We start from the raw sequence: 70,585 nt of genomic DNA on the forward strand, positions 1-70,585 counted from the left end.
CGACGCTCCATCTACTGAGCCAAACTGGTTAGGGCTTAACTAACAGCTTTTTATTTAGCCAGCCACTTGTGGTGACTTACATCTCTTGCCTCACCTCTCATCTCCTTAGACTTGGGTGGGCTCCATCAAAATGTGGTCTCAGAAATACTATAAAGTTGTATAAAAGAATATCAGCAATAGAATGAGTGAAGCTAGAATATTCATCCCACTTAAGATGAAAAGTGCTACAGAATATAAACTATACTGCTGGGCTGTTTTTTCCACAATTTTCATGACTGGGGGAAATGGGACTTTTGTAATATATAAAAATAAAATAGAGGAAAGACTTCATTAGACAGAAAAAACAAATACATATAAAATTCTTCACTCTGATTCACACTGGCCTATTTTAACATTTCAAAATTTTATATATACTAGAGGCCTAGTGCATGACATTTGTGCACTGGAGAGGGAGGGGGTCCCTTCAGCCTGGACTGTGATTCACAGTCCGGGAGCCCTCGAGGGATGTCCAACTGACGGCTTAGGCTCGCTCCCCAAAACCGTAGTCTGACATCCTTAGCATTGCATCAGCCCAGTTTGTGGCTGAGCAGCACTCCCCCTGTGGATAGCTCATGCATTGGGCGTCTGCCCCCTGGTGGTCAGTGTGCATCATAGCAACTGGTCGTTCTGCCATTGGGCCAATTTGCATATTACCCCTTTATTATATAGGAATATATATATATATATATATATATATATATATATATATATATATAAGTTAAAACTGTCAAATCTATAGCCAATTTAATGCAGAGAAGAATGAATGTGGGAATGGTGGCAAGGCTGCTATACCTTCATCAGAAATTGTGGAAAACTAGGAAAGGAAAAAAATTTTAAAATAAAAAGACTAACATGAAATTCAAGGTAAATGATAAAAAAAATACAACTCCAGAGAACTAGAATACAACCCACAAGGAGTTTTGCTTCATCACCAACATAACAGTTCATAAAGCAGAATATCTGGAAAAGAGGTTGGAAAAGGTACTAAATAATAAGGGGTTTGAGGAATAGCACATGAGAAATCTTACCTCATTTGTAGCCAAGTACTAAGGTGTTCTTCCAATCATAATTGAGAGGATGAAATGGCTAGAGAAATAAGCAGTTCTTTAAAAATTCTGTTGGATCTGCACCTTGAATCAAATGGGCGTTTCAGGCTTCTCTTTTCCACTAAACTAAGAACTGGATGCCTTCATCTCTCCTTGAGGGGAAGCCCTATTACCACAGTCTGAGACCCTGGCTATACATCATTAGGATAAAATATCAGTAGATACAACTAGAATCCCTTAAATTCAGGATAAGGCAATGTTCATTCAGGGTTTGTGCAGCATGTCCTGTGGTAGAATGACTTCCATCTCCTTAGACCTACCAAGTTCAAAGCTCTCGCAGGGTAATTAGAGATTTTGGTTCCTTTTCAGGAAGATCTCATGTAGGTAATCCCAAAATTTCCTCTCTTGTGTCTCATTGTTGTGGATCATGGCAGTGAGAGCTTCCCCCTGGTCCAGACCTTGCCAATAGTCTTGCAGCCACATCTCCTTCCAGCTGAAATATCAAAATGAGGGTTGGATTATGGAACCTCAGCACAGCTATGGAGTCCACAAAACCTTAAGCAGATACAGTGGTCTCTGTCTCGCACAGGGCTCTGCTCCAAAGGGAAGGAATGTGAGGTAAATCCAGTACTGGTTCAGGTGACAGGTGGTAAGCCACAAACGTGATTATGTCACACGGCCCAATCAATGAGCCAAACTTCCTAACTTTCCTGTTCCTGGTTCCCAATGTGGAGGGAGTTCAAAAAGGCAAGCAAGGCGGGGCCAGATTAGGAAAGCAGTTGTTATGTATTTAGATGGTTACCTTTCAAGTTGCACCTTTATCTCAATAATCAAAAATGAAGGTGCAGCAGCATTCAGGACCCAGATTAAGAGATATCCTGAATTTATTGTTTACATTGTTTTACACTTTTCCTCTAGTAAATCATATCATGTTCAGCATAAACTAGATACAAATTACTTTTGATGGAGGACATCATTTCCAGGACCAAACTGTGCCAGTAGCACATATAAACAACCCTCTGCTGCCATCCACTGTCAAAGGCGGTCTCTGCAGGCCAATCCAGCAACCTCTCTTTCTCAAGTTTAATCATCTTTTACTGCTTCTTTCCCAACAGGTGTGGTTTGCTGCAAGAGGATTCAGTATTTTCCCACTCCACCTCCCATGCTGACCTTGTTCCCAAAGCTGACACAGTCTACCATCTACCACAGTAGCCTCCTTACTTCGCTTCTAATCCACACTGCCCACCATTGATAATTATTATCTTTTTAAAGAATTCCCTCTAAAAAAAAGAAGAAAAAAAAAGAATTCCCTCTATTCTGTCTAGGGTGAATATAAAATTCTGTCTAGGGTGAATCATCCAAATCAGGATACCTTTAAGAGTGAAAGGAGGTGTTATTAATAATTACACCAGGTTAACAGGTGTGAACTCGGGCTATTACAAACTTCCCTCAAAATACTCATCTTTGTATCCCTCATCCCCACCCACACCACAGATACAAAAGGTGTTCAATAAATAGCTGAAGTGATTTTCAGGACCGCCCAATTTCTGAGCCTGGTATTCAGGCTACGTGTATCCTGGCCCCCCTTTATCTGCCCACCTGTCTCTCCCTCATCACTTCTCTGAACAGGTCCTCTGCTCGGGTTGAAACCTTTTTTGAGTTACTATTGCAAACGTTGTCCCCATCAGCTGATTTTCATATGTTGTTGCCTTGGATTATAGTTTACATCTTTACTGAGCTTTCTCCATTTGTCTTATATCCCCAGCTAGACCTCTGACACCTTAAATGCAGAGTGAGCCCCTCTCATAATTTCTTTATACAACAGCCCCTCAGCACCTCGTGCTAATTCATTGTCCACAGTAAGCAAATAATCTGACTTGATGGCTGCAGGGGACCCCAGCTACCTTACCTGTCACTCGCAGGAATCTCGTCCACACTGCCAAAGCCAGGTGTTGGCACTGGGCAGTCCATGTGTGAGGGCTGGGCAATGTGAGGCTCAGGGACAGGGGTGTCTCCGGGGGCGGCTTCGTGGGCTTTCTCCGCCTCCAGCCTCGCCAGCTCATGATCACAAACGAAACACTCGAAGCCATTGAGATAGTTGGGCAATAAAGGGTCATTCACTCCCCACTCCCGATGCTTCAGACTATCCAGGAGGAACTGGTTGGTGATGCCCCCGGGTTGTTTGTATGCCAGGTATTTCATATATTCTTCATCGTTCTTGTCCAGGAAGTCAATAAACTCTGCCAGCTTCTGCGGTGACTCAAAGTCATCGATGAGGATGATGGAGTGATTGTTGGGCATCCAGTCCCTCACCGAGGGGGAGCCGCGATACACAGGCACCGCACCGAGGTGCATGGGGCGCCACAGCTTTTCTGTCATGTAGTCGTCACAGATCGCGTTCTCGAGCGCCAGATGGAACTTATAGCGGGACAAGAAGGCCAGGAGCTCTGGGTCCTCGGTGGTGGCCGTGGCTGTGTCCTGTAACCGCGGGGTGGGCAGCTCCCGATTCTGCAGGCATTTCCCGTACGAGTCCACCTGGGCGGGCAGAGTACAGGTCAAGTGGGTACGGCAGGTCGGCAGGTCGGCCTGGACAGGGGTCCTGGCCTGGCCCGGCGCCTCCCCCACCCCCACCCCCGCCCCCGCTCGCACCCACCGGGATGTAGCGCATGAGCTCGCGCACGTAGCGGTCCCGGTCCGCAGGCACGTCACAGTGCGACTGCAGATACAGCAGCGGCGCGTAGCCGCGGCGGCGCCACTCCGCACGCTCCCGGAGGGGAGGCGCCGCGCGGCGCAGGTAGGCGGCCCCGGGCAGCCACTGCAGCGGCAGCGGGTAGTCCGAGTGGCGGCTGAAGGTGGCGGTCAGATTAAAGAGGCGGATGCCCGGACCGTGGCTCAGCAGGAAGTTGTTGAGGGGCGACTCCTCGTGCAGCAGCGCCCAACTCTGGTGCGCTAGACGGGGCAGCGGCGCCTCCGACGCGCGGAAGTCGGTGCCGTAGAAGAGCAGCGCGCGCGTGCGCGAGAGCCCCCGCACCCCGCGGTCCCGGGACGCCACGCACGCGCCGCGCGCGCACTCGATGCGCTCCGAGTCGCCCGGGAAGTGGGGGAACAGCCCCGGGCTCCACCACAGCAGCACCGGCAGGTCCCCTGCGTCCTTTCTCCCCGGCCACCGGGTCTCCGGACTGCGCGCCACCCCCACTGCGCCCAGCGCCGACGGCGTCCGGAAAACGGCTCCATCCCACGGCTCCGCCCACTCCGCCTCCCCACCGGGCTCCCTTTCTGTCCCGGGCCCCGGGCCGCTGGCCGCACAGACAGTAAGCACAGCCAGGGCGGCAAGCACCGCCCGGGTGCGGCCGGCCGCCATGTCTACTCTGGCAGCCAGCCCCCTAGGACAGCACCGGACCCCGCCCCGCGCCGAGTCGTACCGGGAACTGGGCTCTACGCGGCGGGGGCCCGTGGCGCATGCGCAGCTCCTCCCAGCCGTCCACTTAGCAGGAAGGACTGGAGGGCAAGTGATACGTCGCCGGTAAAAATGAGGCTGCTGGTTACATCTTAATTTACTTTATTTCTTTACAAATTAAAGATGCATTGAAAAATAAACCAATGAAGAGAAATGAGAAGTCCAGAGCAGGGGCATCCCAGGCTGGGAGTAGGGAAGCCTGGCCAGCATCAAGCCTAGCCCTTGTCCTGCTCCAGCCAGTTCGGGTTGGAAGATAACTGTCGGCCACTTTATGTCCCGGGAGGAGAGTACAGAGCTCTGGCCACCTCTGCCTCGCTCCCCAGCAATCCCCAGCTTGGAGAAGCAGTGTTTCCAGTGGGAGCTCAGAGTGGGATGTGGGCTGGTTCTGTGAGGTATTGCAAGTTGATGACCAGGCTTCCTACAGAACCATCCAGTATTGGGGCCTCTCCAGCTGGAAAGTAGGCTGGCACCTCCCCCAGGTGTTAATATACTTTGCAACTCAGTTCCCAGGCTCATTCACCTCTGACTGCGTGCCTCTGTCCACGGAGTGATCACCAATCATTGCAGGAGAGAACAAAAGCATGGAAGCAGAGAAAGCTAATCAACCATCCTCAGTAATTTTGACTTGGCTGCTGACTTCCAGGCCCATGAAGGACCAACCACTTCTCTCTCCACCACCTAAGGTCTAAACCCTAGCTCTTGTGCATCTGTATGTTTTATCCCTAATATAGGAAGTTGTTGATGGCACTGAGCTGAATTAGCGCCCCCCCTCCCCATAGTAACCCTGGGATCCCCACTCCTTCCTGCCTGTTCCCTCTTCTTGGAGGTTGGTCCAAAGGGACATGGTATCACCAGGGTCTGGGTACCTCCAAATCCCCTAACCGAATCATATACAGTGAACTGAGAAACTACATTCATTACAACCGGATTAGCAGGAAAAGAAGGGCAAAGTGAGGGGATAGGGGCACCTTCTATCAGCAGGACATGACAGAGTGGGAGAATACTTGAGCCCAGAAAGAAGTTGTCTCCTTATACCTCTCCCTCCCCCCAAAGAGACTGAGGTCAGCTTACATGACTTATAAGATATGGAACTGTCCTGATTTCCCTGCTGCCTTGGGGTACTTTCTGGAAGCTGGCCTGGGACCTTATGCCTTTACCCACTTGCTCTAGCTCAGTAGCTGCCGAATCTCCTTGTGCATATGACAGAGAAAGTCCACATAGGATGCTCCTCCACTCAGGCTCTTGTCTTCCACCAGGAAGTGCTTGAACAGCATCTCCAGCTTGTCCTCCTGCTTCACCACGATAAGCTATGGCCAGAACACAGCGTCATGAGGCAGAGCCAATGAGAATTAAACATGCCCTGAAACCCCATTATCTAGTCACTCACTCCCTACCCCACTTCAAGGTGAGAACTTAACCAGGTAAAAAATCCAAGGTTCAGATCAGTGTTACCTTCATGTACCGTGATCTCTGTGCCCTTAAGCTATCAATGAGGCCTCGAACCTTCTTGGACAGCGGATTATCCAGAACTGGCAGAATACTCTGGAACACAAAATTCATTAATCCTTATGGTAAGGTACTCTGAGTCCAGTCAATATGGGGCAGCACAGATTTATCCATCATCTGAAACGAGGAAGCCTGGGAAGAATGACAGCACCTTCCCTGCCCTCCAAGTGTTCCCTGCTATTTAACGGGACTAGTACAAAAACTTCATTGGTTCCTACCACAAAGTACATTTCCACACCCATATTCCCCTTGATGCCCTGCCCGTACCAAGCCACTGGTGATCTGACTGAAGGAGGAGACGCTGAAGAGGCTCTGGACAACACCCTGTTGGACACCTGCTCCCACCCAGATGAAAAGGTTGAGCCCATTCTCCAGCAAATATATATCCCCATTGCTTAGACGCTCTTCAGATGCTCGAATTGCTGGTGGTTCAGTGGTACTCTCAATGGGAGACTTTGTCTAGACAAAAGGAAAGGGGGGAAATGTTACTGAGAAGGTGAGACACGTTTACTGCCCCCCCCCCCCAAATTTCAGAAAGCTAAGTCCCTCAGTAATTCTGTGAAAATTAAATCACATAACATAGGTAAAAACAAATAAATGTCAGACACAGATAATATTAATCTTTCCCAGCCTCCTTCTATGATGCCCTTTTCTCAGAGCAGTGTCTCACTCTCCAGCCCTCAGTCGCACCAAAGGTAGGAGCCGAGGATAGAAGAAGACATTGGTCTCAGCCACGTCCATGGAGGTAACCAGCTGTCGGACATAGGCACGGTCATCAGTAGTGACTTCAGCTCCAGGCTGTAGGACATCACTCTTCAACACACAGTTCAGGTAAACTGGGAGTAGCTTCATGCACTCAGGGAGGATCAGCTGAAGGCGGTTATCAAGATAAAGTCAATAATCATGAGAAATCCCTCCCAAATGCAAACATTTGTCTCAACAACTCCTCCACCAACATGCCTGCCCACCTGTCCTGCAGAGGAGGGGCTGGCACAGTTCTTTCTGTAACAGGCCAGGATCTGAGCACACTGGGTGATAAGAGTGTCACGAACAGTCTTCACAGGGCTGTTTAGGACCCCCCGGTATGCTGGATGCGAAATAGAAATAGCACAGTCACTAGTCAGCCACTCCATCACATGTGCCTTCCCACCACATCTACCTGGGTTAACCATCACCTTTTTCAGCCCAAATCCCACCCTGCCCTGCCGCTATCCTCACCAAACTTAGCCATGTAGTTAATGAGCGTGTCAGTCTCACAGTTTCGATACAGATCAGCTAGCTGGGTGCAGCAGTTCAGGGCCAGGTTGTGTATGCGGAGCCGTCGCTGCCCTGCACAGCTGGTGTAAAGCAGGGCACACTAGGGGAAGAAAGAAAAAGGGAGCTTACACCCCTCCCTCACCAATCCCTCTGAAAAACTGCCCCTTTGCTATATTATTAAACTAGAGGAAAGACATGAGCCATCCCTTCCTCAGCCTCTTCTAGGTCTCTCTACCCACCCCTCACCCTCTTCCCTGCAGCCTTTTTATATCCAGTGAAAGGACACCTAAGACTTCCTCTCCAGCCCCTGCCTCCCGCCTGCTGCCTGCCACCTGCAGGAGGGCTCCACTCTCTTCATTGAGCCGATCATCATGCTTGAATTCCACAGTCACCGTCTTTTCCCCATCCAGTCCAGCCAGCTCCACATCTGTTGTGTTGCTCATGTAGAAAGCCCCAAAGAAATCTACAGCACGGATACCTGAGGCCACATGGACAGGGTCAGGGCTAAAGGTATGACGGGTGCCACTTGCCTCCCTCCTAGATTTAGCCCCCCCACCTGCTCTTCTCAACCAGGACTGACCAGTGCTCGTCCGGACTCGCATCACAGCATCAAAGCCAACGACCTTCTCTACATCCCGACGCAGATCACTCATGAACCGCTCCTGGTCATTCTCCACCTGCAGCCCCACAGGCCCAAAGTCACATCACATAACATCCTGCAAACAATCTCCCTGCATCCCCTCCACTCTGCAAGCTGCTGACCCATAATAACAATAGCAGAGAAGAGGATGATATGGAGGTGATGATGATACCTTTTAAGCACATTATATGCCAGGTACCACATCAAAAGCTTTATATATAATTACTTAATCCTGATGACAAATCCTAATTAATAAATATTAAAATCCTACTTTACATATGAAGAAACAGACAAGTAATTTCCCCGAGGTCATAGCTAGTAAGTGGTAGGGCCAGAATATCAACCCAGGACTGACTCTAAGCCCCACACTCCCAAGCACTACACTCATGGCTCTCTTCTTCTGTTTTTAAAAAATATATTTTTATTGATTTCAGAGAGGAAGGGAGAGGGAAAGAGAGAGACAGGAACATCCATGATGAGAGAGAATCATTGATTGGCTGCCTCCTGCACCCCCCTACTGGGAATCGAGCCCGCAACCTGGGCATGTGCCCTTGACCGGAATCGAACCTGGGACCCTTCAGTCCGCAGGCCAACGCTCTATCCACTGAGCCACACAAGCTAGGGCTCATGGCTCTCTTCTTCACACTATGCAGTCTTCTCTAACACTATTCCTATTAATGAGTCAGTAGCTAAAGACATGTAGGCAGACACTCCCAGTCCTGTTCCACGTGCCACCCAGAGTCCCATGCCATACCTGAAAGCAAGTATATTTGTAGACAGAGCCACCAGTGAGCTGGGGTACAACAGAGAGTGTTGCCACATCAACATACTGGTTAGGGAAGAGGAAGAGGTCTACACAGCAACCTTGGGCCACACACTCTTTGGCCAGGGCCTGGTAAGCGCCTGTCTGAGGCTGGAACAGAGTCTGGGGAGGAACAGAAGAAAACGTTCAAGTATCTCAGCTCCAAATATCTCATATATGTGTTATAGAATATTCAAATGTAAATTCAGTCTACTCATAGGAGTTTGTAATGGTAAAGAAATGTTCTCTTTTTTTAATATTTTATTGATTTTTTAGAGAGGAAGGGAGAGAGAGAGAGTTAGAAACATCGATGAGAGAGAAACATCGATCAGCTGCCTCCTGCACACCCCCTACTGAGGATGTGCCTGCAACCAAGGTACATGCCCTTGACCAGAATCGAACCTGGGACCCTTCAGTCCGCAGGCTGATGCTCTATCCACCTAACCAAACCGGCTAGGGCGAATGTTCTCTTTTTAAAAAAAATCTACCCAGGGCTTGGCAATGAGATGGGATAGAAAGATGGGGGGCAGTGAAGAAGGTTGGCAGTCACAGATGTCACATGCGAAAGGGCAGAGTATCCAATCCCAGCCCCGCTTAAGAAAATTAAGAATACTGTATTGCATTGGGAAGAGTCACTACCCTCCTCTATAATGGAAAGTTCTCCCCCTTTCTCCCAATCCCACACCTTCTCTTTGTCTGTGTTGATCAACTTCCTGTCATCTCTGTTCTTCAGTTTCCCTGGGGCCTCGGCAATGGGCAGGGAGGTGTGGAATATAAACAGCTTCCCTGCACATTCGGCAGCCTAGGAAAGAAGAGAAGACTGCTTGTTCATTCTTTCCTTTATTCATCTATTATTCATTCATCCCCTCCCTTGCCCTTTCTTCAGTGCAGCTATGGCAGGCAGGCTGAATCACTGGAGAGTCATCAATCACTGAGGAAACAGGAGTTGTATCCCAGGGGGTACACTGGCCAGAGAAAAACAAGGCAGAGGAGGTTGCTGGGGACGCTAGCCTTACCTTCAGTGCCTCCATCCCAGCCTGGATAACGGGGGCAAATACTGTCTCTGTCTCTCTTGTGTCTGCAAACATTTCTGGAATCTGATCCAATAAGCTGAAGAGATAGGTAATGGGAGGCATTCAAAATTGATATCCAGACTCCAAAGTCCTCAATTCCCTGAAGAGTCACCTGGGAAGAGTCCCCAGACTCTGAAAACTCCTAAAGCACCGCGCCTGTCCTTCTGCTGACCCCTTTGCTCACTCTCTGGCTTTGTATAGTTGTGCCCACCTCATCCCCACTTTACCCCCACAGTCTGGCTCTTACCTGATGATGACTGCCCGAGACTCATTGACATTGACCAGGAAGCCATCCAGCAGTGGCACAAACATGTCAGCCACATCAGATACAACCATCATCTGTGGCTGGGCCAATGAGCTCTTCACATTATAGAAGTGGAGCACCTTATTATAGGTGACGAAGCCAACTCGGATTGCTGACTCTTCCGCTCCACCCTCCCTGTAGAAGATGATATCGTTACCCAGACCTGTCACCTTCTCCACCACCGAGCTTCATGACATCACACTCCATCTGCTGCCAGCCCAGACACCCCCACCCCCCAACATCATTATGCAAAGGAAGCACCTCAGCTCCCTAACTCACCTAGGTAGAAAGTCTAACAGTGACTTAAGCTCCTCACAGAGGAGCCTAACAAGACCACTCCTGATGGCATTGTAGGAGACATCAATCATGAAGATGAAGGCAGGAGGGCTGGGGAACTTATTGTTCTGCAAAGGAAAGAAATGTTGCAGGGAGGGAGGTTGCAGCCAGTTGATTAGAGAGAAGTCAAAGGGGACAAAGAAGGGGTTAGGGAAATGATCACAGCAATTCTTAGCTGTCTCATTGTCCTCTACCCACTGTTCCTCCCCATGTTATCTCCTCTCACCTTGCAGTAATCTACAGTGGCCAAGAATTCATAGGAACCCAGGGATAGCTCAGGACGATCATAAGCATCCACACGTTTGCCGGTATGATCCAGATGTTGAAAATACTGGGGGGGAACTGTGGGGAGTAGGGCAGAGTGTTATTCAAAGCTCCACTCTCAATCTTAGTAAGTCTGGCCCTGACTGAGCTCACTCTACTCCCCTACGTCCCCATATGTGTCCTACTTCCCTGGTTCCTATATAATGACCCTCATCTATCTAACTAGAAAGAAAACACTGAAGATGCAATCCAGATCGCCCCCAGTCCCAGCCACGGTGAACATACCGTCATTGATACAGCTGCAAAAGCAGCACTGGAAGCGTCTCCCTCCCTCAACGAACTGCATGAAAGGGCACATGTATGCTTTGCAGCGATTGCAGCGCAAAGGGCCAGATTCCCCATGGTCGACGAGATACGGTGAAGCCTAAGGAGCAAAGGGGAAGGGCTCAGACATACAGGGAAGCTTCAGTGGGTTGAGAAAGAACAACCTGGAGGGAGAAGCCATGGCTCAGACATTTTGCCTGGGGAGGGAGTCAGGGAAGGGGAATGAAGACAAATGATGAGGGTACTGGTCACATAAATATCCGTAAGAGTCTAAATTTCATAGTTCCCTCCCCATCTCCAGAATGTCACTTCTTGAAAGAAAAGGGATGGTGAAACTGGCCCTGCTAAGCCAGGATCTGCTATAGGCATAAAAGGAGAAAGCCAAAATTACCTATGATTCTCATTTCTGGCCCTATCTTCAGTCTCCTTCACTCTTGCCCTAGAGATCTTGATTCCTGCTTCCTTCCCCAACCAAGTATCTATGACACTTATGTCCTCTCCACCCCTGGATTTATATAACACCTATTGATGCCCCAGGAAGATATCACCCTACAGATAAAAAACCAGCAAACAAGTGTCGAAGCATCCCCATTGAGATCCAGGAAGAGAAAAAGAGAAAACACAGCAAGGCAGAGAAGCAGGATGTAAAGTGAGCCTTGAGCTTCCAGTTATACAGAAATCCACCCTAAATTTGATAAGTGAGGCATGAACATGAGGATGTCCTACCAAGGCCTGGCAGAGCAGTGGCCAAGTCCTTTCTCTTTTCATGCTGATTTCAAGTACTAGGCTGACAGATCAGGGCTCAAGCCAGGTAAGAGAAGGACTACTGGATCCCAATTTACCTTTTCTTCTTACATGCTGTCCTAATATCCCTAACCTACCTGGGATGATAGGATAGCATCTAAGAAAAAATAGAATAATGCGCTTCTAATCATGTGGAAATGACCAGAGGCTCCTGTATCCAGCTGTCTCTTCAATCCAGCTATCTCTTCCCCTATAAGTTGGCCCTGTCTCTTTTCATACTGTTTGTTTCCCCTATGGACCCTGTTCCCATTAAGCAACTTCTTGGGCTTTTGCTGTCATCCCTACCCCCCTCTTAAGGCATGAGCCCCGAGATAGAAAGCTATTGAAGATACTCTCCCCTCCCACCCAACCAAGACTTCTTCCCTTGTGATCTCCAGAATCATATCTAGAAAGAAGTCTTATCCTTCCTCCCTTCCTCCCTTTCATACCCTGACTTACCTCTTCTGAGGGCAGCCTTGCCAGCGGCTTGATGACAGCTGCCAGGGGCACCTGAGCCTGCTTAGCCATGTCAGATGTGCAAGGGATATTATAGGATGTGCATCGAATGTATCGGGGACTTGCATTTCCTGAAGGAGGCAGAAAATCTGAGTCAGATCACAGAATCCCTCCAGTTAACCAGCTCTCCTTTGCTGATCCACCCCATCACCCCCACAAATGCTAGAGCTGAGGATGGCTTCCCCCATCCAAGGACCAATGAGGAGCTGGTCTTTGATTAAAGACTGACAAATGCCCATCTGTAAGCTGATAATCTTGGAGTAAAAGTCTCCTCAGGGAGGAGTTAATGCCTTTCTTACCTTGGTCTTTCACTAGAAAGTTGGTGGTAACTAAGGGTGGAACCTGGCCTCGTACTCCAGTAACAAATGGCTCTGAACCCCGGTTGTTCCTGTCATCCTCAATGACCTGAATCTGTAGGGAAAAGTGAAATGAGTGAGGGGACACAAGGAAAGGGACTAGCAGGCCCCAGAGAGCTAGGAGAAAGAAAGGCTGGAGCTACAGCACAGAAACAATTTGCCAAGGAACGCCAGCCCTGCTCTCGTTCTGGAGACCATATAAAATGCTATAATGCCAATCTGCTCTACAACATGCTGGACAGGCAATGCCAAGAGTGGGTTTCATTAATTGCCCAGACTCTCTATCAGTAATAATCACCCTTTTATTCCCCTAACTCCAGGACCGCTCCAGCTCTTATCAGAAGCCTTCAAACATGATCAGATTTCACTTCCCTCCCCTGTTAAGCCTACCCCATTTCCCCCTCCCCCCAAAACATATTTTGAGTCAGAACAAGAAAACAGACAACAGTAACCATGTAAAAATGAATCTACCTGGAGTGACTGTACATTCAATGAAAAGAGAAGGACAGGGTGAGGAGAGGACGTAACAGCCAGAAATGATTGGGTAAGGTGAGGAAGCAGATGCTGCCTGTGTTCAGGTGAGCATCGATGTATAAATATGGGAGAAGAGGGTAAGCACCCATTCCTCTAGCCCAATCCTCAGTCTCCCATATTTTGGCAACCCAGCAAAGGAAAGAACAATTGTTAGCAAAGCTGTAATCAGATCTTTGTGCAGGCTGATGACCTCCAAGGTGAGTTTGGTAAAACCAGGAAAAGTAAAGGGAGAATACGAATCTATAGTCCAGAGCAGATGAGAAGTGGCTCACACGTTCCCAAAACAATAGTCCCTTCCCCTGTAAGAAATGCCAGTACCCCAAACTTATAGCCACAAATGTTTCTCCACAACAAGCTGTAGACAATTCAAACCCAAAGGGGAAGGATTTACTGCTCATCGTTGTCCAGTTCCATCAAATGCCACATGCAGGCTCCTGGAGGAACCAGCAGGACTAACACCAAAGCTTAACATGCCACCTGACCCCGCCCTTAGAGCCTGAGCTTCTACCACCCCATACTTAAGGCACTGCTAACAGGTTGCTACCTCTTCATTACATGGTGACTTGAGGCATGCACATCCTTCTAGTTTATAAAAGCGAGGTCTAGAAGGACTAAGGGAAAAGGATGGAGAGGGATGGACATGGTGGATGAGGTGAAAATGGGTCACAGGCATGCATGGGTGGCACTAACACATGGATGACACGCACACACACACACACCCACCCCCTGCACTTACTGGACTAGGAATGGCATCAGGGTCTATTCTGTGCCTGGTTTTCTGCTGAGGAGGCAGCTCATTGAGTTGCTTTTTAGTGTTTTAATAATAAAGGCAGCAGGGGAATACAGGGAAGGAGACAAAAGAACAAGAAGCAGATGTTACTTCTCTCAACCCTGATGAGTTAGACACGAACAGCTGGAGCCCAGCTCACACTGCTGAAATCAGGCTCTCTCTAGATCAGAAATTCCAAGTCTTTCTGTTCCAACACAGAGGTTTTAATGGCTTAGACTATGATGTAGAAAAATAAGGACAAAGACATACAAGAGGCAAGCAGGGGTTTAAAGAGAGGCTGAATGGGATAAATTCTAAGGAAGAAGAGGGATATTCCCTCCAAGCCTCATCTAAGGAATATTCTTCTGCTGAAAGAAGCCTCCCTTCACATGCACCAGACTCCCCTTCTCACTGAGGGGGGGAAAGGAAGGAAGGGCTGCTTAGTCCTTTCAGGTCCCCCCTAGCCAACAAGGTCCCTCACCCTGGTAGTTCCCCAAAGGAAGAGAACAGAATGGAATATGACAATGGCTAAGCATGGTGAGGTAACTGACAGCACATGTTGCAGACAGCACTATAACGTGGTCCCCAGCCTCTATTCTGAGTAAGAAAGGGAGGCCTGAGGATTCTGATGGCTCTAAGGGTGAGATTCACCTTCTTTCTGGAGAAGCAGCTTCCCCAAACTGCCCTTGTAAACATAGATCACTTTCTCCATCCACACAGGAGCCTAGCAAACAAAAGTACTAAAGGCTTTCTCCTAAAACTTTCCGGATCGGAGCAGGGAGAAAACAGTGAGGCTTTCCTTCTTGTAACATCTAACACCAGATAATTCCCACCAGCTCTACCTATTAAGAAGGCTGCTGTCCTACTAGATCTAAGAGGACAAGACCTGGACACAGCCACTACCCCACAGAAGGGGCAGAGGTTACCATGCTGTGTCCAAATATTGACTGAACGCAGCACTCAAGCCACATCACTCTGGTCTTCCCTTCCTTTCCTGCCCAGCTATGGAGTAAAAGTGTCACAAAAGACTTCTGGGGCTTCAAGCTGCAGTTCAAAGAGTCAAATATTACATCTAGTTTCTACACTTAGAAGATGAATGAAGAAGAAAATAATCAGAAAATGCTGGCAACTATCTCATCTAGGTTGAGTCACTTATCTGGCAGCCACAAACTCCTTCCCCAGAACCACATCAGAATCTACTTACAGGGCTCGGGATGGCATCAGGATCCAGGCGCTTAGGAGGCAGTGACTGAGGAGGCCCAGGCTGACTGCCAAAAGCGGGTGCTCCTGGGTAGGGACTTCCATAATTGGGCTGAGGGCCCCGGGCTGGTCCAAAGGAACCTGAGAGACAAGGACACAGGTTGATGAACTAAAAATCCCCTCTTCTTAAGGCCTCAGGTAAATGACTAGACTCCTATACATGGAGAATTATGAGGCAGAATAATGACCATTCAGAGAAAGACCACACTGTCTGAACTATAAGAATGTCTTATAACCCCTACATCCTAGTAATAATACCCTGAAGCTATCCCTCTAGTTTACCACTTAGCAAGCAAAACTAAAAGCAAACAAACAAACAAAAAACATCTGAATAGCAGAAACCTTTGGCTCCTAAACAGACCTTGGGAAAAACTCACCATTTTGTTGCAGCTGATAGCCTTGCTGCTGGGAGGAGTGCATAGGGGGTGGTGGTCCTGGGGGCCCAGCCATCTGGGTGCCAGGGTGCGGAGCTTGAGGAGGAGGAGGTGAGGACACATGGTTGGGCTGATTCACTGGGGGTCCCCCAAAACTCTGTCCAGGCAGGAGTGGACCAGTCATTGAAGGCATCCGAGGACCCCCTGAAGCTTGGGGTGTGAAGCTGGAGGCCTGCTGTGGGGCAGATCTCTGTGGAGGCTGAGCCCCGGAATGACCCTGGGCCTGGCTAAGGGGCGGAGCCTGGCCTTGAGGACAGGAGCCATACAGACCAGCGTTAGGGAAGCTTCCTGAGGCGGGCGCCAGTGATGCGGGTGGGCCTGAGAAGTAGAAGAGGTAGAATCAGAACCCCCACCATTCTGCCACCGTGTTCAGTAAATCACATGAGGGGCAGGAATGCCTGTCCCAGCTGCTATAGCTCAGAGACACAAGAAAGAAAAGGGATTAACATATACCCCACAGCCTGATGCTTCTAAAAAAAGGGAGAACAGTAACATTCCTGTTGTCACAGCTACTCACCATAGCCCAACCCTGAAGGGGGAGGGGCTGGGGTCACAGAACCACTGATCTGCATTCCAGCCAGCTGAGCAGTCACCTGTGCACTTGTCGGGGGAGGGCCATAGGGCTGAAGCACAGCTGGCTGGCTGACCACAGGGGCCAATGGGGCTGACCCAAATGGCTGAGACCCAGGGAGCCTGTGAAGAGAAAGCAGGCAGTTAAGGACTAGTGGGCTGGGACACCCTTCACAGTTGGCAGGAACATCACATCATGTAGGAAGCTATATTGTTTTACAGTATCTTAATCTAATCCTGGACTCTTTTATGGCTTCATATTTTTGTATATTTGCAGATAAATTACATTCCTGATGATTTACACTCTGATTATTCATAACAAATCTTGTTTTCCATTAGGTTCACTCCACAAACATATGCCAAGCACCCTCCGGTCAAGTATTATTTACTCTGCTCCTTAGATTATCACTTCCTCTGCCTTAATCCTTTGTAATCAGAAGCCCTGAAGGAGCTGAAAGGGAAAGTGGACAGAAGTATTAACACAACAGATATTTAATAAATGTGGGATCAGCCCAGCCGGCATGGCTCAGTGGTTGAGCATCATCCTATGAACAAGGAGGTCTCAATTCGATTTCTGGTCAGGGCACATGCCAAGGTTGTAGGCTCGATCCTCAGTGTGGAGTGTGCAGGAGGCAGCCAATCGATGATTCTCATCATTGATATTTCTATCTCTCTCTCTCCTCCCTTCCTCTCTGAAATCAATAAAAATATTATTTTTAAAAAGAAAATAAATGTGGGATCAAACAAATGAAGTTTGATTGTTTAACTTTTAAACTAAAGTATTTATTAATTTATCCTGGGAAGGGTGTTAGAAAGATAAATAAGATCAGAGAAGCAGGTCAGCTGAGTTTGTAGTCTACCCTATACTAATCATAAAGATATGCAAAGTCCACCAGAAAAGGATTAGAGAAACAGGACATAAACCAGGTAGGCTTCTAGCTGGGTCTATTTAGCAAAGCCTCATTACTTGGATAGTCCCATGGTATCAGGTAGCACATTAAAATATAAATACAGGCCCTGGCCAGTGTGGCTCAGTTGGTTGGAGCATTGTCCTGTGCATCAATTCCTGGTCAATGCACATCCCCAGGTTGCGGGTTTGATCCCCAGTCAGGGTGCCTATGGGAGACAACTGATCAATGTTTCTCTCTCTCTCCCTTCCTCTCTTTCTAAAATCAATTTTAAAATGTTTTAATATAAATAGAAAATTATTCCAATATCAGTGCATACCAACTAGCAACTTGCACTGGTGTTTTACGGTGTTATTACTACAGAAATCTACAACATAGATTATTATACACAACAAGCCCCTTCTGGGATTTCAAGAATGAATCAAATTCTTCACAACAGTTAGTTATATTGAAATTCTGATTTATCCTTCTTGTTTATTTTCTCTCTACTAAATAACTGGTACTTTATTATATTTGTTCAGCTTCTATTAATCCTATAGCTTAACACTTTTCATTCATTTATTCAAGTAGTATCATCTAAGTGTTAGGCTAGTGAACCTTACCTTCTTAAGCTCTTTTTTGGGGGCTTTGCAGTTTTGCCTTCCATAGCACCAAACATACTGTTAGCCCCATGGCAGATGTTCATAAATCCTTGTCAGAATAATTATGTCCTACAGTCCTCCTCCATTAATATGGATAATACTATCAACTACTCAATGTTATTCTGTCACATGGCCTAGTAATAATAAACCACCATCTGTATATGTATCTGAATATAGCTTTACAACCTATAAAGCCTTTCTAAGTGCTTTAATGTAATCCTCATAGTAAAATAATGAGGGAGACAGAGCAGATAAAAAACTAAGACACTAAGAGTGTAAGTGGCAGACCAAGCTAAAACTAGAACCCAGATCTGATTCTTAGTCCAAAGCAACTTTACTTTTATTTTTTTATTTTAATATATTTTATTGATTTTTTACAGAGAGGAAGGGAGAGAGACAGAGAGTTAGAAACATCGATGAGAGAGAAACATCGATCAGCTGCCTCCTGCACATCTCCCACTGGGGATATGCCCACAACCCAGGTACATGCCCTTGACCGGAATCGAACCCGGGACCTCTCAGTCCGCAGGCCGACGCTCTATCCACTGAGCCAAACCGGTTTCGGCGCAACTTTACTTTTAAATTGTGAAAAATAACGTACAGAAAACATACATAAAAGACATATGTGCTGTTGAATAATTATGATTCAAACACCAATGTAGCCGAAACCGGTTTGGCTCAGTGGATGGAGCGTCGGCTTGCGGACTGAAGGGTCCCAGGTTCGATTCCGGTCAAGGGCATGTACCTGGGTTGCGGGCACATCCCCAGTAGGAGATGTGCAGGAGGCAGCTGATCGATGTTTCTCTCTCATCGATGTTTCTAACTCTCTATCTCTCTCCCTTCCTCTCTGTAAAAAATCAATAAAATATATTAAAAAAAAAACACACACACAAAAAAAAACACCAATGTAACCAAAACTAAGTCAAGAAATGGAATATACTAGAACCCAAAGGCCCTCTGTATCTCTCTTCCACCATAGCCCTCTTCCTTATCCCAGAGATAACTACTTTCCTAACTTCTAATAATCATTCCCTTGTCTTTAACAGTTTCGTCAGTTTTTTAAACTTTTGTAAACAGAATCACATCATACATACTCTGGGTTTTGTTCAACCACATGTTTATGAAATTCATCTATGCTGTATTCATCACTAAATGTTATTCCACTAAATAAACAAGCTGTGCAAGATTTACTTAAGCATTTTAATGTAGATGGATATTTGAGTTTGTCAAATTTTTAAAATATATATTTTTTACTGATTTCAGAGAGGCAGGGAGAGGGAGAGAGATAAAAACATCAATGATGAGACAGAATCATTAATCAGCTGCCTCCTGCACACCCCACCCCAGGGATTGAGCCTGCAACCTGGGCATGTATCCTGACCAGGAATCGAACCATGACCTCCTGGTTCATAGGTCGGTGCTCAACCACTGAGCCATGCCAGCTGGGCCTAATTTTTAGATCTTACAAAGCATGTTGCTATGAATAAACATTACAATTAACTTGTTTACCTGCATGAGTTTTTCTAAGGTATATAACTATGAGTGAAATTACTGGATTTAGGGTGTGCATATCTTCAATTTTAACAGATAAATCCAAATTATTTTCCCAAAGTAGTTGCACTAATTTGCATCTGAACACCAGGGGGTAAGAGTTCCTGTTACCCCATATCCTCAGCAATATTTAGTATTGTCAGACTTTTTAATTTTGCCAGTCTGATGGATACATAGGAGAATCCTGTTGTGGTTGTTTTTGTTTGTTTGTTTTTTAATCCTCACCCGAGGATATTTTTCCATTGATTTTTAGAGAGAAGAGAGAGGGAAAGACAGAGAGAAATATCGATGTGAGAGAAACACATAGATTGGTTGCCTCCTGACCATGACCCAAGCCAGGGAGGAGCCTGCAACTGAGGTACATGCCCTTGACCTGAATAGAACCCAGGACCCTTCGTTCTGCAGGCCAACACTCTATCCACTGAGCCAAACCAGCTACGGCCTGTTGTGCTTTTTTAATTTGTGTGCTGTTTTTTTCTCCATTATTTATGGAGTTGAACAGTGTAGTGTGTTTATTTTATTTTTCAATTAGAGTTGACATACAATATTATATTAGTTTCAGGGTATACAACACAGTGATTAGATATTTATATAATTTAGGAGTGATCGTCCTGATTAAATCTAGTACCACACATAGTTATTACAATATTATTGACCATATTCCCTATGCTGTACATGCTTTATTTTCTGTGACCTTTATTTCTTTTTAAATTAAATTTATTGGAGTGACATTGGTTACTATGATCATATAGGTTTCAGGTGTGGGTTTCTGTTACAAGATCTGTATATTACACTGTGTGCCCACCACCTAGTCAAATCTTCTCTCGTCACCATATATTAGGACCACCTCCACCCCCGACCCCCTTCCCTCTGGCAACCACGACACTGCTGTTGAGTTCACAAGTTCCAGTTTTATATGCCCTATGGTTCTTAGCTTTTTCTGACTATTTCACTTAGCATAATATTCTCAAGGTCCATCCATGTTGTTGCTTATAGCTGAGTAGTATTCCATTGTGTGTATGTACCACATCTTCTTTATCCAGTTCTCTATCCCAGGATACCTTGGTTGTTTCCATCCTGTGATTATTTTTATAATTGGCAATTTGTACTTCTTAATCCCTTTCACCTTTTTCACCCATCCTCCCAACCCCCCACCTGGCGATCATCAATGAACGGTTTTTTAAAATGTTCTTTGGCCATTAGTATCTCTTCTTTTGTAAAATACCTATTCTGTTTTTTTGTCTATTATTTTTCAACTGGATTGACTTTTTCTTATTAAGAAGTAGTTCTTTACATAGTCTGGATACTATTTTATGTGTTAGTATCTTTTTTCCATTCTGGAACTTGTCTTTTGAATGTACTTTCCATTCAATGTCTCCCTCTTTCTCTGATCATTCCCATCAGCACAAAACCACACAAACATCTCAAAAAATAGCCAACCTTGGTGAAAACAACCCAAATGTCCATCAGGGAATAAATCTATATACAAAATGTGGGTATTATATCCTCACAATAAAATATTACTTGGCCATAAAAAGAAAAGTACTGATACATGCTACAATATAAACATTGAAAACATTATGCTAAATGAAATAAGTCAGTTACAAAATATCACATAGTATATGATTCCACTCACATGAACGTCCAGAATAGGGAAACTGATAGAGACAGATAATAATTAATGGTTGCTTAGAGTAGGGGGTGTGGGAAATTGAAGGAATAGTTACATAGGGGTAGCTACTTAGCTAAAGGATATGGTGTTTCTTCTTGAGGTGACAAAATGATCTAAAATTGGCTGATGATGGTTGCACATAACTGTGAATACAGTAAAAACCACTGAACTGTACATTTTAAGTTCACATGGCATGTAAATTATGTCAATGAAGTTGTGTTTTTTAAATCCAATCAAGTAAAATTAGCCTAAAAACTCATATCCCTCTCAAGCTTTTGTGCCTCTTTTTAGCCAACCAATACAAAAGAATTGCTGTCTCTACTTTAATTACTATTTCTCTGTCTCTTTAAGGCTCCTTCTTTCTGGGTTCATTTTTCTTTTTTTCCCTTAGTTTTCTGAATGAGAGTTGTAACTCTCAGTTGTAAAACACTCAGTCTCTGTCTGAAAATCTCTGTATTTGCCCTCTCTCTTAGCTAGGTACATAATTCCATGTTGACAATTATATTCCCTTAATGCTTGCAAGGTACTATCCTATCTGCTCTCCTCTAACAGTCTCTATTTATCCTAATCAATATTGTTTTTCCTGACAATCTCTTACAGACTGGGTTGAGGGAGTGTGGTTGTGTTGCATTTGCTTCTGAAAGGTATTCCAATGATACTGCCATTCAAGAATAATTTTTTTTAAAAAAGCTTTGAGATATAATTTTCATACCATCAAATTCACTGCTTTTAAGCATACAATTCAAAATTTTTACTGAGTTTATAGACTTGTGCAACCATCACCGGAATACACCTTTAGAACATTTCCATCACTCCAAAAAGACCTCTCTGTCCATCTGCAGTCCCAAAACCTTTCCCCCACTTATCCACAGCCAACCAGGATAAACAGGATTCTCCCTCAGGCAGTGTGCAGATTTTTTTTCTGGTCTCTGTTCACGGAAGGTACAGCTCAGGTCCAGACTTCATAAACAAGGTCTTCATTCGAAACCTCAGTTCAGAAAATCCGAAAGATTCATCCTCCATCCCCAATACCTGCTTAAACTTAAGTCACCAGGTCTCAAGATAATACTCCCACCCTCCACACAGGCAGCCCCAGTGTCAGCCCGCCACACTCATTCTCAGTTCCCACTTGGTATCTCTAGCACTTGAGGATTTCACTGTCTTTCTCTTAAGCTTGATTATGGACTTGAAAATTTTTGTTTCTATTTCCTTTCTCCTTTCTAGATGTCTGTAGTAAACGGCTTTTCAGGTTATATTAATCTACTACCCAGTTGAAAGTCTTTGACCCACTCCAACTAAATCGCTATCTTCATATCTCCACTAAAACTGCATTTGTCAATGACATGGAACCTTGCCAAACCCAATTGGCAATCTCAGTCTGCAAATGACACTTACCTTTCAGCGGCAAATGACAACAGCTAATTACTCTTGCCTTTCTGAAATTCTGTCTTCATCTAGTTACAGGATGCCACACTCTTCTGGCTAATCTCCTCCCTCACTATACTGCTCTTTCTCAGTATCTTTTGATGGCTCCTCCTCTGACTTTTTAAAATTCAGTATTCAATTCTATTCTTTACTCTCAATGCTCATTTTCTAAGTGATTTCATCTAGTCCCGTGGCTTTAAATACTATCTCTATACTGAAGATCTTCAAATGTGTATCTCCAGTCCTGACATCATTCATGAGCTACAGTTAACATCTCTATTTGGTAGCTAGTAGCTTTTTCTTTCTATTTTTTTGTGTTTTTTTCTATTTTTTTGTTTTCTATTTTTTTGTTTTGATGCTAAGTTTATTTATTTATTTTTAATTCTCACCTGACGATATTTTTCCATTGTTTTTTAAAGAGAGAGGGAAAGGCAGAGAGAAATATCAATGTGAGAGAAACACATCAATTGGTTGTCTCCTGCACGTACCCGACCAGGGCCTGGGCTAAAGAAGAGCCTGCAACCAGGCATGTGCCTGCAACCTGGATGCGTGCCCTTGACTGGAATTGAACCCAGCCGACGTTCTATCCACTGAGCCAAACCAGTTAGGGCGGTAGCTTTTTCTTTTTAAAATCTACTCTGGTCCTAGCTGGTTTGGCTCAGCGGATAGAGCGTCGATCTGCGAACTGAAAGATTCCAGGTTCAATTCCGGTCAAGGGCACATGCCCGTGTTGTGGGCTCGATCCCCAATGGGGGACTTGCAGGAGGCACCAATCCATGATTCTCTCTCATCATGGATGTTTCTATCTCTCTCTCCCTCTTCCTTCCTCTCTGAAATCAATAAAAATATATTTTTAAAAAAGAAGGCATAAATAAAAAATCTACTCTGCCATCTTCACTGGAAGTGTCTGAGCTAGTACCTTTCTTAAATCTATAATGTACATAATAAAATCCTTAATATCCCCCCAACAAAAAAAATCTGCTCCTTCTCAAATATTTCTCACTTCAGTAAATAGTACCCAGTTTCTTAAGCCAACAAGAGACATCCAGAATTCCTCTTTCTCTATTAACTCACATCCTACTGACTCTACCTTCAAAATGTATCCCAAATTTGACTATTTCTCATAACTCTATCACTACCATCCTAAACCAAACCAAAAGATCAGCTCTTACCTGAATTACTACAACATCCTAACAGGATTCTCTACTTCTACTCTTGAATCCAGCAAAGTGACCTCTTTTTAAAAAATAATAGGATATTGATTGTATGGCTGTGATGAGAGATGCTATTTGTTCACTAACACTAACTCCTGAGGAATAGAACATCCCATCATCAGCTGGCGTCATCACTGTGTGGAATAAAGACTGTCTCTTACAGTTCAGATGGCTGGTCAATGGAAGGGAGAGAGGATGTCATGTACAACCTCTAAGGGAGAATGCCCTTCCTCCTCTCTCTCCCTCCTGCTGTCTGGAAGGTAGCAGTAATTGCTAGAGCTTGGAAGACATTTCGGACTATGGGATGGAAGCCTTGCACTGAGGAAGTGAAACAACAAGATGGAAGGAGCCAAGGTCCTTGACTGTCATGGGATGACTATACCAGACCTGGTTTGCACTCATACAGACTGTGTTATGACAGACATAAATGTCTATTTTGATTGTTATTTTGAACATTATTATAGCAGTTGAATAAATATCATAATGATAAAAAAAAAATTTTAATTGTTTTATTGCTTAAAGTATTACAAAGGGTATTACATATGTGTCCTTTTAAAAAAAAATTTTTTTGAGACTGGGAAAAGCATATGCAATTTTAAAAAAATAATATTTTTAGCCGGAACCGGTTTGGCTCAGTGGATAGAGTGTCGGCCTGCGGACTGAAAGGTCCCAGGTTCGATTCCGGTCAAGGGCATGTACCTGGGTTGCGGGCACATCCCCAGTAGGAGATGTGCAGGAGGCAGCTGATCGATGTTTCTCTCTCATCGATGTTTCTAACTCTCTATCCCTCTCCCTTCCTCTCTGTAAAAAAAATCAATAAAATATTTTAAAAAAAAATATTTTTAGTAATCACATTTGTGATAGTGTTAGTATTGTTGTACTGAGACTGTTGTGTATAATAAGGAATAAAATAAAAAAGAAATTGGGGCATATTCCAATATTCTAATTCCATCTTCCCATGGCCATAAGAACCAAGATTCCTGGTGTGGAAGAAAAGGGATATAGATATAATAAAGAGGTCAAGTAAAGGCTCTGTAGTCTTCAGTTTGAACTGGAAGTACAAATTTAAAATAATGAGCTATTTTACCTTTAATATGTGTAGATATGTATTCCTTAGCTATGTCCACTGAAAAGGCCTAGAAAATGACCAATCAGGTAGCAATGAACATTTCTAGTACCCAGATTACAATAAAAAATATCATTTCTGCCCTGGCTGGTTTGGCTCAGTGGATAGAGCATCAGCCTGCAGGCTAAAGGGTCCCGGGTTCGATTCCCAGTCAAGGGCACATGCCCAATATGGGCTCCATCCCCAGTAGGGGACATTTGGGAGGCGGCCGATCAATGATTCTCTCTCATCATTGATGTTTCAATCTCTCTCCCTCTCCCTTCCTCTTTGAAATCAATAAAAGTATATAATTTCTGCCCTGGCCGGTGTGTCTCAGAGGTAGAGCATCAGCCCAAGCACCCTTCCATTCTCTTTAAAAATCAATGGAGCCCTAGCCGATTTGGCTCAGGGGATAGAGAGTCGGCTTGTGGACCAAAGGGTCCTGGGTTTGATTCTGGTCAAGGGCACAGGCCTGGGTTGCAGGCTCAATCCCTAATGGGGGGCATGCAGGAGGCAGCCAATCAGTGATTCTCTCTCATCATTGATGTTTCTATATCTCACTCACCTTTCCTTTCTGAAATCAATAAAAATATTTAAAAAATAAAAATCAATGGAGAAAAATATCCTTGGATGAGAATTAAAAACAACAATAACAATAATTTATATTATAACAGAAATTTTATATACTCTAAATAAAGGATTTCTTGGGAAAATGGCTAATTCCTGGTCTGGAGCATAAAATGTATAAGATAAGCTTGGAACATCTTATCATATTGCAAGATTATTAGGATCATGTCAAAATTGGTCGAAGGTGGGACATTTTCCACTTCAATAATGATAATAATTACAGTGGATTGAAGCCCATCAAATATGTCTAAATCTATAAATTCATAATGATATTAAAAAGAAGAATTGGTCACCTTCAGTAGATAACAAAGGACCAATTCATTTCCTTGTAAACTGGTAAATAAAGGTAAAGAATCAAGCATTTATCCTACATGAATTACACAGCTAGCAAACAAATAACAGATGATAAGAACTGTCTATAATGGTAGTCAAACAAATAAATGAAAAGAAACAAAAGAATTAGAGCATCACCATTCCAAAAAATTAATATACAGATGCATTAAGCACCAATAATTGCAAACATCACAAAACGAGAAAAAAACAAGGTATTATGTGGCTCCTTTATAGTCTTGCCCCACACTACCCAAAGGGATCAAACTTGGATCCAGTCTCTGTATTCACCTTCCAATTTGCAGGAAATACAGAGGAAAGAGGAACACAGTAAACTGTAACATGAATATACAACCAGGAGAATCCAGACTTTGGGAAACTCTTCAGATCAATTGGCTTGGGTTCTTCAATAATAAACAGTAAGAGAGATAGAGAGGGAATCTATACACTTAAAAGACACATTAAGTTGTTGTTTTTGTTTGTTTGTTTGTCTGTACTTCATTTTTGTTAATCCTCACCTGAGGACATATATATATATATATATATATACATATATATTTTAGAGAAAGTGGAAGGGAGGGAGGGGAGGAGGGAGGGAGGGAGGGAGGAAGAAATGGAGTGAGAGAGAGGAACATCAGTGTGAGAGAGACATATCAATTGGTTGCCTTCCAAAGGAATCAAACCCACAACTCTTCGGTGCCCAGGCTACACTCTAACCACTTAGAGACACTGGCCAGGGCTTGTTTTTGTTTTTAATAGGCAAAACTAAACTGTGGTATCTAAGGAATGTACCTTAAGTGTAAATTATTTTTAAAAACACAAAAAATGGTTACCATAAAAGTTAGGATAATTGTTACTTATCGGGGGAAGGAGAGCTATGATTTAATTGGGCACATGAAATGGGCTTTTGGGGTACGTGGCAGAGTTCTATTTCTTGATCTGGGTTGTAGTTACAAGGGGGTTCACTTTATAATTTATTGAATGTTTGTTGTATGTGTTTTATATTACAATGAAAATATCCATTGCATAAATAAACAAATGGGAACATTACTCCCAGCTTAAAACTCCCCAATGGCTTCTCACAACAACTAAAATCACATTTAAACTTCTTCATATGTCTTACAAAGCAGAGTATAATACGGTTCCTGCCTATGTTCCTACTTTATCTCCTCCCCTCTCCACTGAGACCTTCACTGCTAGCCACATTGGCCTTCTTGCTCTTCCCACATTCTCCCAGACCTAGGGAGCGAGCGCTCCCTCATCATTTCACTAAGGTTTCAAATATCACTTCAGGGAGGCTTTTCCTTGACCAATGTATTTAAAACAGCGTCCTACCTCCTCACCAGTCATTCTCTATATCCTCACTCTGTTTTATTTTATTTTTATTTTTTATTGATTTTTTACAGAGAGGAAGGGAGAGAGATAGAGAGTTAGAAACATCGATGAGAGAGAAACATCGATCAGCTGCCTCCTGCACATCTCCCACTGGGGATGTGCCCGCAACCCAGGTACATGCCCTTGACCGGAATCGAACCTGGGACCTTTCAGTCCGCAGGCCGACGCTCTATCCACTGAGCCAAACCGGTTTTGGCTTATTTCTTATTTATATTTGTCTACTTGTTATCCTGTGTATTCCACTAAATTGTAAGCTCCATGAGGGCAGAGACTTGTTCTGTTCTGTTTACTGCTTTATCTCCAACTTCTAGAATAATGTCTGACACATAATGGTATAAAATATTTTTTGAGTGGATGAATGAATGAATTCCCTATACTGCTTCCAGAGTATTCCAACACATAGGGTTGGGAGAGCTTCTCAGGATCTTTCTCCAGGCTTGCATTCAATGTGAAAAATATACATTCTGGACACCCAATAAAAATGTCAGAAGGTGACTCTTCCATTACTACACACTCTACCCACAGTTAAACAGATCATGCACCACCAAAGTTTTCATCATTCATGTGATTTCCTTTTTTTCTTAATATATTTTATTGATTTTTACAGAGAGGAAGGGAGAGGGATAGAGAGTTAGAAACATCGATGAGAAAGAAACATCAATCAGCTGCCTCCTGCACACCCCCACTGGGGATATGCCCGCAACCAAGGTACATGCCCTTGACCAGAATTGAACCTGGGACCCTTCAGTCCGCAGGCCGACGCTCTATCCACTGAGCCAAACCTGTTAGGGCTGATTTCCTTTTTTTTAATGATTATAATAACAACATATTGGCCTTAATGAATAATGAAAGCTTTCAAAGAATTACATATATGGCTTTGAGTATCATTTCTTTCATAACTGGTCACACCTGAACTTAGCCAATAAGTCCTATTAAGTACCTGATCTAAAGGAAAGAGGGAAGTCAGAGGAGACAAATAATCCTGAGGTCCCTTCTTCCTGTTCCTCCCTTAGGGTAGGCTTAGTAGGATCTAAATAATTATTGAAGATATATGCCTAGTCAGGAAAAAGACTCAGGTTCAAAGAAAGAGAAAGAATGTGTAAAAGAATAGGTCAATAATCCACAGAGTGGACAGCAGCAGCACCTGTAACCTGGAAAAAGAAAAACAAAATACAAAAAGGTGGCAGAAAGAGAAAAGGCTATCTAAAAGAAAGGCAAAGAGAGGGATTATACAAAAAATAAAACAAAAACAAACCTCAAACCTCATAAACACAGACAACAGTATGGTGATTACCAGAGGGGCAGGGGAGTGGTGATAAGTAGAAGAGAGTATAAGGGGGATAAATGGTGATGGAAGGAGACTTCACCTGGGGTAAAACACACAATACAATATACAGATGATGCATTACAGAATTGTACACCTGAAATCTATATAATTTTATTAACCAATGTCACCCCAATAAATTCAATTTAAAAATAAAAAATATTATGTTAAATTCACAGAGGAAAGAAGGTGAAAAAGTAAACAAACATACATACAAATAAATAAATAAAAGACAAAGAAAAGGAAATGGGCCCTCAGACATTCCTAAGCCTTCCAGTTTCATCATCAGACCAATTTAGGTTGACCTGAGTACATACCTCTGCATTTGAACAGTGGAGCTAGGCCCATTCTGTACATCTCCTTGGCCAAACTGGCCATATGCTCCCTGGCCACAAGGGACCTGTGCTGTCGAGGCTGGAGGCACCCCTGAAGAAGGTGGGGCTCTTGACACACCTGAGGGTAAAGGACAGAAACTAAGTGATTGGGAAATAATGTCTCCTCTATCCTGAGCAAGGAATGCAAAGCAAGGATCAATAAGCACAGACCTTCACTGGCCCAATACCACAGCTTTGTAATTAAAAGGACACCATCAATATGCAAATCTAACTACAGCAGATTCTGAACACTGATGCCCAATCAGAGAGCCTCCACTCTCCTAGACCCATACATTACAAGTGAAGCTGTAGCCAGAGCTACAGGAATGTAGGGCCTTCCTATGATCACCATATACTTACTCTCATGCAGTCAATCCAGGACAGCCTAAAGTTCTCACCTTAGAATAAAGGTTAATTATTTTAAGGAAAAAGATCACACTTCAGAAACTAGAAACTTGGAACATATATGAGAAAGGTAGCAAAGAAAATGACCAAGTAATACACTGAGCTAAGTTGTAAGGAAAGGCACCTCTTGGGGAAAATATTCTGCCAACCTCCTTTCATATATTCTACTTATCCCAACCATATTCTCTTCATCCTCTTCTAAGTGTTCACTCTCCCAATAGCACATGGCTCAGAAAAGTGTTCCCATAGGTTGGAGCCTTTGTTTCCACTCAATAGTTCAGTCAGGACAGCTGGCTTGCCCTCCCATTAGTGGTGCCACCCATGTCTTCACAAAAGCTGGACTCCATCCTTTCTGCTCATCAGAGCTGCCATCAAAGCTCCTTCTACTAGCCCCAACCATCCTTCCCACCTGAAACGCAGGGAGAAAGCAATTAGTTACCTGGCACATCATTTTGAAAATGATGCTGACCCCTGTTCAAACATTTGTTTTTCTTTTGCTCTGCCCTCAGCAGAGATTAGACACTACAGAACCTGCCTACAGGAACATGATTAATCTGAACCTGCTCACTAGCCATCACAGAACCAGATAAGTTCTCCTCTCAATAATAAAGCTTCCTCTTGAGGCAATGCCAAACTCCATCTTGATAAGCCAGGACTTGACAGACTGAGGTGGACTCTGTCCAGCCAAAGTTCCAACCCAGAGTAAACCTCTTCCAGAAACCTGAGACCTAATCTCATCATTTCATGATTTTTTTTTTCAAAGTTATAATTTAAATGATAATACTTCTTTTCCCACATCTCACCTATGCCTCCTTCATGGGATTTACTTTCTTAAAAAGCATAAAGCATTGACATACCCTAAGTCCTCAACTAGTCTAACCAAAGATATGGTGCTCAATGAGTCCTTAAGGATAATCTGTAGAGTATTAGCTACTCTTAAAAAAAGAAAAAGTAAAAGCCAAGCACTGATTTTAAGGTAGCATCAGATAAAGTCTTCTCTTATTGTCCTGATATTACTGAGCCTCTAAAAATCAGAGGAAACTCAAGCAAAGGAAAAGGACTATCAGTAGAAAGATATGAGAGACACCAAAACTCAGGCAAACACCACACTTTTCATCCACAAACTAGCTCCCCATGTCCCAAAGTCATTAATTGATAGGACAGTCCGTCCAATGAGAGGCATTATCAATACACATGAGGAATGCCAGGCCAGAGTGGCTCAGTTAGTTGAGCATCAGCTTGTGCATCAAAAGGTCGCCAGTTCAATTCCCGGTCGGGGCACATAACCTGGGTTGTGGGCTCTATCCCCGGTTGAGGCCAGTACAGAAGGCAACCAATCAATCAATCTCTCTCTCTCCCTCCTTCCCTCCCTCCCTTCCTCCCTCCCTTCCTCCCTCCCTTCCTTCCTCCCTCCCTCCCTCCCTCCTTCCCTTCCTGTCCCTTGCTCTCTCTCCTCTCTCTCTAAGTATGTCCTTGGATGTGAATTAAATATATACACACACACACACACACACACACACACACACACACACACACAAAGCAAAGCATAAAGCATTTAGCATAGCATGGTATATGGAACAAGTAATTCCAGGAAGACTTTAGGTGAACAGGAAATAGTCAACCCTGGTCATAGGCTCTGAAGGAGCTGTAACCACAACACTTCCTTCCATCTGCAAACAATGTAGCCAGGTGAGGCTGCACAGGTGACACCCATAGGAAATGAACTGCAGGTGACACCCATAGGAAATGAACTGCCATTGAACATGGAAGATGTGCTCCCTTAGATGTCTTAAGGCAGAAACACAGTTACGTTCTGTAAAAACAGGGAAGGGCAGACTCCCCAGGGAGGGGCTCTCAGCGGCCAAGAGCCAGATTCATGTTCCTCAATCCGTCACCCCAACTCTCTAGACCATTTTGGCAGGGCAAGACAGCCCAACCTCGGAAACATACCTGGAGGAGGTGTTTGCTGGTAGCCGGGTACTGGCCCATTGTAGACTCCATACGTGTTGGGAGGGGCTGTGGATCCTGGTTGCCCACCATAGCTGGATTGATGATACCCTGGGTAGACAGGCTGGGGCTGCCCATACGGCGGCACAGGTGGAGCTGACTGGTTGACATTCATTATGAGAGCATCCCCAACTTGGTCTCACCTATAAGATAAGAGAGAAGAGAGAAATTAGTCGTAATCAACTCTCTAAAAAGAGAGCAACTATACAGGGTGGGAAGTAGACAGAAAAAAAGGACTGACCTTATCAGGCAGTGATCAGCCTAATCATTCCCACACTCCACAGGATCTTTGTAATTTTCTGCCCCAACCAGTAGCCAGATTACTCCCCAAAGTAAGGATTTTGTTACTCGGAATCCCATGCTTTGTCACTGCCAAGAGGGTGTAAGTTTCAACTGCAGAGAGGTCCCCTGGAATGGAGCTGCAGCCCCCACTCCCAGGGTGGTATGATTTCTAGACACACAAGGAGTCCTGCCACTGATGAACTCCTGTGATATTACAGGTAAATGAAACAATGTTCTCACTTTCCATTCATTCACTCTCGCATCCATTCATTCAACAAACACTGGATACAGTCCAGTGTGCTAGTCATTTTTAATCACTCAGGCTACATGTCTAGCAGATCAGGAAAATTCCCTCCCCCCTCAAAAGGCAAATTTCAGAGCGACTGATTAGAGAAATGACATTCTTTGACTAAGCTACAATAATCTAAATGCTACTCCACCTCCAATCTTCCCCTCAAAAGAGTGCATGTACCTTAGAACTGAAGCATTAGAATAACTAACTGTAAAGGCCACCTGAAAACTCTAGCAGGTTAGCACTGTGTGCAGGCCAGGCACAAAAAACTTCTAAGGAAACAATTCAAGAATCAGCAGCAAAGTAAAATTTCATGGAAAAAAAAACAAGAAAAGATCATTCACCTTATCCACCAAGCAGAGGGACTATGAGTATCCAAATCCCAATGCACTCCAACTCTCCTGTGTCTGCTCGTTTCATATGCTTGTCATGATTCTAGGCCACCACCAAATTCTTACCATCTTGCCCAGCAACAGAGGAATGAATCAGAGGCCCTTTGCCGGGTCCTTCCAAGAACAGGACTATCCGACCACATCTACTCTGAACGGCCTCATCCCTCCCACTCTCCTACCGACAGACGGGCCCCGGAGCAGGAGAGCTCACAGCTGCTGCAGCGGAACCAGAGGCCTCTTCCCTTTGCGAGGAAGGGTCATCCTGACTCCGGAAAAGCGGGGATGCTCCTGGCTTTAAGCTCAGAGCCACCTCAGGCGCTGTTCTTCCAAATCCTAAGCCGTACACAGGTCACAACACTAAGCTTGACAGATACTCCCCTCCCCTCATCTCCCTAAAGTCGGTGTGGGGTTGGGGTGGGAGGGCAGGAGCTTCTTCTCCAGGAAATAATTCCCTCAAACACACCCAAGACTTTGGAGCAGGCTCAAGTCTCCACGCCATTCTGGGTGGACGGTCGCAGGGTGACAACCCAGGGGGCGGGACAAGCTTCCTAGAACTCGGGAAGCAGTCGGGCTGCGGAGGCTGGGGGCGCCGGGATCACGCCCGAGGAGCCAGGGCAGCTTCTCGGGCCGCGACGAGAGAGGGCTGATCCACTAAGCATGGGGATCGAGCGTCCTGCGCCCTTCGATAGGCTCGGGGCGGGAAGCGGGAGCCGGAATCGGGGCCGGGAGGAGAGAAGGGAGGGGAGGGTCTAAGACTGATCCTGGATTGCGGATGCGCGAGGTGAGGGTCTCTCACCCGGCCCCGCCGCTGGGCTCCTCCCTTCCCTTTCAGCCTGAACCCCGATCTGGCCAGTGGCACCCCGGCCTCTCCGCTTCTTTCCTACCCACCAACCACCCGATGCCACTCCTCACCCGGCTCCAGATCCAGGCTCGACTTCGTTCCTAACGTCAAGGCTCCCAGGCTCCACTTCCGGTTCCGAGGGGGCTGTCTTGTCGGCCCCGGAAGTTCCGCCCACACGCTCCAGGGCCCGTCCCCTCCTTCTGCCACGTCTACAGTGGGCACGCGCCCAGGAACCCGGATGCCGCGCATGCGTCACTTTCTTTTCCCATCAGAGCCGCCTCTTGGGAGGTTCCGCAGATTCTTATACATTTGCGCTTTTTTTAATTTTTTTATTTTATGTAATCCACCCAGATGTCCCCGTCGCTTTATGGTCTCACCAGCTGAGACGCGATTGGGAAGACTAGGTCAAACTATCTTCAGTAACAACCCTCAATCGCCTATGACATGTTAGTGATCTCTGACCTAGAGTACCGTAGCCACTTCCTGCTGACCTTTGACCCCATTGATTTCCGCGTTCCATGTTGTTCTCACCCATGACCTTTGCTGGACTTAACGTGTTCGAGTTCTGGCTCTGCAATTCGCTATCTTGGGCAACTTAATCCCCGCCTCAGTTTCTTTCATCGGTAAAGTGGAGAGGATATTAAATGCCCTTCTAAGAGCTTGTGCCCTCCTTATAGTCCCGTAGATTGCCTGGCACCATAGTGAGCACCAGTGAAAGTTACCCACTTTTATTCAGCTCCTTGGTTTAGATGCAGAGCTATGTGAAAGGGAGATGGTCTCTGCTCTCAGAATGCCTCCAGCATATGGAAGAGCTACAGTTTCTAGAGTAATTATTACCTCTAAAGAGTAACACTAATTGTAGCTAATATTTGTACAATTTTTTTAAATATACATGACCTCATTTAACCCTTTCAATCATATTTATTCATTTAATAATTGTCCTTGAGCACTGCTGTGTGCCAAGCCATGTTCTTGGTTCTGGGAACGCAGTAGTGCACAAAAATTCTTCTCTCATATTGTTGACGGTAAATATTAGTTATTCTGAGGCACAGAGTGGTTCATACATTGAAAAAATTACACTTGTAGTCTGTGCTGGAAGCTGAATTGGTCATGAGCATGCTTTACTTAGTAAATGAGCAGATTGTTCTTGTCCTCAGGAGTTTACAGTCCAGGTCAGGGGTTCTCAAAGTGTGATCCTGGATCAACAATGTACGTGTCACCTGAGAACCTGTTAGAAATACAAATCTCAGAAATACAAATCTCAGAACCACCCCAAATACATTGAATCAGAAATTCTGGAGGTGGGCTCAGCAAGCTATGGTTTCACAGGCCCTCCTGACGATTCCTTTCCTACACTGAAGATTGAGACCTATTAGTCTAGGACTAGTCTAGGTCAAATAATATTTTCATATATTCATATATATTTACATTGATAAATTATTTCCTTATACAATCATCTAATTCTATATTCTATCTTATTTTAAGGAACTAGTAGCTTTAAGAGTTTTCCAGGTTATTCCAATGCACACTGAGGATTGAATGAAAGCCACAATGTATGGCACAATGACTTACATGTAGCTAACACTTAATAAATGTTTAAATAGTGAATGAATGGATATTTAGATACTCTTCCTACTGATGAGGTCAAGTAACTGTCCAAGGTCACTCAGCAAATAAATGATGGAACGAGAATCCAAGTCCAGGGCTGATTCTGTATCCCAGGTGTTTTCTATGACTACATACAATAAGGCAAACAGCATTTGGCACACTAGCAGAACAGCTATTCCAGGAAGTCCTTTAGCTTTTGATAATTACAGCACCATAATGTTATGTTTTATAACAGAGATATCTTAACATAGGACACATTCGTGTAATGGAAACCTAAAAATTAGTAGGGATTTTATTATTGACACTAGAGGCCCAGTGCACAAAAATCTGTGTGCTGGGTGTCGGGGGGGGGGGGGGCGTCCCTCAGCCCGGCCTGTGCCCTCTCGCAGTCTGGGACCCCTCAGGGGTGTCCACCTGCTGGCTTAGCCCCCCCCCCCCCCGGGGGATCGGGCTTAAGCTGGCAGTCAAACATCCCTCAGGGGATGTCCACTTGCCAGCGGGGAGCAGGCCTAAGCTGCAGTCGGACATCCTTAGCACTGCTGAGGAGGCAGGAGAGGCTCCCGCCACCACCGCTGTGCTGGCAGCCGTCAGCCTGGCTTGTGGCTGAGCAGATCTCCCCCTGTGGGAGCACACTGACCACCAAGGGGCAGCTCCTGCATTGAGCGTCTGCCCCTTGGTGGTCAGTGTGTGTCATAGTGACCAGTCATTCCCAGTGGTTCTGCTATTAGGATCAATTTGCATATTATCTAGTCCTTTTATTATATAGGACTAGAGGCCTGTTGCACAAAAAGATTCATGCAATAGGCTTTCCCTTCCCTTGGCTGCTGGCACCGGTTTCCCTCCAGCACCCGGGACCCAGGCCTTCGCTCCAGCCGGAGCCGCCTTCAAGGCTTCGCTGCCCCACCCGGCCGCCCCAGGTGGGGTCGCACATGGGACGCCCGCTGCCCCGGGTCGCAGATAGCAGGCCTGGATGGCGGCAGGGCAGGCAGGATGGCGCTGTCCTGCCCCACCGCTCCAGGTGGCAAATAGCAGGCCCGGATGGCGGTGGGGCAGGCAGGATGGCGCTGTCCCACCCTGCCTGCAGTATGCAAATTAGATGCCATCTTTGTTGGTGGTTAATTTGCATATCATGCTGATTAGCCCATGGGAGGCATAGCGAAGGTATGGTCAATTACCATGTTTGTCTATTATTAGATAGGATAGAGGCCTGTTGCACAGGTGGGGGCCAGCTGGTTTGCCCTGAAGGGTGTCCCAGATCAGGGTGGGGGTTCCGCTGGGGTGCCTGGCCAGCCTGGGTAAGGGGCTGAGGGCTGTTTTCAGGCTGGCCAAACCTCCCAGCGGGCACCCTCACCCCCTGGGGATGTGGCCAGCCTGGGTGAGGGGCTGAGGGCCGTTTTCAGGCTCCCCACAGCCCCTTCAGGGTGGGGGAATGCCACTGGGGTGCCTGGCCAGCCTAGGTGAGGGGCTGATGGTCGTTTTCAGGCTGCCACATCCCCCGGCGACCCAAGCTCCCAGCCTCTCTTTTTTTTTTTCTTTTTTTCTGGGATTTATTTATCTTCTATAATTGAAACTTTGTAGCCTTGAGTGGAGCCGAGGGCTGGCCAAGGCAGGTGGGAAGCTTGGCTTCCTCCATCGCCGGGGGCAACCCAAGCCTCCTGCTCGCTCCACTCCCTGGCCACCACCATCTTAGTTGGGTTAATTTGCATACTTGCTCCTGATTGGCTGGTGGGCATGGCTTGAGCATAGCAGAGGGATGGTTAATTTACATGTTTCTCTTTTATTATATAGGACTAGAGGCCCAGTGCATGAATTCGTGCATGGGTGGGGTCCCTCAGCCTGGCTGACAATCAGGGCCAATTGGGGCAGCGGGAGGTTGGCTGAGGGAGCACACTGACTACCACCAGCGGCAGCTCCTGCATTGAGCATATGCCCCCTGGTGGTCAGTGTGCATCATAGCAACCAGTCAACCAGTCATTCGGTCACTTAGGCTTTTATATATAGAGACTAGAGCAGGGGTGGGCAAACTTTTTGACTCGAGGACCACAATGGGTTCTTAAACTGGACCAGAGGGCCGGAACAAAAGCATGGATGGAGTGTTTGTGTGAACTAATATAAATTCAAAGTAAACATCCTTACATAAAAGGGTATGGTCTTTTTTTTCAATAGTTTTATTCATTTCAAACGGGCTGTAGTTTGCCCACGGCTGGACTAGAGGCTCGGTGCAAAAAATTCATGCATGAGAGGGGGTTCCTCAGCCCAGCCTGCACCCTCTCCAATCTGGGACCCCTCAGGGGATGTCCGACTGCCTCTCACAATCCGGGACTGCTGGCTCCTAACTGCTCGCCTGCCTGCCTGCCTGATTGCCCCTAACCACCTCTGCCTGCCTGCCTGATTGCCCCTAACTGCTCCCCTGCTGGCCTGATCGCCCCTAACCCCCTCTGCCTCATCCCACACCCGGGACCCAGGATTCCCTCCTCTGGCTGGTCACAGACACCCAGGACCTGAGCCAGCCTCAGCCGCAGAGGACTGTGGGTGGGTGGCTTTGCCTGGGCCGCAGCCACAGGCACTCAGGACTGCGGGGTGGGTGGCTTATCCTTCTCCCGGGCTGCAGCCCCAGCTGCTGGCGCCTGGGATTGTGGGGTGGGAGGCTTGTCCCTCTCCCAGGCTGCAGCCTGGCTGGTCCCCATTCCTCTCTCGTGAGCTCATTTGTGCCTGGCTGGTCCCCATTCCTCTCTCCCCAGGGTTGAGTGTCTGAGGTGTTATAGGGTGATGGCATGAGGGTGTGATGACTATTTGCATAGTAGCTCTTTATTATATAGGATAGGTTGGCATATTTATGCACAACTATTTGTATTCACCTGTCCATGACCACCTTATTATAACAGGTAATTTAATTTAGAAACATTTATTTTTTAATATATTTTTATTGATTTCAGAGAGGGAGAGAGATAGAAACATCAATGATGAGACAGAATCATTGATCAGCTGCCTCCTGTATGCCCCACACAGGATCAAGCCCTTTATCCAGGCATGTGCCCTGACCGGGAATTGAAACCTGACTTCCTGGTTCTTAGGTCGATGCTCAACCACTGAGCCACACTGGCTGGGTTAGCAAAGATTTATTGAGCACTATTCATATCTGTCATTGTTCTGTGGGCTGTTAATTGGCTGTTGCACACAAGTTTCTCATAATCTAAGAGAGAGACAGGCAGATAGACAAACTGTAATAGTGGCTGAAAAATACAACGATAGAAATATATTGATACATCTGTTGCCCAGAGGAAGAAAGGCCTATTGTATAGGTAGTGAGTCAGGAGATGGGCATGAAAGGCTTTATGGAACAGGCAACTGTTCAGCTGGAGCAAAGCTGATCAGAACTCCTCTAAATTGCACCCAGCACTGCAGTGGGAGATAGATCTCCATTTTGATTAGTAGGTAGATTCATGCAGGAAGGGGCACGCCTTTCCAGGAAGCTTGAGAACTTGTGGGACAAACCCAGCCATTCCTTGCTCTTGAATTGAAGCCTCTGCTGCTGCCACTTTGAAATGAGCTTTGGAGGAAAGCACTTGGAATTAGTCTATGATCCTATCGGGGAAACCACAGTCCCTGAAAGGGTGTATGTGAGTTACAGAGCCCAGAGAACTACTAGTCTGAGTGTTGAGTAAAAGGCCCCTGCAGGAGAATGGGGGACAGGGGAGAGCAGAAATTTTTACTATAATTAGTTCTGGGAGCAATAGAGCTGGGGGAGGGAGAGTACAGCCGGCAACTATTTTGAGCACAACTCCGATTGACAGGACACGTGTGCTGGACTGTACTGATCCCAGGGCCAAGTTGCCTGCCTGTGGTGTGTGGTGTGGGGGGGAAGGCCTGGGGCAGCAGGAGCAGGACAGCCAGCCAGACAGGCCGGACGGGGTACCAGCACCCCGATTCCTCTCCCTGGGACACTGTCCACACTCCGAGGGCCATAGGCCAACCTGAGCCATGGGTGCTGAGAAGGAGGTGCTGGTCACACTGTCAGGGGGAGCCCCCTGGGGCTTCCGACTTCAGGGGGGGGCCGAGCAGAGGAAACCCTTACAGGTATCCAAGGTAAGGGAGAGCCCCTACATTGAGGTTTCAGGGAAAGGGGGAACTTGGGAAGGGTCATGTGGTGAAGTGGGAGGCGGTGAGGAGGAGGAGTGGGGTGGGTAGATGGGCAGGGAAGCATGCTAAAGTTTGGTGGGGGAAGTAATGCCTGAACACCGGCTTCTTGTGGGGGTGGGGGCTATTAGAAAAGGGAATTCCTGGTTTCTGGTAGCGAAGATGAAGAGACTCCGTCTCCGTTCCCTGCGGCACCATAGCAGCAGAGGCTCAGGGCTGGCCACCCAGTCTCCTGGGTCTGTGCCTCTACCCCAAACTCCAGGAATGTAGGGAAGGTTCTAATTTCTCTCTAACTAAACTGATATGTGATGGGCTGAGGCTGTCATGCCAGCCCAGCCCTGCCCTGCCCTGCCCTGCCCATGCCTTCCATGCTCCTCTTTTCCTACGCCAGATCCTTCCTCACGAGGCAAGACTCTTTTTTTGGTGCTAGCCTGTCAGTTGAAGTTGTTGCCCTATTGGTTTCATCGTACAGGCTTAATTTTTTCAACTGTAAAATGTGGGTAACCAGAGTTGCTACTTCATAGAACCACTCCAAGGATTAAATGCACTAATGCATGTAGAGTGCTTAGCACCATGCCTAACATTTAGCAAGCACTCAGTAAAAGATAGCCACCATGGCACACCTATACACACACAATCCCAGTCTCCCAGAATCTGCAGGACTCCCTCCAATCTGGAATAATGTTCTAAAACATTAGACTATGTAGATAATAGTGCCTGGGATTCCTAGGCCTGGGAGTGAACTATTGCTAGTATAGATATTGCCCTTAGAGGAAAATCTTGGAAAGTCATTTCTAGCACCGGTCCTGCCCCCAATCCTCTCACTGGATGATTATCCTACTTCCCCTCATATAATGTATTGCTCCCTCCACTCTGTACCTTCTTCCCTCTAGGAAGGCCCCCTTAACTGCAGTCCCATGCCCCTCTCCACCCTTTCTTACACTGAAAATCCCTTCCATACATGGGTCCTTCGCGTCCTAACTCCTTTCATGCTATTCCCCCTTGGAGCCCTCCCTCACCTACACTCTCTCCTCCAACACCTTCTCAGATTCGAAGACGGAGCCAGGCTGGCAGAGCAGGACTCCGAGAGAGGGACCAGCTTTTGGCCATCAATGGGGTCTCCTGCACCAGCCTCTCTCACGCCAGTGCCATGAGCCTCATCGATGCCTCAGGGACTCAACTTGTCCTCACTGTGCAGAGGTATGGACTCTTCCCAAGGCGACCCACCCTGTCCCCCTGCTCCCTGACTCAGCTCTGTGTCTCACTGGCCTGGCTTCAGCAACTGACAAGTACCTATTTCTGCTCGTGGATCAGTGCTGGAGTATAGATGTTAGTGTAGGCCTCCAAAGGGCTTGCATAGATCTGTAATTTAGGGATGGAGTGTCGAGTGGCTATCTGAGTGTGTGGGCCTCCTTCAACCCCTTGCCTGTCTCATTATCACATCTCCCTCGAAGCCCATTTCTACTCACAGTCCTCCAAGCACATTTGCCTCCCAGTTTGCCTTCAGAGCTCCACTCTCCCCAACCCATTCCACCTATATCGCCCTTCTCCCCTTACCTCCTTTTCCCATCCCCTCCAGATCCCTAGCTGGCAGTCATCCAACCCATTTCTCAAGTTCTCTCATCTTTCGCAGGGTAGAGGATGAAGGGCCTGTGCGATCTCCATCCCCTGGTGAGCTTCAGGTGCTGTCACCTTTATCTCCGATGAGTCCTGAGCCCCCTGGTGCTCCAGTTCCCCAGTCTCTTCAGCCTGGGAGCCTCCTCTCACCCCCTGATAGTGAGGCTTACTACGGAGAAACAGACAGTGATGCTGATGGCCCTGCCACCCAGGAGAAGCCCCGCCGACCCCGCCGCCGAGGCCCCACAAGGCCCACCCCTCCGGGAGCCCCACCTGATGAGGTCTACCTGTCTGACAGCCCTGCAGAGCCGGCACCTGCTATCCCTGGCCCTTCCAACCAGGGTGATAGCCGTGTGAGCTCCCCATCTTCGGAGAATGGGGCCACCCTTAAGCCACCCCCAGCTGAGGCCCTGCTGTTGCCCCATGGTACCCTCCGGCCTGGCCCTCATCTCATCCCTATGGTGGGGCCTGTTTCCCACCCGGTGGCAGAAGATCTTACTACCACCTACACCCAGAAGGCCAAGCAAGCCAGTGAGTGCCTGAACCATCTCCCCCTAGCCAGGATCTTTTCATCTGAGCCCTAAATCTACCCCGTCATAACCATACCTTATTCTTCCCTTGGATATAGTCTTGGGGGCAAGTGGAGAAGAGTGATGAGTAGGAGAGGGAAATAATTATTCTCATGGTCCCCATTATTTCTGCTGTTGGAACTAGTGCAGGAAAAAGGTACAGGTGGTTCAACCCAACTCAGTAATAGGGTAAGTAGGGAAGTTGGAAAGAGACATGAATCAATGAAGGCTTTGCTTGTTGTCCTTGCTATAATTTTGCTAGGTGCTGGATATAGGATGTATTTTGAAGCAGGGCACGGCTACAGGGCCTCTTCAGTGTTAAATGCAGGCATAGAATCAGAGCAGCCTTTGACCTTTGTAAATTCAGTTAGCATTCCTGGGGACTGGGAGGCTACGGGATAGTCCCTAAGACAGTGGTTCTCAACCTTCCTAATGCTGCGACCCTTTAATACAGTTCCTCATGTGACCCCCAACCATAAAATTATTTTCGTTGTTACTTCATAACTGTAATTTTGCTAATGTTATGAATCGTAATGTAAATATCTGATATGCAGGATGTATTTTCATTGTTACAAATTGAACATAATTAAAGCATAGTGATTAATCACAAAAACAATATGTAATTATATATGTGTTTTCCAACGGTCTTAGGCGACCCCTGTGAAAGGGTCGTTCAACCCCCAAAGGGGTCGCGACCCACAGGTTGAGAACCGCTGCCTTAGGAAGTGGTAGAGGGAGGGATCTTCAGCTCTTTATCTCAGGCAAGAATGTAGGCCTGGGCAGAAAAAAAAAAACCACCACAAAACACAGTTCCACTTATCTCAAGCGCTCTGCTATTTTTGATGTGAGCTATAGAACACAGTCTAAGAGTGAACTTTCTCCCCATCCTATGCCTACCATGCCTCTCCCCAGAGCCCTTTCTCATCACCTTGGAAATCTCTGGATTATCCCTCTAGTTCTCATCTCCCATTCCTCCCCTCCACCATTCTGATTCCTGATCCCTAGAATTTTTGTGTCTCTAAGTCTGTATTAGAAACTAAAGATGTGACAGTTTAGCGTCTGGCATCCTAAGAATGTCCCATATACCACAAAGAAATTCCAGATGCATGCCCAGGATCCCATGCTTATCCCCAATTCTCATTTTAGCACTCTCTCCCTTCCCATCATGCTGGGTGAGACTGGAGTTAGTGGCTCAGGGCTATTTTTAGTCAAGCAGACCTCATTGTCCAGTGGGGTGAAGTGGGGGGAAGGGCAGGCAGGTGCCCACGTCTATCACACCGGGGCTTGTGGAGCAGGCCAGAGGAGGGAGGGGGACAGGCTCCAAAAATAGCAGAGTGAGCTCACTCAGCTGCCAGCTCTGGGGACAAGACAAAGGGGCTTTAAAAGGCATGGGGGGTGGCTCAAGCTGGTCCAGCTCCAGCCAACACTGCCTTTCTCGGCATGGAGACCTTTGAGCCCATCGGCCAAGAGCCCCTCAGCCAAGCCAGCTCCAACAAAGCTCCAGGCCCAGCTCCTGAGCTACAGGACCCATTCTATGCAGGTACTACCTTCCCATAGCCAAGGGAGTCCTGGGATCTAGAATGCAGGGGAATGCATCAACAGTTAGGAAGGGAGGTCTTTGGGAAAGGTCTTACTCCCTCATCTATTCCTCCTTTTTGCCTTCCTCTTCCTTCTTTTCTAAGGAAAGTTTCATGACCCCTCTCTCAGAATGGACTAATGCTGTGGTCACATGTCAAAGAGGTTTGTGACCACGTGAGCTGTAGAAAACTCAAGGGGAGAGTGTGTGTATGAGAGAGAAGGGTGAATAATCTATGAATATATTAAGGTCTGTATGTGGGAGAAAATAGGTGTGAGTAAGAAAGTGTCTGTATACAGGTGTAGTTACTGACAAGAAAGCTTTAATAGTAATGGTTACTCACAGTGGAACTTATGGCTGCTGTTAAATGCTAAATTTACCTACATTATCTCACTTAATCCTCATAGCAACCCTATGAGGTAGCTATTATCATTCTCATTTACAGATGAGGAAACTGAACTTCAATGAAGTGAAGTAACTCTCCCCAGAACCAAAAACCTAAGCTGAACTCTGACTCCAATATCTCTCTCTTGTTCACAGTTCTATTCTGTGGTATAAATGTGGCGATGGGCACATTGAGAGCTCTAATAAGAAGGGAGCTCGGTCTCTTGAGTAGAAAGTAGATGGAATTTCAAGAATTTTTTTTAGGAGGAACTGGGGATCATGGATCAGAAAGCCCAAGGCAGGGTCCCAGCAGCAGGGCAGCCTCTCCCACTTCCGGGCCCCACCTCCCAGGCCCCACATGGCATGGGAAGCCCTGCCTCCCCTTAGTATATAATCCTTTTGTGCCAGTCTGGTAGTGGCTGCCTGAGCTCTCTACCTAGAAGGCTGACCCCTAAGGAAGATTACTCCACTTGCAACCTCAGCTGGGGGGAAAGGTGAACAGATTTACTCGGTGACTTTGAGGCATAAAGATTTGGAGGACTGCCTCGGAGAGCAGCACTCTGGCTTTTCCTGCATCTCGGACCTGACGCTATTCCTAGCTGTGAGTAGCGGGATGTGAGGCAAAAGAAGAGTGCCTGGCAGTTGGAAGGCCAAAGTCTGCTCTAAAACTTTGCTCAAACTTTTAGGAAAAGGACCTTTGCAGGGGGAACTCCGGGAAGAAGGGCCATCTGGAGTGTGCATGTGTGTGAATATATTTAAGTGACTCTATGTGTTTTTGTTTAAATACCTGTGTGAACTAGGGTATATATAACCTCGGGTATGTGTAAATGAGAGAGAAAGGTACATGAGAAAATGTGCCCACAGCTGGCTTTTACTAGCCCCATATGCTTGTTGAAATGCTGGGTAGTGGGTTATTCCTATGAATGTATATGATGTGGACGGCATGTCCACGGGGGTGGAATTGTGAATGAAGATCCTTGTTGCTAAGGGTCCTTTGTGTCCTTATCATAGGGGATGAGTAAGTCCCGAACTTTCTGAGATCTCTGTAATGTGATCTCTGTGGTGGGAGAAAGGTGTCCCTTCTCATCTTTTGTCTCCCTGGGACCTGCCTCATCTTTCTGCCTGGGAAGTGACCCCCCACCCCCAACCTACCCCTGCGTTGTCAGCCAGAAATGGAGGGAGGCAGGGAGGAATGTGAGTGGGGTGGGTAAGAGCACATCTCTGGGAAGATAGCAGAGTAGAGGGAGGCGAGGATGGGAGAGCTGTGGTCAGGGTGGTGTCTGGACAGCCAGCTAGACTCTGCCTTCCTTCCAAGTGTCCTTGGCTTCACCTTTCACCCTCCAATCGGCCCCCAAGTCAGAGGACCTTGAGAAGGCGGGAGGTGGGAGGGCCGAGGCGGCCGGCTGGGGAGGGGGCTGGGGAGGGGGTGGGAGCCTGGGGAAATGGACGCCAGGAGGCTCACGAGCTTTTCCCCTCCGGCCTCCTCAGAACTGCAACGGGCAGAGAGCCTCCAGGAGAAGAGCGTGAAGGAGGCCAAGAGCAAATGCCGGACGATTGCGTCCCTGCTGACGGCGGCCCCCAACCCCCACTCCAAGGGGGTGCTTATGTTTAAGAAAAGGCGGCAGAGAGCCAAGAAATACACCCTGGTGAGCTTTGGGTCTGCAGCTGGGACAGGCGCCGAGGAGGAGGAAGACGGGGTCCCGCCAACGAGCGAATCGGAGCTGGACGAGGAGGCCTTCTCCGACGCCCGCAGCCTCACCAACCAGTCCGACTGGGACAGCCCCTACCTGGACATGGAGCTGGCCCGGCCGGGCTCAGGCGCAGCCGAGGGCCGGGGCCCGGGGCCGGGCGGGCAGCTGAGCGAGGCCTCGGGGAGAGGGGTCCAGCTCTTCGAGCAGCAGCGCCAGCGCGCGGCCTCCAGCCCCCAGGAGCCGGCGGGGGACGGGCCGGGAGCCGGGGACGCGCCGGGAGCCGCGCTCCACGGGCGCGCCCTGCAGTCCCCCCCTCGGGCCCAGAGTGCTCCCCCCGAGGCGGCCGGGCTCCCCGCGTCGCCAGGCCCTTTGGGGGGCCCCGGACCCTTCCTCCCAGGCGGTGGAGCCCCTACCCCAACTCCCAGCATCTTTAACCGGTCAGCCCGGCCCTTTACCCCGGGCTTTCAGGGGCAGCGTCCAGGTACCACCTCGGTCATTTTCCGGCCCGTGGCCCCCAAGAGGGCGAGCGAAAGCCTGGGCGGCCTCAGCCCTGCTCCACCACCTTTCCTGGCCTCTCCTCAGGGGCCCGCCCCTCTGCCCAGCTCCACCCCCGGGGTTCCCAGCCATCTGCCAGCCTCCAGTTCCCCCGGCACCCCGCGCTCTTCGGGCCCCGTGACGGCCACCAGCTCCCTGTACATCCCAGCCCCGCATCGTCCTGTGACGCCAGGCGGGGCCCCCGAGCCCCCCGCTCCCTCCAGCACGGCTGCCATGACCTCCACCGCTTCCATCTTCCTGTCGGCGCCTCTGCGACCCGCTGCGCGCCCAGAGGCGCCCGCCCCCGGCCCCGCCGCCCCCGAGCCCCCCAGCGCGCGGGAGCAGCGCATCTCCGTGCCAGCCGCTCGCACGGGCATCCTCCAGGAGGCCCGGCGTCGGGGGACTCGGAAGCAGATGTTCCGGCAGGGGAACGAGGAGACGAAGAACTCGCCCAACCCCGAGCTGCTGTCGCTGGTGCAGAACCTGGATGAGAAGCCCCGGGCCGGGGGTGCGGAGTCTGGCCCGGAGGAGGATGCGCTGAGCCTGGGGGCTGAAGCCTGCAACTTCATGCAGCCACCAGGGGGCAGGAGTTACAAGACCCTGCCTCACGTGACACCCAAAACCCCGCCCCCCGTGGCTCCTAAGACCCCGCCCCCTATGGCTCCTAAGACTCCACCCCCTATGGCTCCTAAGACTCCACCCCCAGTGGCTCCCAAGCCCTCATCTCGAGGGTTCCCCGAAGGGCTAGTGAATGGGGCAGCCCCTTCCGCTGGAATCCCTGAGCCACCCAGGCTTCAGGGCCGGGGTGGGGAGCTATTTGCCAAGCGGCAAAGCCGAGCGGACAGGTTCGTGGTAGAGGCCGCACCTAGTCCTGGCCTCGGCCCTCGGCCCCGGAGCCCTTCTCCTACTCCCTCGCTGCCCCCTTCCTGGAAATACTCACCCAATATCCGAGCCCCGCCTCCTATTGCTTACAACCCACTGCTCTCACCCTATTTCCCCCAGGCTGGCCGAACTCTCCCTAATAAGGCCCAATCCCAGGGGCCGCGGGCAACCCCCAAGCAGGGCATCAAGGCTCTGGATTTCATGCGGCACCAGCCCTACCAACTGAAAACTGCCATGTTCTGTTTTGATGAGGCTCCCCAGACTCCTGGTCCCACCTCCTCAGGGCCCCCCAAAACGGCCCGAATCCAGGAGGTCCGCCGATTTTCCACTCCAGTACCCCAACCCACTGCAGAACCCCTGGGCCCCACTGTGCTTGCCCCCAGAGCAGCCACTACATTGGACGAGCCCATCTGGAGGGCAGAGCTGGCCTCAGTCCCTGTCCTCAGCCCAGCCCCTCCTCCAGAGTCTCCCAGGGGTCTTGGGACCTCACCCAGCTCCTGTGGCTTCCAGGTAGCCAGGCCCAGGTTTTCAGCCACCAAAACGGGATTGCAGGCTCAGGTGTGGCGGCCTGGTGCAGGCCACCACTGAACAGGGCACAGCTCCCAGGACCAAGGAGAACTAGTTGCTTCCCCAGTTCCTAAAGTTGCTTCTCCTACCTAATCCAACCCTGCTCTCGGGCATTTGGAGGTTAAATTCCCTCCTGCCAGAGGTAGTTTTGGAGTTGGTATCCCATCCCCGTTCCTCCTGGCTCCCAACCTCCCTGCTGCTTTCCAACCTAACACGTCTGCTTTGGTATCTGTGCTTCTCTTTGTCTCTGTGGTTTCTCGCCTGGATCTTTGTCTTTATCTCTAGGTCTCTCCACCCATGTGCCCTCACTGGTCTGTATTTCTCTACTTTGTTCTTTTCTCTGTGAACTTCATAACATTCAATGAGAAGCACACAGAGAAGCTACCACTGAGCACTCAACAAGAATCTCACCACCAGGCAGGCAGCGATGAAACGGAATTGATCCTTGTTTGCTCTAAGTTAGTCTCTGCTGCTCACCTTTTCCAAACCTGGCTGGCATATACCTCGGCATGTATGTCTGCGTATGTATGTGTGTACGCAAGGGCACAGATGTGCTCTTCTGTCTGAGGCAAGAGCAAGAGGACAGAGCTAAATAAAGACCCGATGTGGGCCTCACCCTTGCACCGATGAAAGAAGGGTGAGATGACCCCACATGGATAATCTAGGGGAGAAAGAGGTTCACGACAGTTGAAGACTAGCATCTGTAACTGGTATACAGCATCTTGTGAAACGTATGGAGTATGGGGAGATGTGAAGGACCAAGGCAGTTTGTATGGGCTGCATTAGACCAGTCAGATCAGGAATCCAACTAAAAATTCTGTTCCTCAGGATTTCAGACAGGTAGCAACTTGACAGGCCCATGCTGGGCAACAAGCACCCAGGAAGTGAACAAAAAGAAAAATGTCCTCTGAGAATGAACCAATCAGTGGCTTCACGTCCTCTAAGCCTCGGAGAGACAGAAAGAAAAGAGCCATGGTGTGGAAAAGGAGGCAGAACCAGGAGCAGAGCAGAAATTAATGAAATCGATGGAGCCACAAAGAGGAGCATGGTGAGAGAGTGAGAATGCAGTGTTGGCAGAGAGTAAAGTTAGGTAACAAGAAACCAACTGTGGGGAAGAGGAGGATTTGGGGGGAATTGTGATGGAGAAGAATGCATCTGTTAGAGTGAAGTGGATGATGGTGGGGGGATGTCAGAGTATATACTGAGTGTTGAAAAAACAGTTGGTATCTGTGCTACCTCCCTTGAGTCTGTCCCTCTGTCTTCTTTTTTTAAATTTAAAAGTATATATTTTATTGATTTTTTACAGAGAGGAAGGGAGAGGGATAGAGAATTAGAAATATCAATGAGAGATAAACATTGATCAGCTGCCTTCTGCACACCCCCTACAGGGGATGTGCCCACAACCGAGGTATGTGCCCTTGACAGGAATCGAACCTGGGACCCTTCAGTTCACAGGCCGGCGCTCTCTCCACTGAGCCAAACAGGTTAGGGCTGTCCCTCTATCTTCTGCAGCTTGCCCTGACTACCTGGGAAAGGTCGAGGAAACACCTAGAGCCAACCCTCTTTACAGTCCTACCCTACCCCTCAGACCCTAGCTCTTGTTCCCTTCCAGCTCCAGGTCCTGACCTCTGATCCTAGAGGAATGGAGACTCCCCTTTCACCATGACTCCCAAGGGTCACCTTTGCTGCTTGATCTGGAAATTGATCATTTCTTTTGCATACTGGGTGTGAGTCACAGTACTTTTGTTTGTGCACAAGAATAAACTTATACCCCACACCTTCTGTTGCCGTCATCTCTTCTAGGTTTATACCCAAATCCTGACCTCCCCTCGATCTGAACTCATTCAATGATCCTGACCTCCCGATTCCTGGTCTCTTTCTCCATTGCTGCCCTCCTGTGTTTCACCTTTTTGCCCTTTCCCCCAGGTCTCTGGGTCTTCTCTACCGATTCTGTCCCATTGCTATTTGGTCACTGCTACCACTGCCCTGGGTCCCCTCTCCCCCCATTTCCCATGCAGACTGTCCCTCTTTCAGTCTCTTGCTCCGTGCTTCCCGAGCTTGGCCTCCATTTACAGAACTCGGAGAAGTTGGAAAGGCCTTCTGCCGTCAACATGTCCTAGCCCCCTGGAGGAAGCGACCATATTTCCACGGGAAAACCAAATGGCTGTAGGGCAGTGGTTCTCCACCTTCCTCATGCCGCGACCCTTTAATACAGTTCCTCATGTGGTGGTGACCCCCAATTTCATGGTTACAAATGGAACATAATGAAAGCATAGTGATTCATCACAAAAACAATATGTCATTATAGATGTGTTTTCCCATGGTCTTAGGCGACCCCTGTGAAAGGGTCGTTCGACCCCCAAAGGGGTCGCGACCCACAGGTTGAGAACCGGTGCTGTAGGTGAAGGTGGGGTGGGAGAGGGAAGAACAATAGAGGGTGGGCGGGTAGTGTGGATTGAGACTGATAAAGAAGTGAAGGCACAGGAGGCAAACTAGAATGAAAGACTTTGGAGAAGAAAAGTGCCATTGCTCCGATTTGACCAGCAGGGGGCATATTTGCACCAATAACCAGGTGGAGGACCCAGATGCTTCTAAGTACAGTCTCAGAATTCCAAAGGAAGGGCCCAGAGAGCATAGGCTAAATATTCTGTCTTTATCACCTGGTAGTTCATTTAGGCACTCAAGGACAGGAGACCAAAATTTTGGTTTGTTATTGAGGGGAGGATGGTAGTGATGATGAAATCACCATTTGCTATTTGGTTTTTTTCTTCTAATTGCTTCTTTGGGTTGGGAGGAAATGGAGAAGGAAGACAAAAGATGAGGGATCTAGAAGCTAAACTGATCTAGGAAGAGGCCATCTACAGAAAGCTCAAAGCCCTTTCAGCTCCTAGCCCGAACCTGGAAAGTTTAGGATAGGAAAAGGGCACGGTCAGGAAGAGGGGAGAGCTCACAGAGGGACAGGGGGGTATTCTGGGAGCTATGAAACCCATTTCTTAAAGCAGCCACACAGGGTGGTTCCAGAACCTAAGCAGAAGGTAGAGGAGGATCCAGATGTTCATGGAGCTACGAGGGAAAGGGCTGGGCGTACGACGGGCTTCTCGCAAGGGGGCTCTCCAGCTAGTGCCCCTGCCCAGAGGTTTCGCTGGAACAATGCAAATGGGTGTGTGTCCTTTTAAAGAAAAGTCCAAGTAGGAACCTTAGAGAGTAAGGCCTTGGCAGGTCAGAAGCCTTCATACACTTCTCAGAGAGACATCAACATCTATCCTGCAGAGTAGGCTGAACTGAGCACCCCAACAGCAAATAGGGGTGGAAAGGCAGAAATTGGTCAGGTCTTCCCCACATCTTCCCTTACAGCCTAGAAAGCACTGGGTTTGGTGAATTTGGTCCCTTAACCTGCTAAGATCTGGCCCTCCCAGAGGAAAGATCAACCCATCCAGGAACTTTCAAAGAGTAGTTCCATTGTGAACAGACATCCCTTCCCCAAACACAGTGCCTTAAGCTTTCCCACCCCAAAATGCACCCACATGTCCTTCCAGCTGTGATGTAGATCGGCTCTGAGTGGCTCTCCAGGTTCTCCTTCTCCCTCTCTGAATTCCTATCTCCCATTTGCTGCCTACCTCCTCTCGCCTTCTCCGTTTTCACTTTCTCCCTGAATGCTTCTCAGACTCTAGAGCAGTGGTTCTCAACCTTCCTAATGCCGCGACCCTTTAATACAGTTCCTCATGTGGTGGTGACCCCCAATTTCATTGTTACAAATTGAACATAATTAAAGCATAGTGATTAATCGCAAAAACAATAAGTAATTATATATGTGTTTTCCAATGGTCTTAGGCGACCCCTGTGAAAGGGTCGTTCGACCCCCAAAGGGGTCGCGACCCACAGGTTGAGAACCGCTGCTCTAGAGGTTAAGCCAAAGGGAGTTCCTGGGCAGACTGGCTCAGACAACTTAGTGGGAGAATCCCAAAGCCTTTCTTTCATTCCTGAGCCTCTGGACGGGGAGGGCGGGACCTTGGTTCCAGGGTCTCAGTACCCCTTGTGCCATTTGAGCTGCTTACGCTCACCATCTCTATTAATAACCACCCTCCCTCCCCCACTGCCAGTGCTTCCCCCACGCCTGCCCGGCTCAGGTTCTCCAGTCACAGCAGCTCAGGCCTCCAAAGCTGCTGGACCCCAGGGAGAGCTGACCACCGCCCAAGCAACTGGTAAGTCTCCAACTCTATAACCAGAGGGGCTGGAGCCCATTCTGCTGACTGTTGTGTCTGTGAACGCAGAAGCGACCCTTGATCCTGGGGTAGTTCCCTCTCCCCCGTCTGTGCTCAGCTCCCAGCTGTCCAGTTCAGGGGAGCCACAGAGAGTTGGAAGGAGAGGGTCCCTGAAGGGTGTGGGGAATAGAGATATGGGGGGAGGCACTGGAGAAATAAGAAGTGGGGGGGGGGGTCTAAGAGGAAAGTTAGAACCTCGAGGCTGAGAGATACAGGGAGAGTCCATTTAGCAGTTCCTGGACTCTGACCTCAGCAGACCCCACTAAGTTAGTAGAACTGCAGATGTGTTGTGGGACAGGACTCAACAGAAAACAACATTTTTGCTGGTTGCCAACGTCTCTCAAGGAGGAGCTGAAGTCTGTATCTTTTCCAGCTTGTCCCCCTTCACTGCCAGAGACTATTATTATGTCCCTGCCCTCCTTCAAATTCCCACTGCTATGATATTGCTGAGTTGACATGCATCAAGGTTCAAATGTCCCCTGACCCGCCCCCCACCCCTCTCCAATTCTGGGGTCTGGGATAGGAGTGACTGAAATGGAGCAGGGAGCACTGCTGTGACCTCCCAGGCCTTATTCCAGCTGGCCCAAAGGAGGAGCAACAACCTCTCCTTCCTATGGAGAATGTTTTTGGCTGGATCTCAACCCTGGCAGAACATTTTTTCTGACCCCCTGGGGGTTGGGGAAGACTGAGGAGAGATCAGAGCTTGGTATGACAGCCCCAATCTGAGATCCCCATGCAAATAAAAACTTCAAATCATGCTAATGAAACCTGGGTGCATTGCCCTGCCTGCATGTTACTTGTTTGTTTTAGCCCCTGCCTCCCAACATACACTGTGCATCTAACGCATGCACTGGCACTTTGTAAAACAGCTGCAAAGAGGTTGGGAGAAGGCAGGGGCAGGGCTACATCTATACTTTCTGCCCTGCCTCTCAAGGGAAGAGAAGCCCTAAAGTAATGAGCTTTCACCACTTGAGGGAATTTATTTTGTTGAAAATCTAATAATGAAATTTTGCTCCCTGAAGCCCTTACTGTAGGCACACCCTTCCCAATCCCTGTTCATTCTTCAACTCCCTCTTCCCACCCTATCCAGGCTGAATCCTACCTCCACAATGCCGCTCTCAGGAACGCCAGCCCCCAACAAAAAGAGGAAATCCAGTAAGCTGATCATGGAACTCACTGGAGGTATGGCATATTTGCACCTGCCTAGTGTGGGGCTTCTTAAGAGTATCTCTGGCCCAAGAGTCTCAGAGATATCGTAAGGTTATATATGTCTAAGGGTGAAGAGACAAGAGAAATTCAGGGGTAGGGTGGGGTGAGGGATGGTGGTAGTGGGATAGGAGAAAGTATTCGACACTAACTCTTCACCCTTCCACACTTGTAATCTGAGACAATAATACCCAGGCCATATTACCCAGAGTAGGTCCAGGACAACAGGACCCACAGGCCAGTGAGGTAGGTGTGTTTAAGGAAGAAAATATATGCAATGGAGAGTGGCACAGAGTTAGGTTTCAATAAATGGTTAATCTCCTTACTTCTCTCCTCAAAGCTAGGGAGCCTGTGTACGTATTTAAAATGGAAAACTGCACAGGCTGTTTGCAGCCAGAGTTCACTGAGGGGAAGAGTAGGAGAAGGAGTTAAGGCAGGAGTATGTATGCTGAGAGGTGTCCAACTCCGCAGTGTTGGCCTTTGGGCTTCACCACAGGCCACAGCTTCCCCAGGGGCTTCCATCTACGATGTACTTTGTTTGCCCTGTAACCCCATGTCCATGTCCCCTTGACCCCATTCATTCTCTCTACGCTAGTATTTCCACTATCTCCACTCTGCAACCCAGTTCCCATGCATTCTCTCCCACTTCAAAACTAGGAAATCAAAATCCCTTACAAACTAGACAGAAATTTGATCAGACGTCACAGACAGCATCTGCTTCCCTTCGCGATCTCTGCTGGGACACACACACTGAGTTATGGATGACATCTGCATTCTGAGCCCAGAAAACCCTATTTTCCTCTTTCCCTTGCCTCTTCCTCCCCACCTCCCTAAAAGGTGGACAGGAGAGCTCGGGCCTGAACCTGGGCAAGAAGATCAGTGTCCCAAGGGATGTGATGTTGGAGGAGCTGTCACTGCTCACTAACCGGGGCTCTAAGATGTTCAAACTGCGGCAGATGCGGGTGGAGAAATTTATCTATGAAAACCACCCTGATGTCTTCTCTGACAGCTCAATGGTGAGTTCGGAACTTTACTACTCTCAAAGCCTAGTGCCCCTTCCGAAAGCTTCGCGGTAGGCCCCGAATCTCCAAAATACCACCAACCTCCCTTTCCCAGAAATTTAAAAGCCCATTAAAACCCCCAGATACAGTGAGCCCTCAGCAGCTCCAGGCGGAGTTATAGCCCACCTCTGAAAATTCAGTCTCCATCTTAGAGCTAGTGAAGGTGGGTGGGGAGTACCACACCCTCAGGGAGAAAATTCCTTTCCAGTATGGGTAAGTGTTAAAGATAGGGTTGCCAGATAAAACACAGAAAGCCCAGTCCTGTGTTTTAAAGTTGAGATACACACAGATAATTTTTTAGTAAATTATGTCCCATTCAATATTTTGACATAAAAATAAAAAATTTTTTTAAATACCAAGACACACACTAAAATTTTAGATACAAAATAAATACTTTTTAGTATCAATATGTCCCAGAAACTATTTGGGACATAAAAATTAAAAACGTTTTTTAATCCTCTCCCAAGGATATTTTTCCATTGATTTTTGCAGAAAGGGGAAGAAGAGAGAGGGAAAGACAGAGAGAAACACTGATGTGAGAGATACACATTGATTGGTTGCCTCCTGCACGCACCCTGACCAGGGCCTGGGCTGGGGAGGAGCCTGCAACTGAGGTACTTGCCCTTGACCAGAATCGAACCTGGGAGCCTTAGGTCCGTAGGCCGACTGTCCACTGAGCCAAACTGGCTAGGGCTAAAAATTAAATTTAAAATATAGGGCACTCATTTAAATTTGAATTTCAGTTGTACAATGGATACTCTCATATATAAATATGTCCCATGCAATATTTGTGGCATACTTATACTAAAAAAGTATTTGTTGTGTGTCTGAGATTCAAATTTAACTAGTGTCCTGTAATCTTATTTGCTAAATCTGGCAATCCTTTAAAGAGTTAAATGAATTTTTATAGCCATCTCCTTCTTGAGCCATTCTTTTATCTAAGGACCCCAGATGTGGGGACTGACACTATCCTGGAAGATCCTACGTTCCCTAGTCAGGATTCTTCAAAGAAACAGAAGTAGGGATTGAAGAGAGGCCAGGCACAAGATGTTATAGCTGAGAAGGGCATCGTCTCCATTTCCTTTTCACCCCCTCTACCTCTCCTGGGGAGTCAGGGGGGAGTGGAAATAGATGCATACATGGGGCCAGAGGCAGAAGTGTCTGTCACTGGCCTTTATGGAGAAGCAGAGTAAAAATGCTGAGCCAGTTATATCTAACTTTAGGAGACCAAAGCCCTCCTTCCTGCCTGGGTCTGGTTACACTGGGTGGAGCAAGGGGATGTGCACAATGGGTGGCCAGCAGAGCCTCCTGAAGGAGTTGGTGGGTTATTTTTAGGCTTTGGGGTGAATCCAGTTTTGCTCTTTTGGTCACCCTTCCCCCTCCCCACTATAATTTCACTGTCAGGAAGTCCTGGTCCAACAGGCACCTAGAGGAGAGAGGGAGAGAAAGACAAAAAGAGAGAAAAGAGTTCTGTCTGTTAGACAAGATGAGGAGAGGGCTGGACAGAGACCTCTGTAGCTCTTCAAATGAAGGCTGGGTTCTCCATGCCAAAGCTCTATCTCAAATTTTAGTTGAGCCGAAGTCTTGGTCCTCTTCGCTTTGGTAAGAATGGGAAGGAGGGGTGTGGAGAGTGAGTTGTCGCCATCCTAAGGTATTATTAGGGGAACTGAGCCAAGGGGGCCCTGCCCCTTAAGGAGAGTTTAATTCCTCATAGTTAAGCTACCCACTATTCATCTATTGGCGGGGAGAATCTTAGAGGATTCAGTGTCTCCTGGTTGGCCATTGTCTCTGATCAAATCTTCCTTGCTATGCATACCTGTGTCTTTGTATATGCTCCATACCCCTTGCTAACCTTCCCTTCACTCTGTCCTTTTCTTTCAGGATCACTTCCAGAAGTTCCTTCCTACAGTGGGGGGACAGCTGGGCACAGCTGGTCAAGGATTCTCCTATGGCCAGGGCAGCAGTGGAGGCGAGGCAATGGGAAGTGGCTCTGCTGGACAGTATGGCTCTGACCAACAGCACCATCAGGGCCCTGGATCTGGATCTGGGGGTGCAGGTGGTCCAGGGGCCCAGACTGGCAGAGGAGGAGCTGCTGGAACAGCAGGGGTTGGTGATACAGGAACAGGCAAGTATCCTCCCCCAAGAGTAATGTGCCTGGTCCCTAGAGCAGCGATACCCCTAGGAATGAGACCTAGATTGGGTGTAGGGAGCAGGGGAGGCCTGAGATATCTTAATGGACTCTCTGGGTCCAGGAGAATAAAGAGATGTGTCAATTTCATTCAGAAGCCTTATTTCTCAGTCACCTTTTGGGCTTTTCAGTTGAAGTCACAGATCTGACCCCAGGCTATCATTATTCCACAAACCTTATACAATTACCAGGAGGATGTTATACCTTTGGTCTCTGGCTCCAGCAACTTCCCTTGCACAGGGGTGTGAGACTAACTTCCCTTGGCTACTAACTGCTATTATTTGACTTCCTTTTCTTTCCATTGCTGCTAGGAGACCAGGCAGGTGGAGAAGGAAAACATATCACTGTGTTCAAGACCTATATTTCCCCATGGGAGAGAGCCATGGGAGTTGACCCCCAGCAAAAAGTGGAACTTGGCATTGACCTGTTGGCCTATGGGGCCAAAGCTGAACTCCCCCAATATAAGTCCTTCAACAGGTAGGAGTGATGGGGAAGGAACCAGATGCTTCCCAGTGTGTGGCAATGTGTCCTTAGTTGGGATGAAGACTTGGGTTCAAATGTTTCAGGAGGCAAGAGAGGAATATGGGGGACCTAACTGAAGGTCTTCGCTCTTTTTGCCCTAGCTCAGAAAAACAGAAAACTATGATAAAAAAAAAAAAAGTTGCTGGGAGGCAGGATTTGAATTTTAGTTCATAGGCCATTTATTAGCTGTGTGGGCATGGGAAAGTCACCCTACTTCTGGCCTTGGTTGCTTTAACTATAAATACTATATTATACATTTAAAGTCCTAATGAGGCTCCCTTTACTCAAAGTTAGGTTCCATTACTGTTCCTGCAGTAGGACTCTGGTCCTTTATACCCTACTTTAGTAAAGCTTAACTGTTCTTTTGAAATTGGGCTTCTCTAGACCATGCACAGTAGATCTGTGTGAAAGCAGGATAGGGAAGTGTTAGAAAAGTGCTTTTTCATTTGGTCCTAAGGAGCCTGGATTTCCCAGGAAATGTTCATTCCTCTCACCCAGACTATATACTATCCACTGGAGTCAGGGTAGGGATTCTATGTTGAAATTTAAGGTGGTCTCAGACCGTTGGGTCTATAATGTTTGGGGTTACTTTCTCTAAAATGCTGGGAAACCAGGAAAGGGGATGGGAATGCTAATGGAGAACAATAGGCGTGCAGAAGCAATCTGCAATTAAAATTCACAGACTGCCGAAACCGGTTTGGCTCAGTGGATAGAGCATCGGCCTGCGGACTGAAAGGTCCCAGGTTCGATTCCGGTCAAGGGCATGTGCCTGGGTTGCGGGCATATCCCCAGTGGGGGATGTGCAGGGGGCAGCTGATCGATGTTTCTCTCTCATCGATGTTTCTAACTCTCTATCTCTCTCCCTTCCTCTCTGTAAAAAATCAATAAAATATATTTAAAAAAAACAAAAAAAAAAAACAAAAAAATAAAATAAAATAAAATTCACAGACTTCCCTATCTTCAAAACAGAGTAACATCTCACTGACAAAGCTCTGTCCCTTTCATTCTGGTTTTTAATGAAATGATATATCCCCTTTTCAGGACAGCAATGCCTTATGGTGGATATGAGAAGGCATCCAAACGCATGACCTTCCAGATGCCCAAGTTTGACCTGGGGCCCCTGCTGAGTGAACCCTTGGTCCTCTACAACCAGAGCCTCTCCAACAGGCCTTCTTTCAATCGAACCCCTATTCCCTGGCTGAGCTCCGGGGAGCCTGTAGACTACAATGTGGATATCGGCATCCCCTTGGATGGAGAAACAGAGGAGCTGTGAGGTGTTTCCTCCTCTACTTTGCATCAAATTTCCCCTCTCTGGCTCCAACTTGGAGAGGGAATGCTGAACAGGATACCCCACCCTCATTCCTTTGGGGAATGGAGGGAAAAGGAGGGATAAATCTGCCATTCCATCCTTCACTCTGAGTTCCCACTCCGAGCATCCTTCCTCACCAACTCAGAGCTCTCCTTCCACCTGCTCTGTATGGAAACCTGCTCTTTTATGTAATTTTCTCTGCCACCGGTAACAGTCAATAAACGTCAAGGAAACGCGCTAATTTTTCCTCTGATATTTGAGGGCAGATGAAAACAATGCACAGAGACTACTTACAGTCAAGTACTAAACATTCACTATTCAAATTTCAAGACCAAATCTGAGCTCTGGTTCCTTATACACCTACACCCACACTCATGAAACCACATTCATAGATGTATACGGAAACATACTGATTTAATAGTACATAAGGCAAATAATCATGTACAAACACATGTGCCAGCCTACATGTGGGCACAGCTAAGAAGCTACTTTATGCTATGGTTAGGAAATAGGTGTCGGTGACCCTGCTGTTAGATTTCCTTATGTTGCTAATTAGCATTTGGGATAATAAGGATTATCCAAATATTACAGAACTGGAATATGCCACAAAGTTCCCAGATGACACCAGAGTGGGCTTAGTAATATATGTGTTAAAGGTTATAGATTCCCGAAAGGATGAGATGGAATAGGGAGTCATGTTGGAATCCAGAAGGAAGTGGGAGAGCCCTAGTCAGTCTGGCTCAGTGGACAGAGCATTGGCCACAGACTGAAGCATCCGGGTTTGAGTCCAGTCAAGGGCACGTACCTTGGTTGCAGGTTTCCCCGCACTGGTTGGGTGCGTACAGAAGGCAACCAATCGATGTGTCTTTCTCGATGTTTCTCTCTGTCTCTCCCTCTACCTTCCACTCTATCTAAAAAAATCAATGGAAAAATATCCTTGGGTGAGGATTAACAATAGAAGGAAGTGGGAGAAACCAGCTGTAGTTATGATATGCCTGGCTCTGAATGAACACAGCAAGAAAAGAACTAACGGCCCACAGGGGCACGGCAGTGGTGTCCAGAAAGTACTATGACTGGGAAGAAACAATGAGAGCCAATAGGAATGAGTAGCAGTTCGTTCATTCATTCTCTCTCTCTCTCTCTCTCTCTCTCTCTCTCTCTCTCTCTCTCTCTCGGCATAATTATACAGACTTTACTTTTTTTCAATTACAGTTTACATTCAACATTATTTTGTATTAGTTCCAGGTGTACAGCATAGTGGTTAGACATCACTGCTCTACATAGACTGATTCAATTTTCAGGGGCCTTGCGCCACATGACATTTACCCTGGCACTTTCCTTTACAACCTAAATAACTTCCAGGGATTCTTTCTGTAAAGTTGTACACAAAGCTCTATTTCCATGTGCATTTTTCTAAGGAGAGTGTTGTTATAACGTGATTTCCCTCCAAACAGACCCTGAAACAAAAATCTGGATGCAAGCAGCTAATTTGAGAGGTGATCCCAGAATCCAAGAAGTGTAAGGGAGTGAGAAGAAAGCCCAAAAGGATGTTCTGGGCAATTAGGACTGAATCCCACTGGGACTCAGAATAATGCTATTCAAATTGTGGTCCATGTCTTAGCAGCATGATTATCTCTTGGGAGCTTGGTTAAAAGTACAGACTCAAGAATCGATGGCTTACTAAGCTCTCGAGGGGACTCGTATGTGTTAGTAAATTTTGAGAAACATTAGATAGAGATCATACCTCAGAATTACCCCACTGAGGGCATAGGGAACTGGACATTTTAGCCTCCAAATCTCATCTCTCATGGGTTGCAGATTGCTATTAGGAATGCTAATTCTGCTGGCAATTCCAGACAAAGGTGTTTGAGGTAGGAAGCTATGGGCTTGTACAAGATCTGTCTACCAAAGCTGTAGTAAACTCTGAGGTGGACTGAGGGAATGTGGGTTTGACAGGATCTGGATAAGGTTCATGGCTTTCATCATATTCTCAGGTTTGAAACTGTGAGAGCCTACCCCAAAAGTGAAGGACAAATGTTTATTGAGTGCCTCTATATACCAGGTACTAAGTCAGACATCAGAGGTACAAAGAAAAATAACTCATGTGACAAGGATATTTCACAGTCAACCATAAAATAATTATGATATGCCTACTCTTAAGGTTGGGATAAAAATAATTCCAGGGTCTGCCAGTAAACAGCCCTGGAAACCTAGCAACTTAATTTCCCCAAGCTCAGAATGTCTGAAGTCTTAAATGTAACAAAAATAATCACGATACAAGTTTACTAATTCACAGGGAGCTCAGGTTGGTTGTGAAACTATTTCCTTAGTAGAAAAGTCTACTTGAAAGTGAAATTATTGCAACGGTGGTCTAATGCCTTAAAGTGCACACTTGTACAGGAGCCAGCCAGAAATCCAGTCAAATCCTTAAGCTTTGCCATCCATGTGCTTGGAAATTATTCTTCTGTTAAAACCACCTTTCTTCACAAATGTTCCATACATTTGAATGCCACAGTTCACAGATGTCACCCGTTGGCAGCGGAGCTGTCAATATACTGTTCATACACACCTTCTGTTTGCCATCACTTGGTTAAAAACTCAGGAGAGTTTTCAGTTCAGGAGCTCAAGAGAGTTCCCTTTTAGATATGAGCTTGTGCTCTCCCGTGGGTCCTAGTCCCCTCCTACCTATTGTTTTACACCAGGCCATCTTCTTTTTTTTTTTTTTTTTTTAAATGTATTTTATTGATTTTTTACAGAGAGGAAGGGAGAGGGATAGAGAGCTAGAAACATCGATGGGAGAGAAACACCGATCAGCTGCCTCCTGCACACCCCCCACTGGGGATGTGCCCGCAACCCAGGTACATGACCTTGACGGGAATCGAACCTGGGACCCTTCAGTCCGCAGGCCGACACTCTATCCACTGAGCCAAACCGGTTAGGCAACCAGGCCATCTTCTATATTGTAACTTGCCTAGCCTCTGCAGCCATTGGAGTGAGCACCTTCAAGGGATTCTTTTACATAAACTACATGCCCATAACGCTGGGCCCCTAAAATCACCCAGAGAGCAGCTCATTCTCTAGATGAGGGTCTGGAGCTTTGCTGCTGTCTAATATTATTGTCACCAGCCATTAATTTTCTAATTGACAATTAAGATATTGATTACGTGCTGAAATATTTTGAATATCTTGGGTTAAAAATAATTTCCTATGTATTACTTTAAAAAATGTAGCTATTAGAGGTTTTAAATTGCACAATATATGTCCACGGGCCAGCACTGGTCTAGACCATGAGAGCTATTCAGGAGCTTTAAGAGAGAAAAATGAATTCTCCATTTATTATTTCTATTTCCTTATTATTCCCCTCCGTTTTATTCTTCCTGGTTGACCAACGTGAGGCTCACCCTCTGTTCCCAGATGCTGCTCCGTCTGCATTTAAAGTTGTCTGAGCAGAGAGACAACGCCCTGCAACTAAGCGTTGAGTCACGCAGTAAGGATGTGTCCACCGGGCAGCCGGCAACCGGGGCAAAGTGGAAACCACACAACAATGCGGTCCCCTTCCGCATTCAAACCTCCGCGTTCCCGTCCCATTAAAAAACTCACACGTTTATTCCCTATTTTGGTCGGGCTAACTGATGGGGGTGTGGCCCTCGTGGGTAAACATAAACATTTCTGTGGCACCAAACACCGTTTGCAAACCTGCGCAGGGGAAGAGCGGGTGGAAACTTCCTGAAGGAAGGACACGAGGAGATGGATGGGGCGGCCGGTTTCTGCCCGGCTCGTCCCCGCTCTACAGCGGCCTGCAGAAGAAAACTTGAGCTAAAGGCGACGCTGCGCCAAGTGCGAGGCGCCTGGGAAAAGCTATCCCGGGGTGGGGGCTCCCTGTGCTAACGCCCCGCAGCCCAGACCTTCTGCCAGCGATCGTTTCCCGACTTTCCCGCCAGCTCAAGGCTCCCCCTCGCTCTCGCCCACCTTCAGACCCTGGCACGCCATCCCTAAACGCCTCGCGGCCGCCATTTTACATACAGGAACTATCGCGAGACCTACTCAGCGGCCCGGAGCCTGACTCATTTACTTTCCTGCCAGAGGCTCCTCGCGGTGGTTCTCGCCGTCGTGGCGGGAAGTGTCGCGAGATCTGGTTGCCTTGGCTCCCTGTAGCTATAGCAGCCGCGGCGGTTCAGGATGCGGCGGCAGGAGCTGTGAGTGCGACACCCTCAGGGGGGCGGGGCTGGAGGTAATGGGGCGCAGGGGGGACAGAGCCTGGGGGGCGATGAGGAAGGTCGGGTCACGGGAGGAGTGGACCCGAGTGTGATGTCTAGGGAAGGACCCGGGTCCAGTGGGTCCTGGGACCGGGCGCCGGTCTGCATTAGGGCACCCAGGGAGGGCTGATCCCTGGGAAGTCCAGAGGGAGGGACCGGGGTGTAGTAGGGTTCAAGGAGCAGGGACCAGAGCGTGAACGCTTGTGTGTGGCGGGAGTAGCAGGGCTCCGGGGACTGAGAACTGGACGCAGGGACCGGACTCCATTGAGGAATCAGTGGGCAGAACTGGGGTACAGCCCGGAGGAGGGTATGTTGAATGGGAGCATAGAGGTTGGGCCCGGTTTGCTTTGCCCTGGCGTGTGTGTGTGTGAGTGTGTGAGTGTGAGTGTGTGTGTGTGTGAGTGTGTGTGTGTAACGCGCCAGGACCGAGGTCCTAAATGGCTTGGCGGGAATGGTGGCGTCCCGGACCTCACCGTCCCCCCGCCCCTTCCACAGAAATTCCCGCGGACTCAGATGTGAAAGGAGGAGAGCTAGTATGTAGTCTGTAGAGAGACTGCGTGGGGTAATGAATGATTGCTGCTCCCAAATAAAGTGTGGGGTGGGATCCGGAGATAGATTTTTGAGGGGGAAAAAAAGAAAAAGAAAAACTCAGATGTTCTTCTTTTAGAGCGTACCGAGTTGGAAGAAGAGGGTGTGTGCTAAGATCACCTTTCTTCCCAGATTCATTCAAGTGTAGGATCCTTTACGGCGCATTTATTAAATTATATATGCAGTGCAAAAGCAGGTTAGATGATACGGTGAAAGAATGTGCAGCACGACACGGAAGCCTTCCGCGAAGGTAATTTAAAAACTCGGAACCGTGCTTTTATTGCCGCAGCACCAGGCTGAACGCTAGGGATAGTTTTAGTTACTTGGATATAAAACCTAGTGTTCCCTAAGTGTGCGTATTCAGGTTATGTGCCTTTTAAGAAATGGGTGAGATTTTATCTTCGAAGACTGCACATGTTTTGAATACCTGTCAAAGGACTCTCCCAGGAGTGAAAAGAATAGAGAGGGCAAAACATTAGTCTCTGAGTCTCCAGGACTGTTTTCTGGAAACAGGTTTGCACTGCTTTTCTGGTTAACTTGTATTTCTAGTGAAAACAATGAAGTCTAATGAAATCACAAAGATGATTTCAATCTACAGATACAGCTTTCTGATATTTTTACTCACTATCTTTTGTAGGTATAAAGTTGCAAGGGATAACCTCTCTTTTGATGATGAAACTGGATTTTTCCATGTTGAGGTTGACAAATTCATTAATTAGAATGTTGGCTTTTAAATCCTAGAGCTAGCCTCGATGTGGCTAGTCATTGAACCTATTTATTTGATATGTGTTAGACTGAAACTTTTAATTTGTAGCATCAGTAGCTAAACTTTAAAGTGCTTTTCTGAGGCAAAAGAAAGCTTATGTGGTTGGGTCCAAAAGATTTCTACATGAATCCATTAACAAGCTTTACTGGGTTCTTTTTATGTGTAGAGTACTGTGTACAAGGCATTGCAAGGTGGGGCATGGAGTGGAGATTAATTCATTTATCCATTCCACGAACATTTATTGAGACCTGTTTTGTGTTTGATTACTAAACCTTCAGGATTCAATGCAAGGAATCCTTGCTCCCTGCCTTGAAATTGTCCAGAGTCTAGGAAGGGAGAGTGACAGAGAAACAAATAATTACAATGTAATAAAGCACAATATATGAACACAGACTCCTGAAACAAGTTTTGGCCCTGAGGAGTTCACATAGTAGTTGACAAGACTAAAAAGAAAGAATTTAGAACATTACAAAATTTTAAAGCAAATTCTAAACTGTATGCTATATCAAAAACATATTACATTTCCTGCAACCTTGTTGTTATTAATTCTAGGAGTTTTTAAAATAGATTCCTTGGGATTTTCCATGTAGACAAACATATCATTTGCAAATAGAGATAGTTATATTTCTCCCTTTCCAATCTGTATGCCTTTTATTTCTTTTTCTTGCCTATTACAGTGCTTAGAACTTCCAATATTGTGGTTGAATAAGAGTAGTGAGAGCAGACATCCTTGCTTTGTTCCTTACCTTTGGAAGGTTAGAGGGGGGGGCAATGCATTTAGTATATCACCATTAAGTGTAATATTAGCTTAGGTTTTTGTGTAGATGCCTTTTATCAAGTTGTAACCATATATTTTAAAAATTTCAGTTGAAATGGTAATTTTTCTGCAATGATTTTTCAGATTCTCCAACCTAGTATTCACTCTCCATGTTTCCTGCTTATTCTACTATTATTGAACTCTTTATTCAGTTGCAACATCCTGCCCTCTCCTTCTCAGATACATGCACCCTCTAGGATATGAAGGGCAGTGGCTGTTTTATACATTTTTATATCACCAGCTTAGTACAGTATGCCTGGCAGCATTGAATTGTTTGATTAAATGAAAGAGTCAGTGAATGAATAATTGAACAAAAGAATGAGAAATTATCTCTCACAGGGCTTAAGATAGTTTTAGTGATAAGAGTGAGTTTTGGAGTCAGACAGAATTAAAATCTCAGCCCTTCAATATAATACTGTATTGGGAAAGTTGAGCAAATTACTAAATATTTCTCAACCTGAGCTCCCTTATCTATTAAATTAGGATTACACTACTGGAACAAATTAGGTGAAATAATAGATGTTAATTCTTAGCACAGTAGCTATCATGTAGTAGGCATTCAAATTTTAGTTTCATTTTTTCTTTATTTAACTGTTTTAAATAATAAATGATAGGGATTTAAAAATACTGTGAACTGTATATAGTTATTTCAAATATTGTTCATGTTTGTGTTAAAATAGTCAAACTAATTTAGATTATGCTGGTTTAAGGGGAAATATGGAGACATAAGAAAATTGTATGGAAAAAGTTTGAATGTTTTGTTGAGCAATACCTAGTGTCAACCACTATGTTACGATGCTTCGCATGAAATAACCCATTTAATCCATACAACAACCCAATGAAGCACACTTCTTCCTTTGAAGGATTATTTCTTAGTTTTTTAATTATAGTTTTCTCATCTCCACCCTTTCTGAGTAAGCCTTAGGAATGGGGCTTATACAATTTAATGCAGATTTCAAACTTTGTAAAGCAGGTAACAAATAATAACTATTTTATTTCTAAGCTACCATCCTTAATATTTGGGGACTATTATTTAGGCTAAGCATTTTTCCTGCAGCAAAACTTAGTGATAATATTTACTTTCTACTTCTCTAGGAGTACATTAGCTGCTGCCAGTATATTAGGTTCTTCATTTGTATGAAACTGATCAGAGTAATGAATTTGCCTATTGCCTATAGCACATGAGTCTTTCTCAACAAATAATGTTTGACTCGATTTTTCAAAGAGGAGAAAAGCAGCAGAATGTTTGAAACTGAATTTAGAGTTTTTCTTACTTAATATCTAATGTTGATCAGGCTAAGCAAGACCTGTTTTGATTAGTTCTCTGTATTTTTTAAATTGTGGTAAAATACACAACATAAAAGTTACCACCTTAACCATTTTTTAAAAATATATTTTTAAATTGATTTTAGAAAGGAAGGGAAGGGAGAGAGAGATAGAAACATCAATGATGAGAGAGAATCATTCATTGGTTGCCTCCTGCATGCCCTATACTGGGGATCAAGCCCGCAAACTGGACATATGTCCTGACAGGGAATCGAATCTTGACCTCCTGGTTCATAGCTTGATGCTCAATCACTGAGCTACACTGGCTGGGCACCATTTTTTAAAAAATATATATCTTTTTTGATTTCAGAGAGGAAGGGAAAGGGAAAGAGATAGAAACATCAATGATGAGAGAGAATTATTGATTGGCTGCCTCCTGCACATTCCCCACTGGGGATAAAGCCCACAACCCAGGCATGTGCCCTTGTCTGGAATTGAACCTGGGACCCTTCAGTCCGCAGACTGATGCTCTATCCACCGAGCCAAACCAGCTAGGGCTGGGCACCATTTTCAAATGTACAGTTCAGTAATATTAAATACATTCACATTGTGCAATTTTTATCTTGCAAAACTGAAATTGTATACCCATTAAAAAATGCTCCCTACTCCTCTCCCCCAAGTCACTGGCAACCACCATCCTACTGTCTCTGGATGTGACTATTCTAGGTATCTGATATAAATGGAATCATAGAGTGTCCTTTTGTGCATGGCTTATTTTATTTAGCATAATGTCCTCCAGGTTCATCCATGTTTTAGTATGTGTCATAATTTCCTTCCTTTTTAAGGCTGAATAATATTTCACTGTACACACACACATCACATTTTGCTTATCCATTCACTTGGATTGCTTCCATCTTCTAGCTGTTATAAATAATGCTGCTGGGAACACGGGTGTACACTGATCTCTTTGATACCCTGCTTTCAATTCTTTTGGATATATAACCAGAAGTGGAATTGCTGGATCTTATTTTAAATTTAAATTTTTGAGGCATTGCTATACCATTTTCCATAGTGGCTTACCCATTTTACATTCCCACTAGCAGTATACAAGTGTTTCAATTTCTCCACATCCTCATCAACAATTGTTATTTTCTATTGGATATGATATAGTATCTCATTGTGATTTTGATTTGTATTTCCCTAATGACTTGTGATGCTGAGCATCTTTACATGTGCTTATTGGCCATTTGTATATCTTCTTTGGAGAAACATCGATGTAAGAGAGACACATCAATTGGTTGCCTCCTGCACATACCCCAACTGGGGCTGGGGATCTAGTCTGCAACAGATGTACATGCCTTTGTCTGGAATTGAACCCACAACCTTTCAGTCCCTGGTCCGATGCTCTATCCATTGAGCCAAACTGGCCAGGGCCCTTTGTGCACTTTTGAATTGGTTGATGGTAAGTTGTTGGAATTCTTTATATGTTCCGGATATTAACTCCTTATCAGACAAATTATTGACAAATATTTTCTCCCATTCTGTGAGTTGCCTTCTCACTCTGTTGGTTGTGTCTTTGATGCACAGTTCTCTCTTTTTTTAAAATTTTATTATTATTTAAGACATTTAAAAAGAATAATACAGTAAGCTTTCTTATATTCATTATCCAGGAAACTAAACATTACTAAATTAGTTGAACGCTCTTACATTTCCCCTTCTTTTTTTTTGTAATCCTCACCTGAGGATATGTTTGATTTTTTTAGAGAAAGGAAGGAAGAGAGAGAAAAACATTAACATGAGAGAGAAAATCCATCAGTTGTCTTCTGTACGTGCTCCAACAGGGGACTGAACCTGAAAACTAGGTATATGCCTTGACCGGGAATCAAACCCACATTCTTTTTAAACATTTATATTTAATATATTTTATTGATTTTTTACAGAGAGGAAGGGAGAGGGATAAAGAGTTAGAAACATCGATCAGCTGCCTCCTGCACACCCCCCACTGGGGATGGGCCCACAACCAAGCTACATGCCCTTGACCGGGATTGAACCTGGGACCCTTTAGTCCGCAGGCCGACGCTCTATCCACTGAGCCAAACCAGTTAGGGCTAGCCCACAGTCTTTTTGTTCACAGGATGATGCTATAGCCAACTGAGCCACCTGGCGAAGGCAGGTTTGCCCTTCTTTTTTTTTTTTAATCCTCACCTGAGGATATTTTTTCCATTGATTTTTTTTTTTTTTTAGAGAGAGTAGAGAGGAGGAGAGAGAGAGAGAGAGATCGAGAGATCGATGTGAGAGAGACACATCAATTGGTTGCCTCACAACCATGGTACATGCTTTTGACCAGGGATTAAATTCATGACTCATGACCCTTCGGTCTGTGGGCTAGCACTCTAACCACTGAGCAAACCAGCCAGGGAAGGTTTCCCCTTCTTGATTGCAAATCCCTTGCCATCTCTCAAAGAAAACCACTAATGAGTCTGATGTTTCTCTGGCTAGTTTATACTCCTTAGTCCAGCGGTTGCCAACTGGTGGTCCGCTGACCACTGGTGGTCCATGGGGTCTGAAAGGTTGGCGACCGCTCGTTTAAGGAAACCTTTGGAGCAGCGATCGCCAACCGGTGGTTGGCGGAGAAGCTTATCATGAAAGAAGTAAAAACATCACAGAAGTCCTGTGGAAGGTTAAAGTGGGAAAGGCTCTTTCTCAGATTTTATTTTATTTATTTATTTTAGTTTAAAACTCAGGTCAGCACCCTATCAGAGATGGTTGTATATAATAGGTGCACAAAAATACTTGTTGAATGACTGTTTGGTATGCAGATACTTATGATTGAATATATTTAGTACCAATATTATATCACTTTGAAATGAAGTCTGCATATCTTTTGGATTAGGATTATTATGTGCTTTACCAATAAATAGACCACTATGGCAGAGTAAATGTTTTCTTAGAAGTAGTGAAACTGAGGCAAACTTGAGTTTGCAGGAGTTAGCTCTAACTACATGCGGCACATTTAGCTGACTGAGTTAATTGAGACTTATAGACAGGGCAAACAGAATAAGAGAGATGGGGAAGCATTATGTTCCTGGTTCATTCAGGAAAATGAGATGTAAATTCTAAAAAAGGAGATGATTCTGGTAAGGTCTGACTCTGGGCAAGACCTGTTGGAACAAACTGTGGGATGTTCACAGGATAGTGGTGAAGAATCTGAGCTCTATTACAGCTGAAAATGAAATCCTTCTCTAGTGACGTTATAATAGAAGCAGCTGCTGCTGCTGCAGCCACTGCTGCCTGAACTTGGTGGCTGCGTGAAGTGGCTAGAGCAGGAAATGATTCTATGGCACTAGGCGTGGATAGGGAAGGACTTGTCTGGCTCTGGACAAGTGGTTGCACAGGTTGTGGGTGTCACTTTAAACATACAGAAACCTGCTTGCTGGAGGAGGAGCACCTCCCTGAGGATCAGGTGCACGTCTGAAGGAATGAGCTCATCCTTCTAGCCAGACCTGCTCCAGACGCTGAGTGAATGTTTTCCTAATTGCAAGTCCTGCAGCTGGGAGAAGCAGGAAATGGTTGAAGCTTCAGGTACTTTGTGAGTAGCAAGAATATGGAAGCTATTTTGGGACTCAGAATGTGTGACTGTGAATATCAGGTTGAAGGTGACACACATGCACATTCAGTCTTTCTCTCAGTTGAGGATTGCAGTGAAGTGTGTGGTGGGTTGAGAAAAGCTTTGGTGGTTCTAACTTTATTCCAGTGATTCTTTTTGAGGTGACTTAATAATTTGTTTTCTATATTGTCTTGTTTGGTTTTGCTGCTTTGGAAAATAAGAATCTTGAGGGCTTGCCCTGTCCAGGTAGCTCAGTTGGTTAGTGTTGCCTGATATGCCAAGGTTGCACGTTTCATCCTTGGTCAGAGCACATAAAAGAATCAACCAATGAATATATAAATAAGTAGAACAACAGTTGATGTTTCTCTTTCTCTCTCTCTCTGTTTCTCTATCCTCTCTCTCTCTAAAAGCAATCAATAAAAAAAAAAATAAAAAAAAGAATCCCAGGGGCTCTTTTTCAATTTCCAGGGATATTTATGGCTTTTTTTTTGAGCTTTGGTTGATGGGACTTATTCCACTTTTGAAGTTCACTGTGCTGAATTTCAGAGCCCTATGCATGATTCTATTTTGCTTTGTTTTGTATTAACTTACCTAAATTATTCACTTTAAGTTAGCTTCTTTTAAATGAATTGGTTTTAAAAAGAAATATCCATTTTATTTTTTTTAAACATTTATTTTGAAGTAATTCTAGATTCACATGGAATCCGAGAGATCTGATGTATGCCTTTCCCAGTTTCCCCAGTGGTAACGTCCTGCAAAACTGAAGTGCAATATTACAACCAAGATATTGACATTGATACAGTGAAGGTAAAGAATATTTTCTTCACAGGATCTTTGTTATTGCTCTTTTATAGCCACACCTATTTCTTTTGTACCTCACCCCCTCTTAAACCCTATCAACCACTAATCGAAAAATCAATTTAAAAATAGATTTTTATTAAATTTTTTTAGAGAGAGAGCAGAAGGGAGAGGGAGAAACATCAAGGTGAGAGTGAAACATTGATTGGCTGCCTCCTGTATGCCCCCTACTGGGAATAGAGCCCACAACCCAGGCATGTGCCCTGACTGGGAATAGAAACTGGCAAACTTTGCATGTGCAGGCAACGTCTGACCAACTGAGCCACATCAGCCAGGGCTTGGAAAAATCAGTTTTTAAGCAAGAAATTTTATGTACAATCTTCAGTATTTTTTTAAAAAAATATATTTTTATTGATTTCAGAGAGGAAGGGAGAGGGAAGAGAGTGATAGAAACATCAATGATGTCAGAGAATCATTGATTAACTGCCTCCTGCAGGTCCCCTACTGGGGGTTGAGCCCACAACCCAGGCATGTGCCCTTGACTGAAATAGAACCCGGGACCCTTCAGTCTTCAGGCCAAAGCTCTATCCACTGAGCCAAACCAGCTAGGGCAGTGGTCGGCAAACTCATTAGTCAACAGAGTCAAATATCAACAGTACAACAATTGAAATTTCTTTTGAGAGCCAAATTTTTTAAACTTAAACTCTATAGGTAGGTACATTGTTATTAACTTAATTAGGGTACTCCTAAGGCTTAGGAAGAGCCACACTCAAGGGGCCAAAGAGCCGCCTGTGGCTCGAGAGCCGCAGTTTGCCGACCACAGAGCTAGGGCAATAGTAGTTTTGTATTAGAGATCTGCATGGCTTATGAAAAGAGCCCTAGACTGCAATAGGAGATTCTGGTTAATTGTAGCTCTTGGGCAAATAATTTTAATGTCTCTGTGCTTTAGTTTCCTTATATATAAAATGGGATAATGGTATATTAATTTTTATCTAACCTATTTAGAAACTATAAAGTTCTTTAGCTAAAACAGTGTGCCTCAGGGGTTGAGCGTCAACCCATGAACCAGGAGGTCGAAGTTCGATTCCCGCTCAGGGCACATGCCGGAGTTGCGGGCTCAATCCCCAATGTAGGGCATGCAGGAAGCAGTCGACCAATTAGTTCTTTAAAAAAATAAGTATTATGTATATACAACAAAGAATTCTTGAAGGATTATGGATTTAAAACATGAATTTTAAAATAATAAAGCTTCTAGAAAAAAATGTGAGACAATAACATCATGACCTTACGGAGAAAAAAAAGTACTTTGTAGATTATTA

The 70,585-nt window shown here is 46.3% G+C and overlaps 4 protein-coding genes across 6 annotated transcripts; 2 read left to right on the top strand and 2 right to left on the bottom strand.

Annotated features, from left to right (window-relative positions):
• Positions 1–1,430: 1,430 nt before the first annotated feature.
• On the bottom strand, positions 1,431–4,461 carry FUT11 (fucosyltransferase 11; the record flags this gene model as incomplete). The annotated part of the gene is made up of 3 exons (XM_081104420.1): positions 3,739–4,461; positions 2,995–3,620; positions 1,431–1,578 (listed from the first exon to the last, which is right to left on the bottom strand). Exons 1-3 carry the CDS (start codon positions 4,444–4,446, stop codon positions 1,431–1,433), a joined length of 1,482 nt encoding a protein of 493 aa, XP_080960546.1. The 5' UTR covers positions 4,447–4,461.
• Positions 4,462–4,629: 168 nt separating this feature from the next.
• SEC24C (SEC24 homolog C, COPII coat complex component) lies at positions 4,630–33,192 on the bottom strand. The gene is made up of 24 exons (XM_081104999.1): positions 33,127–33,192; positions 31,192–31,391; positions 28,780–28,915; positions 16,218–16,393; positions 15,644–16,018; positions 15,211–15,347; positions 13,974–14,042; positions 12,647–12,758; positions 12,291–12,418; positions 11,010–11,148; positions 10,687–10,802; positions 10,404–10,528; positions 10,068–10,259; positions 9,764–9,857; positions 9,433–9,549; positions 8,700–8,870; positions 7,886–7,982; positions 7,638–7,783; positions 7,267–7,405; positions 7,017–7,135; positions 6,739–6,918; positions 6,316–6,507; positions 5,995–6,084; positions 4,630–5,849 (listed from the first exon to the last, which is right to left on the bottom strand). Exons 2-24 carry the CDS (start codon positions 31,361–31,363, stop codon positions 5,709–5,711), a joined length of 3,363 nt encoding a protein of 1,120 aa, XP_080961125.1. The 5' UTR covers positions 31,364–31,391; positions 33,127–33,192; the 3' UTR covers positions 4,630–5,708.
• Positions 33,193–38,644: 5,452 nt separating this feature from the next.
• Positions 38,645–46,641, top strand: SYNPO2L (synaptopodin 2 like; the record flags this gene model as incomplete). 3 transcript variants are annotated; one of them, XM_081104974.1, is made up of 4 exons in its annotated part: positions 38,645–38,749; positions 39,849–40,000; positions 40,434–40,948; positions 44,435–46,641. In XM_081104974.1, 4 exons carry the CDS (start codon positions 38,645–38,647, stop codon positions 46,639–46,641), a joined length of 2,979 nt encoding a protein of 992 aa, XP_080961100.1. The 3 variants fall into 3 exon arrangements, with proteins under 3 accessions (XP_080961100.1, XP_080961101.1, XP_080961102.1); XM_081104975.1 differs by having other exon boundaries at positions 38,645–38,740; XM_081104976.1 differs by lacking the exons at positions 38,645–38,749; positions 39,849–40,000; positions 40,434–40,948 and adding an exon at positions 42,427–42,526.
• Positions 46,642–50,760: 4,119 nt separating this feature from the next.
• Positions 50,761–57,407, top strand: MYOZ1 (myozenin 1). Its single transcript, XM_081105067.1, has 6 exons — positions 50,761–50,822; positions 51,973–52,064; positions 52,926–53,104; positions 55,031–55,274; positions 55,649–55,814; positions 56,901–57,407. Exons 2-6 carry the CDS (start codon positions 51,992–51,994, stop codon positions 57,130–57,132), a joined length of 894 nt encoding a protein of 297 aa, XP_080961193.1. The 5' UTR covers positions 50,761–50,822; positions 51,973–51,991; the 3' UTR covers positions 57,133–57,407.
• The last annotated feature ends 13,178 nt before the right edge of the window (positions 57,408–70,585 follow it).

This window comes from Myotis nattereri, assembly GCF_964212035.1.
Source record: "Myotis nattereri genome assembly, chromosome: 13".
NCBI lineage: Eukaryota > Metazoa > Chordata > Mammalia > Chiroptera > Vespertilionidae > Myotis > Myotis nattereri.

Coding starts and splice junctions, on each gene's coding strand:
- SEC24C (XM_081104999.1), bottom strand. CDS start 31,363: ATGAATGTCAACCAGTCAGCTCCACCTGTGCCGCCGTATGGGCAGCCC. Junction 9,550..9,763: donor CTGGGATGGAGGCACTGAAG/GTAAGGCTAGCG, acceptor CTTCTTTCCTAG/GCTGCCGAATGTGCAGGGAA. Junction 7,983..8,699: donor ACAAATATACTTGCTTTCAG/GTATGGCATGGG, acceptor GTGGGGCTGCAG/GTGGAGAATGACCAGGAGCG.
- MYOZ1 (XM_081105067.1), top strand. CDS start 51,992: ATGCCGCTCTCAGGAACGCCAGCCCCCAACAAAAAGAGGAAATCCAGT. Junction 52,065..52,925: donor GATCATGGAACTCACTGGAG/GTATGGCATATT, acceptor CCTCCCTAAAAG/GTGGACAGGAGAGCTCGGGC. Junction 55,275..55,648: donor GGTTGGTGATACAGGAACAG/GCAAGTATCCTC, acceptor CATTGCTGCTAG/GAGACCAGGCAGGTGGAGAA.